The sequence below is a fragment of the Numenius arquata genome, chromosome 7 (genome assembly GCF_964106895.1).
Source record: "Numenius arquata chromosome 7, bNumArq3.hap1.1, whole genome shotgun sequence".
Classification (NCBI taxonomy): Eukaryota; Metazoa; Chordata; class Aves; order Charadriiformes; family Scolopacidae; genus Numenius; species Numenius arquata.
In genome coordinates this window covers 18,558,502-18,623,062 of record NC_133582.1, presented here as the reverse complement: position 1 = coordinate 18,623,062, position 64,561 = coordinate 18,558,502, and the positions used below count along the sequence as shown (strand labels likewise).

General features: G+C 38.7%; 1 protein-coding gene across 1 annotated transcript; it reads left to right on the top strand.

The window, feature by feature from the left end:
* The first annotated feature begins 4,415 nt into the window (after window positions 1–4,415).
* On the top strand, window positions 4,416–54,143 carry FRK (fyn related Src family tyrosine kinase). Its single transcript, XM_074150901.1, has 9 exons — window positions 4,416–4,488; window positions 4,573–4,846; window positions 27,496–27,617; window positions 33,835–33,998; window positions 34,631–34,799; window positions 44,040–44,198; window positions 49,210–49,391; window positions 51,569–51,734; window positions 53,929–54,143. The coding sequence occupies exons 1-9, from the start codon at window positions 4,416–4,418 to the stop codon at window positions 54,141–54,143; spliced, it is 1,524 nt and encodes a 507-aa protein (XP_074007002.1).
* The last annotated feature ends 10,418 nt before the right edge of the window (window positions 54,144–64,561 follow it).

Genomic DNA, 64,561 nt, shown 5'->3' with positions numbered 1-64,561 from the left:
TGATTCTTGTATTTTATATCTTAATTTCTCATTTTCCCACATGGATTGTTTTCCTCCTTACAAATTCAACACAATTGCAGAGGAAAATGTTTGCTTCTGTTGTGATCTCATCTTATTATTAAGAAAAAGCATTCCTTTTTTCAATTTCCAGTTTGAAATGACTCATATTTCTTAACAAAACTCTTAGTGGATATTGTCTTGGAATATTCTTTTTTCTTTTTTTCCCCAGCAGAGAACTGTTCTGACTGTAATTCTTCTCTGCATGGCATAGGGGAATTATTTCAAACAGCATGTATCATCAGTACCAAAGCCTGATGCTCAGTGATGTTCATTCCCTGTCTCTGAAATATGGTGCTGCATATTTATGAGATGCAGGAGGGTTCATTTTTTCTAAAACTCTAAGGTTTTATGTAATTATATCGATAGTTCCATATAGAGCACATACAAATCAATAAAAATAGGAAACACCTGTAATGAAAATTCAAACAAAATAGTTTTTGAAAGCATGGAATACAAATAAAAACTCTACTGAAACAAGATTTTTTAAATATTATAGATTCAAACCTTATCTGTACTTATTTAATATGACTCAGTCTGATACCTTAATTCATGCAGAGCAGTACCTCATTCCAAGAGCACTTCAATTAATATCAGTGTTGCAGATTAAGTTTGCACTAGGCTTACTAAAACATATCATATTAACACATTATTTTTCTGTCCATTCAGGCAACTAAGAGAAATATGTTTCACCACCATGTTTAAGCATGATTGTTTTGTAGAATAAGCAAGACCAAAAGAATATTGATTTTAAGTTAATTAGAATTTGATTTAATGGATTTAGGGGACTGCAAATTAATCCTTTAAGCAGGGGTAAGGCTCCTTGCAAGAGCCTTACTTATATAGGACTTTGTAGGCAACATATAGAAGACAAAAAAATAACTGCAGATATCTGTCATCCTCAAACTTATAGCATGGGTGGGGACTTTTTTTCTTCATGAAACTAGGAAATCTACTTTAAAAACAATGGGGAATTACATAGTTTGAAGGAGGAAAGTACTATTTGATTGAATAGATTTGTTTCCTTTTTTGAAAACTAATTTTATTTGATCGTCAAACACATTGTAAATGATACATCTTTGTTTTAAGGTGTTGCATATTTCAAGAAACTATTTGCAGTATTAATGATTTTTTTTTTTAAAAATAATATAGGGACCAGAATACTAAATTTCAGTACCTATACCATAAATGTTCCACTCTGGTCATAATAAATTCATCTTTCTTGCTAGCTATTGTTGGCCGTAAGAATGAGGTGAGACTCGTGTGTCCTTTTCAAAGCATTTTTGCTAATAAAATTAATCAATATATCCGATGAAGTCTTTCACAGTCACTTTACATCCAGTAGCTTATGTATTTGGACAATTTCTGGTTTGACTCTCAGCCTCCAAAGCAAATTAAGTAAAGTTACAGAAGAGCAGTAAGCAATACAGATCTGTTTGGCCTTCTTTTGCAAAAATAAAACATAGTGGAATGTAAAGCAAAAGAACTAAATTAAGCCCAAGAATAGGTGCTGCAAATATTATCCTGTTTAATTATATGGAATACCAGCGCAGAGGACTCAGACAATAGTTTATATTGAAAAGCCCTGAATATACATGATTATCCTCATTTGTACCGAACTGTGAGCATGAAAATTAGGATTATGGGATTTATAAGATTTTATTTTTTTCTGTAAAAGCAGCAAGAGCATTTTTATTACATGTTCATTTTTTTCTTGCCTGAGATAAAATTATATAGTCTCTGACACATAAAAAGTACTGCTTTATTTTCAGGAATGCAGAGAATCTTCAATAAAGTCATCAGGATGGGAACAAAACCCTTGCTGTGGCCACCACAGCTCAGCCATGGTCCTGCCCCACACAGCCTCGGGAATCGGCTCTGCAGTTCTCAGCAGCCCCACTCCTCTCTCTTTTGGAGGGGAGTTTTGAATTGGAAGAAAGAATCTTCATAGCTGTTTGTTAAAGTCTACTTGTTTCATAAATAGAATTGATCCTGAAGAGTTGGTTGGGAGGAAAGTAATCTGATTTATAATTATTGATCCCTTCCAGCAAAAGTCTTTCTTGTCTTGTAAAGCCAAGCAGGCAAATATCAGGAGAGAAGACAAATTTAATGCCTGGGTTTATTTGATATAAGATATTCATACACACAAATGTTTGTAGGCTGAAGTCCCATTCTAGCTACAGTTTTAAATATTTAGCTGAGTGGTGTCAGTGAAAGCAATGTGATTTCTAATGTGTATATATATTGGTGAGTGTATAGATGGATCTTGATCCTGAAAAGAGCTGGGCATGAGATTGGTTCTGTATGATGTATGTGGCTCCATTGTCATGATGAAACTACATTGTGCAGTAAATGCATACGCAAATCTTTGCCCAATTAATGCCCAAGTTGCCAGATCCATGAAACATTTCAGGAAAAGCCAATTAAATATACAAATTGAAAAAACTTAGATTATTTAATACATCTTTTCTAATATTCTCTGGTTTCAGTAAATTTAGATAAGTCCTTAAACAAGACCAATGAAGAGAGTTTATTTTTCAACACAGGCTTTTCCCAACTTTGGATATTGCCCATCAGGCCTAAGAAAAGTAAGTATCTCTTAGATATCTGTGTTTTATTGATCTGGGTAGGGATTAATAATTGCTGTGAGGAAAAATCATTTCCAGTGGTGCTTCACTACAGATCATAGGATTTAGTGATTGTTTAATGTGTATGGTACTTTCTCCTTTATTCAGTTTCTATTGCAGCATTGCAGAGGAGGAGTGAGTAAGCAGTTCCTCATCCCTTTTCAATGGAGATGCACCTGATAGTGATAAACTTTCAGTGGAGAATTCCTTCAGTCATCCCACAGTCCCTAGTCCATCAGTAGGCGTTTGCCTGTGCCACTGGTGTCCTCATTCAAAGGACTGACTGAGAAACATAATGAAAACAAGTGACTTTGGTTTCTAAGCTGTTTAATTGGGTGTTCTTTCTGGTAAAGTAAAGCAACAGCAGTCAGCAACTGTAAATGGAGCTGAGACACACATGTGAATGGCTTAGGAAAACAGCAGTTAATCCTGATCAAAAAAAAAAAAAGAAGAAAAAAGGGAGCCAGGTTTCTTTATCATCAGGAAGCTACAGATCTGTTAGGTTTTGTTTGACCTCTTATCTGCAAGAGTTTGCCTCTTATTGAAATGCCACCTCATGGTGCAGACAGGCTTCTGTGCCTGTGCTTCCTGCTCTGGGCATTACGTGTCCCGCAGACTGCAGTGATTTCCAGCTGTTATAAAGCTCGGGCTGCACTGCTGGGACATGGCACACACCTCTCCAGGCTGCTTTGCCACGGCAGTATCCACGCACCCATGCTCGGTTTGCATGCCAGGTTATAGGTGCTTTAGAAATGGGAATATACTGTTCAACTTAGTTTCACTGGCTTACTTGGTGACTGGAAGACAGCTGTTATTTTTATATGTGATTAGTATAATTATCTGTCCACCTATAGCAATTTTTTGGCTAGTGCCTTTGTTTCCTTAAAAGGCAGAATAAGGAATTAATTGAAACCTATTACTGTATTACTGTAAACCACATACATTTAATCTTTTTTTTTATTTTTCTATGTGAGAAGTATCAAACCCAGCTCAACCAAAAAAAAAAAAAAAAAAAAAAAGTCAGAGGATTTGATTTGAAGGGCGGGTGCTCAGCAGGGGAAAGCACCGGGTGTGAAGGAGAGCAGAAGCCGCAGGTGCGCTCCAGGTGAGGGCGTCTGCCGGCCCCAAGCGAGCAAAAGCTGCCCACTGTGAACTGAAGGCAGCGCAAACCAGGAAACAAAAAGAAATAATCAAGCTGTCCACGTCAGAGACTGCTAAGAAAACAGACAGGTCAGCTTGGTTAATCATTACCAAGACAGACTTCAGAGACGTTCACTGCTGCTCATATGACAGGATCCCGTCTGAGACCAGAAAACACCCATCCCAAGCAGTAAGTGCTAGAAGCCTCCTCTGCTTAGATGTTCTGACTTCATTGTTTTGCTGTGGAAGAAGAGGCTCCTTGCTTCCCTGTTGTTCCCAGAGCGCAGCCCAGCTGTTGTGTTGCTTTCCTGTTTCAAAGAGGAAGTGAGAAATTCCCTCCACATGTGCTGTGGCACTTGGATACTCAGGTTTCCCTCCGGATCCAGGAGCTGCCTGTAATGAGCTCTCTGTGGGGCTTGACGAGGAGCTTCCAGCTGTGCCAAGAGTTGGTTCATTTTGCACCAGAGAAGGAGGGGGAGAAGAAATCCTGCAAGAAACTAGAATGTTGATGGTGCAAAAATTGGTCTAAGGGTACCACAAGTGGGAAAAGAGAAAGAAAAGCAGAAGCAGAGGAAGGCACAAGGGAACAGGATGGCAAACTTTTGTCAGAAGTACTGTGCCTGTTTGGAGCCCTACATCCCGTGCTTATTCTTTGGGAGAGAAAGTGAGCAGGATGAGAAAGTCGGCCAAGTCTTTGCCAACCTTGCTGTGGTAAGGCATGACTTCCAGGCAGGACAGAAAGACAGAGACAATAAGATAAAAGAGAAACCTTTACCTCCGCTGCCTGACCAGCATCTGGTGAATATTTGCAAATTTGTGGCACTCTTTGACTACGAGGCTCGCACTGAGGAGGACCTGAGCTTCCTAGCCGGCGATAAGCTTGAAGTGCTGGATGCATCCAACGAGGGCTGGTGGTATGCTAGGCTCCTCCTGCCGATGGGGTCAGTTTGTCCTGGCCGCAAGCTCCAGGGCTACATCCCCGCCAACTACATAGCTGCTGACCAGAGCATCGAAGCTGAGCCGTGAGTAGCCCACATAACGCACACCGCAGTCTCTTTTCAGTTAGGATAAATGGGTTTGGGACAGGATGTTACAGCCTTTTCTCTGTTGAGTAGTACCCTGCCACACTCAACCTCCAGTGGTCCTGCCAGTAATAGCGCTAGGTGGCACGTACAAGAAAAAGACAGCGTGGTCACATGAAAATCAATTACAAAAGGTAGAGTGTTGAGGGTTTTGTTTTTGGTTTAAATCATTTCCCTCTCTGATATACCCTTATGACCTGTTTAAGGAGCATCTGGGAATATCAGGTTGGTTACCACTGTGATGGTTTATTATTTTTATTTGTATAACTGTAAGTGTGTGTCGGATGCTTCCCGGAGGGTGAAACGATATGACCCTTTCCCCAAACAGCATTCAGCCTAACCAGCTGCAGTTATAAATTAACCAGAGTTTCAGGAAGTTGCCTTTATACCTGTTACATCTTCTTAAAAATGATGGATGAGTCTTGAACAGGTAAGTTTTTTTATGGTTTCCTCTACATTATTTGCTTCTTCTTTGGAAGTAAATCTCTACTCACGACAAACTTAACTGGAGCAAAAAGCAAAAGAGTGGATATAGCAACAGAATACAAATTGAATTTGTTAAACTTTCACAGAGTTTAATTATGCAGCCCATGTTTTTCTGCCCCTTCAAAACATGTCGAGTCTTATTTAATATTCTGAACTAAAGCAGAAATCACATAAAATCAGTTACTTGGCTCCCTAATGAAGATGAGTAAGGTCTGAGTCAGCCTGGGATGCAGAGTAACTTACGTGTGTTGCAGTTAGAGGCAGCGTTTGCTGAAATAGGTCTGACTGCAGTTCCAGAGGTATGTTTTGACCAATATTATCAGTGTGGAAAGAGACAGCAGAAATGGCATTCATTATTAGTCTCAGAATTAACAATGACTTTAGAGGGATGATGTTGCAGCTTTTTAGTTAAATCTTATTTGGACCTGAAACATCATCTCTGATCTGATCTGTTGACCGTACTGCCAAGGGCAAGGAAAATTGGCTTAGATATGATTATGCCAGTCTTTTATCAGCTGTAGGATTTGTGCTAGAGGCATCTTAGGGCAACTGTAAGATTCTCCTCTAACCTGAAGACCTTAATTTCAGGACTCTGACCAGCTGTTTCTGTTTCTGTATTCAGGCAGAAAACCCTTTCAATGGTCATGTTCAAAAGAATTCTTCCAATTGCAGAAATTAATCTGCAGGGAAGGCATTTTCTGAACCACTAGAGAAATGGTGGTAGGCTCTAATTCAACTCATCTTGGCCTTTGCTCTCTCTCAAGAAGTAGTTTTATTACAAGTCATTGCAAGTCATCTAAGATTTCTGCTTGCTGTTAATACTTTGAAAGTAATTTTTCTCAGTTATACAACAAAATCTCAGTTCTTAAGGTCCCTTTTATCTTTCTATACCTTCAGCATCAAATACGGAGTTAACTTTGCCAAAGTGCACTGTTGCATAACTTCTGGTTTTTTCTTGTTACAAAATCAATTTTATTTTACTTTTTATATATCTTTCTTCCTTTATTAATAGAGACCAAGTTTTGCCAAAAGATTTTTCTTTATAGATTGTTAGCAGAGAAAGAAATGGAGACCTTTTACAGGTCAGGTGAAGCCCTTTCTCCAAAATGTTAGACAAGTTTTTAGTTTCGTACCAAAACTTATCTGGCTAAACAAAGTTGTCTTTCCTCAGATTTTCCTCTTAAGTCAGGTGGCTTTAGGGACCTTCAAAAAAATAAGTATTTAAGACTGCCTGCTGTCAGGCCACATAGATATGCTTTTGTATAGCCACAGACTAACTCAGGTTGTAAGGGACCTCTGAAGGACATTTGAACCAGTCATCCCAACAGAAACATGGCCAAAATAAAGTTATACCCATTTGCTTAGGGCCATTTCCCATTAAGTTTTTCACCCTCATGGTAAGGATTTTTTTCCCTTGTATCCAATTAGAATATTCCTGGCTGTAATTTCCTCCAAGAATTCCCTTTCACCCATCACCTATATTTCACACCTCTGTTATCAAAGTGAAACAGTAAGAGCAACAGTAATGATGGTGTTTTAAAGAACTGACCCTTGTTTTCCCTAAACTAAAAGAATGAGGATGAAAAAAAGTTATTTTAATGTCTCTTTAATTAAAATTCAGTGCTTTAATCATATTCTTGGCCTGAACTTTAACTTCTTTGATCTTTCAATTTTGATTTTAATTAGCACTCTTCTTTGGTGTTGGCCAGTTGCTCATGGCTGTGATATAGACATTTGTGAAAATAGGAAAAGCTTTTATTGCATCCTTCCATCCTTTACACCAGTCCTTTATGGTCTGGAACTGATGAAGAATGGAAGACTTACAATCTCTACCACATGTTCACCTGCCAAAATGCATATATATCATGCATTTGCAGTGTGTTGTTTATGCTTTGCCTGGCACAGCTAATCAGCAGCCTTTGAGCTAGTTAAAGGCACATCCTCTAGCACCAGCTTGCTTCTATATGTCTACAGAGAGAATGGGAATTTTAGCTTATTTCTGGACTGATCTCCATTTTACTAGATCAAGCCAAACTGTCTAAACTGTTCTGGGAAACAGACTTGATTTGTTGTAAGACTCTTGGAAAGCTTGGGAAGAAAACAAAACTGGCCGTATTCTTTAGCAACTGATTTCAGCATGATTGTGTATAAATTTTTTTTTTTTAAATTGACATTCATATGCATGCATGGATACTCCATAAATTCACTTAATAAAGGGATAGAGGGACTTGAAATAGTCTATATGTCATGGAACGACTTAGAGATGACAGGTCCAGTATGTAAGTTTAGTCAATATATGCTTGAAAGCTGCACGCAGAGCAGCCAAATTTCTTTTGCTAATCATTTCAGTTTTGCCTGTAACCTTCAAGATTATTACCAACAAAATATATCTGTGCCTTTTTTTTTTTTTTTTTTTTATCAAGAATTTGACACAGTCTGTATTGCAGAGCTAGTTAGAGATCGGTAAGTCCATCTGGATCAGTGTTGTCTGTTCCAGCAGATGATAATGCCAGGTAATGGGTTGTTCTCTGCAAGTGCTGCAGCAGGCCATTTTGTCTCGTTGCTGAAGTGTCTGTGAATTTTTTCAGGGAGAAAGGCTTTTTTTGAACTTTTCCTTGGAAAGAAAGAGAATGAAGTAAAGTAAGAAGGAAAGTGAGAAACTTTTCTTTCTTGTCCTCATTTAGATAACAGTTCTTACTGGAAGTCTCTTTGACTCCACCCAATATGACTGAGGTAGTGCTGATAAGGGGGATCAATAACTGGATGAAAGAGCAGGAAGGATGTGCAATATCTTCAGTCTGGGGAAAACAAAAATTAAATACTATTTATAACAAAGGGAATTTCAGTGTATCCTTGGCAATCAGAATGTTCAAGAAGCACTGAGAAAGAATGAGATTACTGTGTTGTTTTCCTCAGACCAAAGTTTATTGGTAGGAATCGTATGCTAAAGTTGGAGAGAGACTTTGTTTATATGATATTTTGTTAATATATTTATATTATATAAGCAACTTATACCAAAAGTCAAATACTTTGTATTGGTGCATGGTATCTCAAAAGAGGTTTCTCTTGCTTCCATCACGTGGCTTGAGTGATCCCTTCCAGTGTGAATGACTTGGATGAAATCAGTAACATTCTGTGTGAATTGGAGACGGGGGAAAAAATCGTAAATCGGAGACAGGTGTGTGCTCCTGGCCCTTCCTGGCACAAGGCAGCCAGAGACTGGAACAGGGGTGGGACAGGGCAGCCGGAGAGTGGAAGCATTCATGTAGCAGACTGTACTCATGCAGTGAACTTTCACTTCATGAGGAAATAAATTTGTTACTGCGAAAATGTTATTTCACGTAATATCTGACCAAAAGCAGATGCAGACTATGCTAATGATAAATTAGCAACTGTAAGAACACTTGGTGCTTCTCTTCCCTCTGCATCACAGGCAGCAGTCAAAACCACGAGCCAGATAGATTTTTCATTTCTAAGGAAGTTTGGATGAGGTTGTATTTGCTGCATTCCATGACTTTGGAATTCTCTTCTTTCTGGGTTTAGACACGTAACATTTAGAAAAAGAAAAGCAAAGAATGCATAATTTAGCTTTCATGTCCAACAAAGGATGATCAGAAAGAGTGATTCAACTAACACCAAAATCTGAATTAAAAGATACAAATTTCCTTGGCAAGGAGTGTGACCTTCCTATCTCTGTGCTCTTCTGTGCCTGTTATTTTGTACTATAAACAGGAACCATAGTAACGCATTCACCTGCCCTTATTTTATTACTGCCAGTTGTTTTAACTAAACAAGGAAACCACATAGTGCAAATTGTTATGGGTAACAAATACAGCGCAGCTGTACAGTTAATTTTAATGAAGCAAAAATAAGAAAAATTCTTGTTTTCCAGAGGAAAGGGGGACTGTAGTTAAAGGGGGTTCTCGCCTGCCATCCCGATGGACTCATTGGATGTTTATTGAAAGTCAACTTAATTCCATATGTTCATGCCAACTTTATTGACACAAGACTGCAGTGCTGAGGGAAGTAAATCCACACAAATTCCTAGTAGATCAGGTCAAAGAAGATCCCAGCAATTACTTTTAACTTTTGCCAGTTTCAGAAATATACCTTATTTCAGAGAGGTTTCTTATGTAGGTATTTCCCAGCTGGTGGAAAACGAGCCCCAGACCTAATCAATGAAACCTCACCAGTCAATTCCACAATGAGCTTTTTAAACAATCCTTTGAAAGCAGAAGTGACTTGTAGGTTATTTTTGTCAATCTCCATAATTCCTTCACCTTCTGTGACCTGACTCAGCTTTAACTATTGCGTACATTGACCGAATCTGAGTTACTATATGTGAACAATGGCACATCCCCTGGGCTGACCTGTTTCAGACTTTCTGCAAAGTCAGGCTTATGGGGTTTCTTTGGTTCATGTGGGTCATTTTTCAAAGTGGTATTTAGAGCCAAAACGTTGAGAGGCTCTTTTTAAAGTGAAACCTTAGATTCTGCTGAGTACCTCAGAAAACTGAATGTAATCGCTGTGGTTTCTGTGTGCTGTCTTTCTCTCTGTCTCGTAATTCCTCTCTTTTACAGTACAAACTCCTGAGGACACCACCAGAATCAGCAGTACCCTTGTAACAAAATGAACTTGTAAAAACTGTTCATTGCTAACATGACTACACAAAGTAATAGTAGGTTGTTCTCACATTCTTGGAACCTGTTACATTATGTACAAAAGCTATTATATACGTTTTGGTAGAAAAGGTTTTTTATTACCAAAATATGTATTCATTATAAATCATCGAAATGGATGTATGTGAACTCATTTGAAATTCCATCTTTTCTTTCAGTGTACTTTATGTATATGCTTTTGGGCATGCATGTGTGTGTACGCACAGACACAGCATAGAGAAAGTTTATGACTGATACTTTTAAGACCATGTAAAACAGTACTGTGAGACAGACTGTGTATTGCAAAGCCAGAAGATCATCCTTTTGATGTTTTTTTGCCTTGTGTTCATAGCATCTAAAGTACCTTAAGTTTGGAACTGCCATGCGTGTTTTGGAGTGCCTCTCTTGAATTTAAATGATTGAATACTACAAAAAGACCATGAATTTAATCACTTAACTTCTTTAGTTGTGGTTGAACATTCCGGTGATGTCTTCAAATACGTCTCAAACTTTGTCTTCATTTATGCTTATTTCTTAAATATGCAAAGGTACACAACACAAAACAAGATGGTTTCCAGAGCTGTGAAATGTCAGATTTTGTCAAGTACCAGTAGCATTTACGCATCCATGTGTATACCCATGTCCAGAAAATGTGTGTCTCTGCTCAGAGAGGTGGAAGGAATTATGGCATTGTAGATGAACAATTCATGTAAACTTGTCTAATTTAGGTCTCCTATTTTCTGGCAATGAGGTTTTCTAAATATACTATTGTCTATTCAAATTCTGAGAAATGAAGAAATTTCTTCCTACCTTGTCCTTTATTTGAAATTAGTATGTACGTTACACATTATAATCATTACATCCTAGTTTCCATTACCCTGTTGTGAAAGATTTGACAATGAATCTTGTGAAGACCAAAACCAGTATAGTTAAAACCTGCAAACATAGCCAGTTAACTTTTCTTAAGGCACTGTGAAACCCAGATGGCCTTTATAGTGCCTTTTAGAAAAACAAAGCCGATACACTGATCAGAATAACTCAATAGTCCTGTTTGATGCTTTTTCTTCAGACTCAGTAGGAATAAGCGTTGTGTGTGCTAGCCTAGATTGGCTGGTTTTCAGCAATGTTTGCAAAAACATCCACCAGGTATTGTACAACGGTTACTGTTCCCTCAATAGTTTTCTTTGATGGCTTTCTGTGCAGTACAATACAGAGCTGTGCAAAGCTGCGTGATCTCTGAGCAGGTTTAGAACTGAAAAATAGTAACCAACAGTTCAGCCAGGCTAAGAAGTCCTAAAGCTGGGCTGATTTTAAACAAACTAGGTCAGGTATCTCTGCGAAGAATTATTTTGTAACGTGTAAAAAACACTGTTGGTTATAGAGGACTTTGGGGCTTTCTTTGTGTAGGATCGTATCTGTATGGAAGAGATTAAGTCACAAAAATATAAGAGATACCCTACAAGGTCAAATTAATGGTCCCTCTAGCCCCGTTATTCTATTTCAGAAAGGACTTTATGAAAACTGCACTGGCCCATCCACTTTCTTTGATCTGTTCCCTTTGTACTTCACCAGAGGCTGGAACTGTTGTATAAGCAATGTCAGAGGGTACATCACTGCCATGTCTAATTACAGACCTATTATCGAGTCTGTTTAGCAAAAGCATAGGTGTTGACACTGCACAATTCTTTATTTCTGTCTGTAGGCAAAGATCAGGCTATTAAGAAAAAAACATAAACCAAACCCACAAAAAACCCTCTCATCTCTGCAAAAAGTTTTATATTCTTAAATGAGTATTTGGCTTTTTTTCTTAGATTGGTGATTGCTTAGTCATAAGTGACTCAAAAAACCCCATGGTCAAAATAAATAGGCAGAAACGGAAACATTAGTGCTGCACAGGTCCCTGTGAAATGCAGGGACTGCTCCTTTACAGACCATGCCTATTGCCCCATCTACCCTAATGCACCAGAGTCAGCCTGGGCTGCAGACCTCAGTGACTTTACCCTCACAGGTTTACCCATCAATTAATTTTCCTTCCTACCAAAGATGTAGAACTAAACTCAGGACACGTCCTGTTATTATCATGCACATTACCATGCACAAATACAGGCTGGGCGGAGAATGCATTGAGAGCAGCGCTGAGGAGAAGGACTTGGAGGTGTTGGTGGATGAGAAGCTCAACATGACCCAGCAATGTGCACTCACAGCCCAGAAAGCTAACTCTATCCTGAGCTGCATCAAAAGAAGCGTGGCCAGCGGGTCAAGGGAGGTAAATCTGCCCCTCTACTACAGTATCATGAGACACCACCTTCAGTGCTGCATTCAGCTCTGGAACTCCAACATAAGAAGGACATGGACCTGTTAGAGCAGGTCTAGAGGAGGGCCACTAAGATGATCAGAGGGCTGGAGCACCTCTCCTGTGAAGAAAGGCCGAGACAATTGGAGTTGTTCTGCCTGGAGAAGAGAAGGCTCCAGGGACACCTTATAGTGGCCTTCCAGTATCTGAAGGGGGCCTATGAGAAAGCTGGAGAGGGACTTTTACATGAGCACGTAGTGATAGGATGAGGGGTAATGGCTTCAAACTGGTCGATTTAGATTGGCTATCAGGAAGAGATTTTTCACTATCAGGGTGGTGAGATGCTGGGACAGGTTTCCCAGAGAAGCTGTGGATGTGCCATCCCTGGTAGCGTTCAAGGCCAGGTTGGATGGGGCTTTGAGCAACCTGGTCTAATGGGAGGTGTCCATGCCTGTGTCTTGGGGTTGGAACTCGATGATCTTTAAGGTCCCTTCCAACCTAAACCATTCTATGATTCTATGATCTTACAGATCATTATCTTCTAACATAAGGCTATAGCAGAGATACCTGCTGCAAAAATTATAATAATGATGCAGCCTTCCAGTAGCCTAGTTTAGATAACACAAAATTTATCTGCACTTTAATTTTAGAACAGATTCATAGAGAAAATATGATTATTCAGTATTCAGATGTTTTTCTGTTGTAAAATGTTGTGTTCATTTTCAAGTTACACAAGCAAAGTATGCATAACAAAGAAAGAATGTGATTTATTAGGTGTTATTTTAAAAATGGCAAAACATTATTACATGTTTACTACTACATGCAAGATGAAAAAACAATTTTCAGTGATTTTTCAATAGAACCATATGGGACATATTTGAAGACCCTTCTTGTGTTAGAACTTTATAAATGAGAGATTAAACTTCTTTAGTTAAGAAGTTTATTCTTCATTGGAGTTTTCTTAAATGTTAACACTCAGCTTTGCACCTCATAACTATGTAAAACAACCCAGAAGAGTTAAAAGAAATTAGAATGGAAATCTACATCTTTGCAGTTTTCAGTTCTCCAGACATGCCTAGAATTCATCTAGAATTAGCTTTTCAGAAGATCAAACAAAATACTGATCATGAATGCATTCCTTTTCTTTACCACTTAAACCAGATAGAAATATATATGTTTTTTTCTGTGCTGGTACACTAATCTTAATTAATGAAAACTGGAAAAACAAAACAGTGAATTAAATAATAAGCAATGGTTCCATAAAGGATTGCAGTAATTGACATTGTCATTACTTCGATGCAGGCTACTCTACTTTCTATAATAGTTTACATTATAAATTTATCTGCAGTAACAGTAAACATTTTCCCTTAGCTTTCTCTCACTAAAGCAGATATATTGCTAGTTTAATTAATAATGTTTTAATGTATTTATAGTACAAACTATTTTGCAGTACACCTTTCCAAACCTTGCTGCAAAAGAAGAGAAAAAAAGAAATTTGAGACTCACATGTGGGAATGAATATATACCATAAATTTCAGGAACGATAAGAACTCACAAACCTCAATCTTCCTTTTAAGACTACTGATCTTTTCAATTAGTGGAAGTCTCTGTAAGGGTATATGGAAGGTGTCTCTGCTCCTCTAAGGGTATATGGTGTAAGGAACCACACACGTGCAAGAATATGCAGAGACAAATCTGAGGGAAACGTGAGAAGGGAGGTGGTGATAAAAACAAGCCTGCTTAGTCACACTTACCAATATGGGGTGAAACATGGGAATGTTTCAGGAGGATTATCTGAAGACCTCGCCAATAAGGAAAAGGAGGGAGGCAAACACATAGAGACACCAAACCTGACTGATTAAAGTTAACGAAGACAATCATTAGAAATAATCTCAGTCAGCTGTACTAATTGATGGGCTATCAAGAAAAAAAAGGTCAAACTTGGACTTTGCAGCTGATAAGGATGCAAATCTGCGGTTCAGGATGTTGGAGGAGGAGTTTGTGGAGCTATGTCAGGTGATGAGTCAAGGTTTAGGGAAAAGGTAGCAGGGAGGAGCAAAGAGGAGGTAGACAGAAATGGGTATAAATTGTGCTGTTCATGTGTAAAAGGGGGCTAGTCAGTATGCTTCTCTGGCTGAGCCCTGGGCCTGGTCACCACACTCTGTTCTGTCTTCTCATTAAGTCCTTTCTTGACTATTCCTCTGTGTAACCTCACCCTCTGTCCCACGTGTAAATGCTGTAAGGACCAAGTGCTAGCTACTGGGGGCACTGGTGTGACTGGGTATTGGGCTAGCAACCGGCGTCAGAGCTGGGGTATAGGTGCCCCTGGCCTGTGGTGTCAGCCTCTGGAGCAAGGGGGGGTCTCAGTGCCAGATGCTGGAGTGGGTGAGGGTCTTGGCCACCAGCCACTGGGGTACGGCTTGAAACCGGCTGCTGGGGGGATGGGTGAACTTGAGGCAAGTGTGGGTAAGAGGGACTGGGAACAGGGCAGAGTTGTTGGATGGAGAGATGGACTGCGCCAGTATTTGAGGAGGGGATCCACAAATGTGCTTGTGAATTCAGAGTGTGCGTGCGCTGTCACTAGTCACCTTCTGGCTCTGCCATCTGAAGAGGAGGAGGAGGGGACTGTGCTTGTGTTTTATGTGAGTCCTGTGCATGGTTGCTGTTGAAGGCAGTGCCTTGGCTGTGGCTGTCTGCGTGACTGGCTGCATCCACGTCCTCTCTGTGGGTCTCTGAGACACATGCTCAGTTTCACTGCAGGTTGAAACAGGAAAGTGGCAGCCGCATCCCTCAGCGTGGGCAGAGACCCTGTGTCCCTGGGCTGAGCAGCCAAGCAGGAGGTCCGTGGGCCATAGTGGCTGGAGGAGGTGGCTGCTCCTAAATCCTCTTAGTGGTCTCCTTTACCTCTACTACAAAAAACGAGTCTTGGCTTTCTGTTCCTTTTATTGTATGCGTTTCCCAAACTCCTACAGACTTACGAATGTTTGGCAGTGTGTATATGTTCTTGGCCACTGACACAGATGAATCCGTATAATTTTTATCAATAGAAAACTACATGATTTTTTTTGCTGTTCCAGAATGACAACTTCATAAGCTTGGAAAGATAATTATTATTTTTCTGAGTACCTGCAAGGAAAGAGAAGAGAAAATGAGATCTCGTTCTTATTACAGAGCTAAAGTGTTTGAAAAATCAGTCAGAAACCTCCTTTGATGCTGACGCACCTTTATGACAGGGTATTGTGATCTCTTAGAAAACAAACCATTTGTGTGGGTCTTGGGCTGATAGTGCACATACTGATATGTAGTTCAATGTGGTCCAGCTCTACTTCTGGAAGTCAGAGGTGTCTTTAGGGTGTTACCCTTCCATTTGTCACCCTGAAAAAGTGACCCTGAAAACTGGGAGACCATTTGGTTAAGGAACTTGTACCCATGTGAAAGAACCACTCTGTTCTTTGGCTCAGGGTCACTGGGGGGTGCCAGACTGTACAGTTCCTTTCTGAGTCCCACTGGGGACAGAGTGACCTGGTTGTTCTCCACTGAAAGTTGACCCGAGAGAGGGCATGAGTCTACTCAGACTTCTGGCAATAGGCTGAGGAGGTACGTGAATGTCCAGGAGACAGCTCTGCACAAAATGGATGGAGAGATCTGCTCTGCCACCAGTGTCCTGTGCAGGCAAGAGAGGCTTTTTGTTTCCAAGGCTTTCTGTATTGCTTCTGTACTGAGGTGAGTTTCCCTGTGAGAAAAGAAAATAATTTCTCGGGAATGATTTTCTCAAGAAAATCAATTGAGTGCTTTTGGAAGCTGTAATGGTTTAAGTGAACATATGATTGAACGTTTTCTTGTCCCTTTGAGTTTCCCTTAATGTTAAATCAATTGATGTTATTAGTGTTCTCTGTACCATGCTAACATTAAGGCTACCTCAAGGTTTCAACTTTGTTCCTCAGTTATTATGAATAGCAGAGTTATTGCTACTTTTAGAGTATATTATGGTAGTATATCAGTACTTTTGTTCGTGAATGTGTTAACAGATGCATACAGGTACTAGCACTGATGCAAGATTTTACAACACTATTTGGAAGACTCTATGCAGCAGAAATAGGGTCTGAGGAACATACTTTAACTTGTGGGTTTTTTTAAAAAGAGATGATTATATGTCTGTATTTCACACCCAACATCCCAAAGTAATGCCCATTAAAGCCAATGGTAGCCTTTTATTGACTCCAAAGACAAGTTGTTTTAGAACAAGTTTTAAATGAAATGAAGTACTTATACAGATAAAAAACCACTACTGGGAACAAACTTCGATGATTGATTTTATTTCCTTAAATTGGAGAAATACCAGGGACTTATGTAACTAAAACACCACAGAAAAAGTAATATAATAAGACGAGGTTTTTTTCTCATATAGAAGAACTTCAGAGCAGATTAAATAATGCAGCATGCAGATGACCAATATTGTGGAGAATGAATGAAAATGTTGAAATTAATTATGCAATAGCGAAGTGGGAGCTCATAGGATGAGATTTATATATGGACATTTCCTCAAATGAACTCAGTCAGATTGTGATTTGGTTGCTGGTTTATTATCTTTTGTTCCTGTTGTGCACTGAAACTAGTATTGGGTGAGCTATGCTAATTTACAGAGCTCATCACTTGGCCTTGTAATACTGTTCCTACAGGAGAAATAGTCACTTCCCAGTCATTAGTGAGTGGCGGGGTAGCCAAAGGTGCAATGGTTTGTCATCCTGAAGCAGACTCACAGCAAATTCATTTCCATGTTTCCAGCACAGTCAACTGCTAATATCAACTATTGAAAAATTAGTGTAGTATTACGCATAATCTGTTACAACAGAATTGTACAACAGTATGGTTATGGCCTGCTGAAGTATTTACTAAAGAGGTTTATACACGATGTGTCACAGATTTTTTTAGACTAGTGCCCAAGTAATCTTTGTGTTTACGTTTTCAAGACAGTAAATTTCTTCTAGACTGTAAGAGGAAATGCCTACCTCTGTGGTGGGTTTTATCACACTTACTCACTGTTGAACGTTGGCTTATCCAAACAATCCCACACAGTTACTTACTGTAAAAGTCCCTAAAGCCCTGGCAGGCCCTTACTGTAGGGCACAGTTTATTATTTCTAACAAAAACAATGGAGTAACACAAAACAAAGATAATTCTTACACCCAAACAGATTTTAGAGGCTTGGAGTCCTTTCTGACACCTGCTGCCCTCTTCTCACAAGCTGATAATTTCCTGCAGTTTTTTCAGCTGGGCTCCCCCGGTGATCTGTTCGTGCAACCTGGGGCTCCTTTTGGGTCTCAGGTATACACAAAGTCCGTCTGTCTGGACAGGTGGTATTTTCACACATTTGCTGTGGTTACATTGCAGTCATTGTGTTGTGTGGAGTAAGCTACTCTTCAGTGTTAGAGTCAAGTTTTCAGCAAGTAGTAAAATTAAAACCATTTCTTTAAAAAGTCACTATGCAATATAAGTGTGGCAAACTTGGTCCTTGAGTCTACAAGTATAAAGATTTTTTTCTACCAATAACCTGCAATTTCCCATCTTGCTGAAAAGAAAAAGTAGCAAAGGTTCTGCCTAATTTTAGCAGTAGCTCATGTAGTTCGGTCCCCAAATGACTACCTCTGTTGTTACAGGGAGATGTGTGTTCTCCACGTTACTATGCACGTTGTATATCCAGCAAAATAGTGACTATGGTATGTTAGAGACATAGGTTTAAATTGCCTCATTTTAATTAACGATCCCTTGCTGTGTGGATGAATGTATCACTTGTGTCCTAGTGCTCTTGGTCATGAGCAAATAAGTATGGGAAGAGAAAAAGGAAAAATGGCATCCTCTTCCTGAAAGATAGATGCAGGGATGATTCTCAAGAGTCCATCACTTTAGTTTGTATGAAATCAAAATATTTAACATAGGCTCAAACAAAACGAAGGGTTGTATTTTGTTTTCAGTAACTTAATCCTTTCTGAGCAATAATGAAAGAAAAAATGCTTATATTTTACTGGACACTCCATTTGAAAACAGAACTAAAAAAACCCTTAAATGTGAAAATTTTTCACATTTAATACCTTTTCAAGTTAAGCTATAATATGTTGTTCAGAAAATATATGGAGAAGTATAATTTAATTTTCTTTCTCTTTTTTTTTTTTCCTCTCTTCCTTTATCACTTCCTATATTCTGCCATCTCACCAATAAAACTCTCAAGTCTAACATAAATTTAGTATTTATGGAAAAACGCCAACCAATCAGCTATAATTTGTTGACAAGAACATTAGCAAAATGTTATCCAAAAGCCAAGAGTAAAATGGGATCTGTTATTTTCCAAAACTGTGTATTTCGCGTTGTAATGGTTATTTAGGGAAAAGTCACTCTGTCGATCTTAAAATACAGAAAACGTGGTGGAACTTAGAATGTGTTGTTACAGTCAGACTGTCACTTTCAAACATACCAGCAGACTTCTACATATGTACATTATGTATATAACATAAACTAATGCTGCTCTGTTGTTTTGATAGATCTCTGCTGCTTACATAGTGTAGAAAGGAGCTTTTAGTTTTTCACAACTGTACACATGTTCCATGTTTTCCCCCATGGAAAGAAAACCGGACTTATTCCACTTACTGTTATTGTGGAAAGACTTAAAAGCTCCGGGCCCCACACACAATGCGTGTGGATAGTCTTTGTTACACTTTGTGATAAGTTATTCAATAACAAGGATCCGAGCAATACTCATGACTCAGATGTTTATGTATGAAGCAAATCCATTGTGGCTGCCAAAGGTTAAGTGTACTGACCTACATAACCATCCACGAAAACCTGAATTTCTAGTTTCACTTGGAGGAAACTAGTTTCTGATTATGGTAAATAAGTAATCAGAACTGAGCTGTGTCACTATACACGTACATTTTAAATGATTTTTTGTTTCAAATGTTGTCCAAGTCAGGTACTTTCTGCAGTGTGTTAAGATTTTAACTGATATTAACTGATTGTCTGACTCACTTGTTGCTAATGGTACTTTGGTGAGTAAGGTTTAAACCAGCACATTTAGCAGTGACCTTTAGTCAATAAATATATGATGAAAATAAATGTATTCCCTTGGCAAGTACAAACATGAGTGGTGTGATGAACTAAGAATGGGAAAGGGAAAAGATATGTAGAGAGCATTCCTTACAGTGAGAGTTGGTCTGTGAAATTGGTTCAGGAGATATTCTGTGAAACTGTTTCCCCAAAGACACATGCCCTGTGGGAGCAGGGTAAACTGGAAACCAGCCTTTTCTGAGCAGGTGCAGCAGCTCAGGCAGCAGCAGGTTATAGCCCCTGGGCAATAAATGCAGTCCTTAGTTTTGTCTTGTCTTTATTTTCTCGTCATTGTTGCCTGTTAGCTCTGGCTTTCTCCCTTCTCCCCATCCATCTGCTTGATACTATTCTACAGTCCTCTCTGCTTTGAATTTTTACTGTCCTGTTTTCTTCCTCCCTCCTGCAGTGTCCTATGCATTCCTTTTATCATTAGCTTTAAATTCCTTCCTCTTAAATTTTATCCTTGTCCCATGCATCCTTCAGTATCTGATAATAAATGCGGATGAGAGACAGACAGCATTAAAAACAATCCCGGGCAAGCCTGTAGAAGGAAGTAAGGAGGAAGGGCTCTGTTTCCAAAGCACCTGAACCCGGATCTTAGGTTTTCCAGCCTCTGTGCGGTGAAAGTCTGCAAGTCCTAGAGTAATCCTGGACCTTTCACTGTGTAGATTCTTGTGCCATATCTGGGAGGTTAACCATCTTCATGGTTTAACTTGACTACAGATTTTTCTCTTTTTTTGTTTGGCTTTTTTTTTTTTTTCAAATCCATCATTGGGTTCACTGTAGAGTATAAAGGGAAAATTGAAGCAGCCAGTGCTCATCTCCCATGTTCTCCTTCATGCATGCAGTTCATCATTTGTAAAGCACATCTGTTTCTTAACTATGTTATATCTGGAAGGCTTTCAACTTTGAAGTGATATTTCCTAATTTCTTGAAATGTCAGCCCTGGGAGAAATTATATTACTTCATTAGTCTTATAATTAAGGGAGCCTAATATTTTCTATCATAAGAGCTTGTTTAGTTGCTTGTAATTTTTCCAGGCTTTACCTGATTGGATGTGAATTTTCCAGAGTTGGTACCAGGCACAAGCCGCCTCTTTCTGCCAGAAAGCAAAAAATGTGGCTCAGAACAATATGAGAAATCCTGTGAGCATGTACTTTGAAGGAAAAGCTTGGTATTTGGTAGGGGAGATTGCTATATTAAAAGTGTGTGCTTTTTTGCTATCTCAGAAAAAAAAAAATGCTTTAGACTAACCAAGCCTATGAAAATAAAATTGCACTTTATATGTGGTGACCGAACAGATTCATTAGAATATGACAACTGCTTTGTATATTTTTGATATTTTGGGAAAACCCAGCAAGTGCTTGGAGCCTTCCCCTCAGCACAGAGGGGATGTGCTGGTGGTGCCCTTGGTAAACTTCTGTCACTGCTTCTGCACTGATGTTTACCCACAGCAGACTGCAAACCTGGCATGGATTAAAAGCTGTCTCAGCAGCCCTCTTTGTCCTGCAGGGATGATGGCAGTGAAGAGTGCCGCAGGAAAGCCTGTTCAGGTTTCCATGTGCTGAGTAAGGGCAGTGATCACCGGATGCTCATGTGATGAAAGCAGTTGAATAAGACCTTGGAGGGTCTCTCTGTCTCTCTTTCTCTGCCTCTTTAGTTTTCCATGCATCTCTCCTTGTCTTCTGTGACACGGAAGTGAGCAGCTATTGATCTCTGAATAAACTGCTACATACTGTATGATGCTAAATTCCCTGAAAGGTAGGCCCTAGGCATTTCAAATTGGACATCCAAAATTAGTAGAAAGTGCTTACAATAATGTCTTACTGCTTTAGTCCCTTTCTGTGATGTTTCTCACTGTAAAAAATATTGTACAAGCAAAAGTGCAAAAGGAAATTAAGGAATGTTCGTAAAGCATTCGGATATTATAGTCATGAACACTATAATAGAAGCTGCTAGGAAATTAGCCATTCATGTAATTTTATGACTTGTATTGAGAGCAGAGACTAAACAATGTGCGGTAAATAAACTCCATTTACGCAATGACAAAACAAAATAGAGGGTAACTATTCAGTAAGCAGCATTCATATTAACACTGAGGAAGCAGTAGATGTGGCCATGTAATTAAAGATGGTATCGCGCTGGATTTTCCTGAAAATGGCTGAGTGGATGCCATGAAAACTACTAATGCTGCCATCTCCTAGCTTTGGGGTTCTTGCAGCTACAGCTTTCTATGACTGTAGATTTTGAGGCATTTAAAATTTATATACCGTTGAAGCTTTTCTTTATTTGTTTTAGCTATTGCACAAGCTTTCTGCATTCCAGAAGAAACTGGGATATGTTCGCTTTCCATATATATACACAGTATCTATTTTTCTTTCTCCTCACCAAAGACTGCTCTAATTGCAGTAATTCTTTACTCTCCTTAGTCCAGAAAATCTTCTATTCTCATCATAGCCTAGCACTACAGACACAGTTAGCACAATCCAGTTGATCTACTGGAGGGCCAGCTAACCTGTTTGTCATGATAATTTCTTCCATAATGGAGAGTTCTGGTCAGGAAACAGAACCCTCACAGCTGCTGAAATTTAGCAGTCTCATGAGATTTACCCTAACATGAGAGGGTAAATCCCAGTTGCAAGCACTTAAGAAAAATGAGAAGTGAGATGCCCTCATGCCACAAAGTGCTGATCCAAGATAGAATCATGATGTCCATTTTAACATCTTCAGTGTTTTTGAAAATAAATTTCGTGTGACTGATTTCTTACTATTTCTTGTGTTATACCTCCATGCTCTTTGAATGACCTTGGCATGTAGTCCTTCTCAGCAATTTTTCTCCCTTTTCTTCCCCTCATATTCCTGTTGTAATGATCATGGTTTCTATATGCGATTATACCTTGCTGCTGACTCAGCATTCAGTATTTTCCCTTTCAGTTGGGCATTCACAAACTTCAGAGTATGTCTCAGACCTCTGCCTTTAGCCTTATCTTACCTGCAGTGTCCTGCAACTTGAATGAGAAACTACAATAATCCGCCTTCATCCCAGCTACAGCTAGTTATAAAAGCAAATTCGGTCACTTCAGATACGACCTTGTGGAGCTAATTCTGACTTTGTTCTTGTACATATTAATCTAAGTAAAGGCAGAGGATAAAAGTGGGAAGTTGTGCTCTGGTGAGCCGTAATGGAAATGTGTGACATAGAACTCCCACATCATTTTCAGTGCTGGACTTCAGTGTGGATATCAAAAGAGCAGTGAGGGATCTGCTGAAATTTCCAAGCCAAAGGTCGCAGCTGGTGTTTGGCTTAGTGATGAAGATCTTATCCGCATCCCAAAGGAGGATACACACGGAGTCCTTGATCATGAGTTTAGAGTTTCTGTTGAGTAGGGCTTCAAAGGGACTGCCCAAGGAAAGGATATGCTGCCAAGAAGTGTTTTGTCTAGCCCATGACTGGGTGGCTCTGGCTAAAGCTCAGCATACAACTTGCTTTAGACTAGGAGTTCGTGTGTTTGGGACTTAGGAGAGACCAAACATAAAGCTCCAGTGTAAGAGGGGAGCTGGGGGCTGTAAGAAGGCTCCCCAAGGAATGTTAGGCTGACAAAAAATGTTTCCCTCAGCTTTTTCATCTGGACTGTGGCTGGGTGTCCTTTTGTTTGAGTTTAACTCTGGGTATTGGATAGAGTTAATTTCATGAGAGAAACAGATCCTGTAGTTCCCAGATTAGTTGAGATCCTCTGTTAAATCTTCAGTCTCTACCTCAAGTGAGTGCATTGCACCAATGACAGTGACATGATCGGAAGGGGATATTCATTAATGAGAGGGAACAGAATGCAAGGGAAGAAAACTCATTTTGCATACTCATTTTTAGATGGGGATATTTGTGCTTTTTGCTTTTCCACTGGGATTTTATCTTCTAGGCATGTTGTCAAGCACTGGAAACTTTGCCAGTGGTATAGCATTGCAGAACTTTTCCTCTCTATCTTTCTTTGCTTTAGTGATTCTGTCAGAGGCTATGCAGCATACAATACCCTTGGCCCCCATTACTCTTCCTGTCTTCCACCTTCCAGATTAAAAGTTCCTGCCATATCTTCCTGCTATAAGAAAAAAAGTACAGAAGTAGAACTATTTTTATTTTAGCTGATTTTTATGTAGCAGAGCACAGGGAGACACAAAGCAGAGCCAGGTAAGTGTGGTTTTGACACTTAGACAGAGATCAGAAGTGCATTGCAACCTGGAGGACAGAGAACTTCTGAGCAAAGATGGTGGTGGAGCCAAGTGACACCATCAACTTCTGATGAGCTCACGACTCCGTTTTGATTCAAGCTGGACTGAATGGGGAGGCAGGGGTGAACATAGGTGATATTTCTTAAAAAAATTGCCCTTCAGGAATAACCACCAGCATTCACATTGATGAAGATATAACCTTTCCTTTGCTGGAAGAAAAGGGTCATAGGATAGGAGTAATGATACTGTCATGTCAGGGAATATCCCATGACAAAGCCTGCTATGACACATGTGTCCATCCTGTGGTCAAAAACCTGCCAGTGGAACTGAAGACTGATAGACATGGGATCACTACACTCTGAATGACCACAATGAACTGCACTGGTATTCTAGTATTGGGCATCATCTGCACCGTGGAAGACTCTGTTTGTTATAGACCTATATGAAAGTGATCTTTGCTGTCCCAAAAGTCCTCCTATATAAGGTGGCCAGAAGTGACCTGGAAGTAGCATGGAATTTTTAATAAAGGGATTCCTGAGAGGTATGAATGATGGTGGAAACAGGATTTTGAGGAAGCTGCTTAGAAACAATGCCCAAAAAGCAGATCTGTCATCTTACACTGAAAAGGGAGAAAGAATGGGGTGTTGGACGCAGTTCTGGCCAAGAAAACATGTTCCTGACAGAAGAGCACTACTTCTGTACTAACCAGACAGCTCCTGCTAGAAATGGAAACTTACGCTGAAGTCTGAATGCACTCATCTGTGCCATACCTGGTAATCTACTAAGCCTGCATTGATAATTGTGACCCAAGTGATCTGGCTGTGAGATGAAGCTCAGAGTGAAACTGTGTATGAATTGCTAATGCAACCTTCTCCTGAGCTGTGTGGGGCCAATACAGCGCACTGAAGTCAGAGAAAGTGCTAGTTAACTACTTAACTTGTGCAATGGATGGCGCTTGATGTTTTAGTCCTGTTTTTCCAAGTGCTCTGTTTCAAAACCTCCATCTAACTTTGAGCTATAAAAACCAAATAGATTTACTAAGAATTGGGTGTTGTTTTGGTTTGACCTTCCTATCCCACAGAACAATATCTCATGGTGAGCAATTACTTTGATTCATTATTACTCTTTAGAGTACTTTTTCTTCTAAAATACACACTTTTGGATGAAGTAAAATATTAAGACTTTTGAAGCGTAAATTCAATCCCTGGAAATTGAAATAAGCCCTTCACGCTTTATAAAAGGAATTTAAACTTCCATTTATGATGGAAATGGTACTGCAAAATTAGATGTGCTTTTGTTAAAAAAAGTGAATAACACAGTAAATTATTTGCTTTGAGGTTAAGGGGCTATTTTTTCACAACCAGTATTGCTTTTGGTACTGTATGATTATTATTGCAAACTCAATGACTTTGAACTAAGAATCCCATACTCAAATGCTGTTAAAAGTAATTTTCATTGTATTTTTCTGACACATATTAATCAGATCATATGAAGTCAGGCAAATGAGGTAATATACAATCTGAGTCCACTTTTTGCTTTCCATAATAATTGCTTTGGTTACTCTTACCTTCTCAGATACTGTTGCTCTAATTATCTTATTTTGCAAGTCAAGATCTTTTTAACTGCTATGTTTATCTGGAGTCAGAACCTACATGTTACATATTCTCCATATAAACCTTAATGGCAAATTTATATTGATTTAAATAAAGTTTTTCTAACCTAAAACAATAAACATATAATTTGAAATATTTTCAAGTCAAAGGAACAGATACATATGCCCAAATGCAGTATGTGCTTATGCTGTTTTTTTTTCCCAAAATAATATTCTGTATTGTAGATATGTTTTTACATACACAAGTGTAATACTGTTTTAAATTGTATTTCCCAAATAACCTAACAGTTTCTTCTTGTTGCATACATTGTATTACTGCTTGTTTTTTCAGCTTTAGCAATATGAGCTACTAGCAGTGTATGTCATGTAAAGACTATCTGGAACATAAAATTCGATCTTGCTAATTGGAAGCTCCTTTGGCTTTGATACAAAATGAAATCCTTTTGAAAGGATGCTATTCTCTTAACCATGAAGAAAGGAGACACAAAATTAAACACCTTTTATACACTCTTATGAGAATCAGTCACTTTGGACATTACTAAGTGATATCTTGTAATTCAAGGAGAAAAATATCAGTTCATTTATTTTTGAGATCATATAGTTTATTAGTTTTCAGATGTTATTCTCAGAGCAGTTGTATTTAGAAATGTCAGAAAGATTCTTATTCAGTTTTTAGGGTAGACCAATTTTCTTTGGGACTTGAATAGAGTTGAACTTGTACTCTTTCCTCTCATTCCTTTGATTAGAACCTCAGACAAGGATTTGGACACATTGATTACTTAGTTTTCTACAGTCTAATTAATGAAGCAATTTAATTAATTAGTTGAATTAATTAGTATGTTTAACTAATTAAAATTATTACTAACAAATTCCAGCTTTTTAATGAGATTCCTTTCCTTGCCAAATGTGTATTAAGACCTATTTTATCCAAATCATCTTCAAGTTAGAGGATAGGAATGCAGTCCAAAATCTGGGTTTCACTTTCTTTTGTTAATAAAGCATATTCAGTTTAGGTCAGCGCCATCTGTATTTGCCTCTTTTTATTTCCTCTTTATTCATACAAAACCATTCTTCATTCCTCATGCTTGCTTAGCCAAGGTGTCACCCAAAATGTTCTCATTTATTTCCTCCATTCCTCCTAGTGATTTCAAGCCTTACAGATACTAAAGCAGTTTGTTGATGACTCCTTCTGTACTTTCCACTCATAATTAACAGATCAAGTAGTTAGCTGAATAGGCAACTTACTTATGGTGCAATACTGCAATTGATTTATCTTAAAAGTTTGCATAATAGGTTTAGCTATGATTAATTTAAAAGGAGTTCTCCTATGAGGATATGGCATGTTTCTGAAAACAATTTATCACCATTTGCTTCAAATGAGGGGTGGAGCTAATCTTGGAAAGAGCTTCGTATGTTTGTTGGATGGAAGCTGAATGCCGCCCCAGCTGAAAATGCTGACTCATCTCAGTTTTATTTCCATTTAATTTACACTCAGCACAAAGCTAGATAGCACTCTCAGAGGGGCAAACTAAAACTATTGCTTAAACAAGTCCTTGTAAAGTACAGGGTTTAGTGAGAGAGGAAAAATATGTTTTAGAAGGTGTAGATAGAAGTAGATTATTACAGAACAGGGATGTTGAGATGTTTGCAGGTATTTGAGGGACATCTTGGTTTTGTTTGTCTGACAGCAGCAGAGCTGAAAAATTGCCAGTAAGTCATTTGAGATACCAACGAGGCAGTGGAATGGGGAAGGCTGCAGAGTGGTTTACATCTTGGAACCTAAGAGCCCTTCTGCAGTTTCGGGGATCTTTCACTTTTAAGATGTTGAGGTGTTAGCACATACCTGTACCTCTGCATAGTTCAAGTGGCATCAATGGACTTGGCATCAATTTCTACCACAGCAGCCTTGGCAAAATTTCTTGGTGAATTTTTCCTGGGACAAGGCCAGTCTGTCACTTCTGAATTCTTGTTCCCTAGAAATCAGTAGGGCTTCCCATCAGCAGTAAAATCCAGATTTCACTCAAATGTGTAAACAATATTTTCTAGCAATAAATTTGTTGTGTAGTTCTTGTTGGCTTTTTTTTCCCCCATGCTATTGGAATTTAATTAGCATAGCACAGATTATCTTTTAGTAAATACGTAGCATGTTTATAAAAGCTAAATTGTCTTCCTGGTATGTTTCACTGACTGGTAAAATTAATGTTTTTTATTTGTTCAGATGGTTTTTTGGCCCAGTCAAACGAGCAGATGCCGAAAGACAACTGTCATACCCTGGAAACCGAGCAGGAGCCTTCCTAATTCGAGAAAGCGAAAGTCTAAAAGGCGAATACTCACTTTCAGGTATAGTCTCATTTTTTGTCTCAAGCAATGTTTTCAAAATTTCTCAGGTGATTCGGACTTTTTCATTTTTGAGAACAATAAAATGTGGTCATGAAAATGAAATTAAGTTCATGATAATATTTCTTTCTCAGGAGATACATAAAGAAAACTTGGCAAGAGTCACTTGGGTTTTTACTAATGTTTATTTCGTAGGCTTTGTTTATTAATATGCTCAGAAGAGAAATTAACTTTCTTATGATCAGTACTTCTAGCATTCCAGCTACCTTAACATAGAAACTATTTTCATGATTAAAATGCCGAAAAATACATTACAGTTGTACACTACTGTTCTGATTGGTACACAAAATAAAAATCAAACCATGTTGGCAGATATCTGCAGTTTAAGAAAATTAGATTTCTGCTAGAGCACACTCTTAGGTTTATATTTATTTGTTTTCAGGGGCAAAATGATAGGAAGATTGTCAAAGTTCTAACTTAGAATCAGTCATATTTCATTGAAAAGTTAGTTGTAAACATCAGTAAAAAGTTAGATTTATGATGATATGGGTTTTGAAATGTACTTAAAGTCCTTTATTTGAATCCAAAAGACTATAGGGTAAGGACAACTACTTGATAGTAATTTTGCTTACTCACATATACGTACATCATCTTTTTAATGTCAGAGATATTTGCCATGTTAGATAATAAACATGATTGTTCATTGGTTTTTTTCTGTGAACATTTTCTATCAAACTTGTCATACAAGTGTGAGTCAGGAATATAATGTTCCCAAGACAATGGGGCTTTACACCCAAACTTCCTAATGTGCTCCACCTATATAGTTCCATACACCAGTGAAGACTCTTGATGTTTGTGAATAAACCGTAAGTTGTCATGTGCAGAATTATGTCAGTAAAATGAGAGGTGTCTTGTGCATAACCAGATTGTTTCATATTGACTCCTCTTCTGCGTGGATGCTTATGTGTCAGACATCTGAGCATTACACAGAAACACATTAAGCAGCTTAATGAACTTTTGACACATTCTTGGTTTCTTTTTCCAAATCATAAAGGCTATATACCTGCAACGTCTTGTGGTAACGGGAAGGTTGCTTTTTATTGCCAAGACAAAGAAATATATGTTGCCTGTGGAGTGAAATACAGGGAAGTTTATGAAATAAATACGATATTTACAGTTCTGGGAGAATTCATTCCATAGTCTTCAGTTTGCCCTCGAGGAAGTTTGTTCTTGCCAAGAAGCTCTGATAAGAAAAATAACATCAGCAAGGAATCAGACTGCTCCCAAACTGTGACTGAACTGACCCCTCTGTGTTCGCACTTTTATCCAAGGGCTGTATTATTGCTGCATCTATATGCCAACTTATCCCTGTCTTACATCATTTCAGCTTCCTTCAAGTGTTCTTCATCAGTGAACTGATTTCATCCAAGGACTGGGCGAGACCGATAACAGCATGGTGTTACGCAGGGAAGGATACATAGGCCTATATTATCTGCTTAATGCTGGCACTTGAATACACACACCACCTTACTAAAAATCAATGAAAAATCCTGTGTTGTGCACCTAGGGGTGGAAATATAATTTCTTTTCTCTAACTGTAGCCTTCTAGGAAAGATTCAAAATCTTAATTCTTCACTCTGCATCCTTAATACTTCTCTAACAGGAAGGCAGCATTACCTTATTTAAACTATGAAGTGCCACAGAGAAAAACCCAAGAGAATGGAAATAAATATTAGGCCAGCATTTGTGGTAGGATGAGATTTGATATTGCTCTTTATTTTTTTTCCTTAGAAATCATGAATAGAAACTATATTATGTCAGATTTAGTATATTTGATTCAATTATAAAAGCTTGTGGTAGACATTTTTCAGGTTTCCTTACAAGCTTAGGAGATTTGATGATGACTGATAACAGCAAGATACGAAACCATCAGTGTGGATTTCTTCCATGCTGGTTTGTTTGATGAAGGAAGGGAAGAGTGATGCTGAAGAACACAATATACACAAAGGCAAGGCTCCAGCTGCAGGAGCCAGCTCTCCTTCATGCACAAACATGGGTTGTCCCCTGAGTACGCATATTTGTGTCATCTCAGATTTATTAAACATTTGTGCTTTTTTAGGAAAAGAAAGAGAATAAATTCTGAAGCAGTTTGTAGACAGTGAGTATTAATGGCATGATTTACCACTGCAGCCATATCCTTTAGCAGCTTCCCAGGCTTGAACGTAATTTAGCCGTAACATGCTACTTCATCCTGAAGAGCTAAATACTATTTGCTGCTTACTGAATAGGTTTGACTAAATGGTTTCTGTTTGTGTTGTGCAAGTTTTTTTGCTTCCAACCTAATAGTATAGGACATAATGGTCCAGACATTGTATGTCCATAATCTCATTACTTATGTCTACTTTTGGGAGAACTAGCGCAATCTAAAGCAAATGATGAAGTGGATTGTACTGTGGGGAGAATTATTTGAAAGGAAGGTTGTTTAGTCCACCAGATGCTACAGAGAAGGCAGTTTTTCTGACTCCTCTTTGTTCCATCAGAAGGAGTTATGAGACACTCAAAGCTGAGGCAGAAAAGCAGTGTTTTCTTGAGGAATAGTGATTCAGGAGTATTTCTTTTAACAGCTCTTGGATGGCTTCTATCTCTCCATGGTAGCTGATAGACTGACAGGGGAGAAGTGACAACCTAATATTTTGGAATATATCCCTAATTTCGGTTTCCAATTTTTGCAGTGCAGAAAGAATAGACCCCTGAACTCCCATCCTCTGTAGAACTGGTTGGGTTTGCTCTACCTGCTTTGCTGATTTGGTTTCACTCCAGGGTAGATGATAATGACTAGAAGAATGACAACCTGGCTTTCAGAATTAAGGTCTTTAAGAAAATACTGTAGCTCTCTGTCCAGCCTAACATTTAAGTATAATAAAATTAAAAAGGAAAAGAAGTAGAAAAGGATGAGAGATTTTTACCCAAGCACCCATAAACTGATTTTATGATTTTCATGCTTGATTTCTACTCATGAGAAATCTGTAAGAGAGTTAATGTTAAAGAGGGAGACAAATGGATGTCCTTAGGAAAAAAAAAAAAAAAAAAAAGAAATAATCCATACCTTTCATTAAAATGGCACTTTTCACTTCTAACTTGCCTTGATGGGAAAACTCACAATTTGTAAAATTTACATGATAAATGACTATTTAAATTAAAAACAAAAAGTCATATTGAGAAAGGTTTTTCTCGACTGTGAATGGTTAAATGGAAAGCACATCAAACCAGATAGGCCACTGAGATGTGTTGCTATAATTTTAAAGTGTTTGACATTTTAAAAATAGGTTTTCCCATTTTAAAAATGCACATGTTGTTGACAGATTTTTATGTTGATGACTCCAGCATCTGGTGTGAAATGTATTAAATTTTAAACATGTTGGTGCCATCTTAGACATTGCCTCTTTTTAATTAAAAGCCATAATTTAGATGTGCTCAGCTTAATTGAGTGTCATTGCCAATGATAGCAGGAGGCTCTCTACTTCCCCCCTCACTGAATAATGGTATCTGAAAGACTGATTGCATTAAATGACAATGTAAATGGTTTGTGTTTTCCTCCATTTTTTTCCCTGCTCCTAAAAAAGATTGTGTGGTTTCCTCTAGGCCAGATTGGCTTTCAGCATAGGAAAGAAAAGGTAATATTTTAAGGCAGCAGACTGATAGGAGTGGCAAAATGATGGCAGTAGCAGGAGAACAGTTTTGGAGCAGCCCCTGCTCCCATTCTGTGCTGGTGAGGGTGATCTCATGAACCATCCTCCTCCCACATCTACCCTGGACACGGAGACTGAGCGCAGCTCCTGCCAGCAGCACTGCACGGTCAGTGCTGGGGAAGAACTGCTGATAGGAAAGGTGTTGGGACACTGACGGTAACGGTGCCTTAGTGTCTCCACAATTCATTTGGTGAAGATGTTGATGCCACCATAAAATTGAGTTTTGCTGCCCTGAGAAAGGACTAGTAAATGATTTTATTCTCTTTACTGGGGTGGTGAAATGTACTCTTGCATGGCCCAGGCTGATGAAGGTGGGAAGCAGGGAGAGGGGAATGCTTCTGTTAAAGTGAATCCATGAAGAAATCTAATGGGGAGCAGTGATTCTTTTGGGAAGGGCAAGTTGAGGAGGAAAACATTGCAGTCTTTACCCCTAGTTGCTGTCAAACTGTGTGAAGCTGAAGTTGCAATCCTGTCCTGTTCCACAGTCTGATGTGTATGTAGGGATGGCTGGAAGCACCGAGGCGGTTACGTGTAGCTCTTCCCTGAGTGACACGTGCTCTGTGTCATGTTGGTCAGAGGAGCTGTATGATGCCGCAGCTCTGTGAGTGTGCGGTGCAGGACTCGTACAGCCAGACTTAGCCCTGGGGTATGAGTAAACAGTCCCCTGTCAAATGCTGCCCTAACCTCAGCTGTTTATCACAAGCAAAGACAGTATCAGCATGGAAATTGGGTCCAGGTTCATCATAAGGCTTCATGCAAGACTCATTTAAGAATTTATAACACATCCTTCAAACCAACTCTTGCATTATCATTAGCTGCTTCACAAGTAATAATTATAATGCTGCTAATAAACAAAGCAGGTAGTGAAACTACTATCGCTTGTGATATACTGGTGAGACTGGGTTAACACAGGCATCCTTTTGGCCTTTTATTCATCATAAATAGCAATTCATTTGGCCAGATGCACTTTACTGTGAGCTTTGGAAAAGTCACTATATTTCCAGTCTGTTGTTACTGAATTACTCTTTCCCTCATTTTGCTTCAGCCCCATTTCCAAGTGATTCATCAAAAAAAAAAAAAAAGTATTTTATAATTAAAAATACTAATTAAGAGGTGTTAAATTAAAAATAAATGGCATTTGAAAAGTGTGATGTAATTATCTTTATATTATGGAGTTTTATTTACAAATATTCTTATTTCTTGTCCTCATGCAGAATTTTAAGTTGGTAAATCGGCTCTCTCGAAATATTACCTGTGGCAGAGATAAAATCCCCTACTATTTTCAATAGCTCCTGTGTGCCCTCTGGTGGCCTGGAAAGACAATCGCACAGTAGAGTAGAAAAATATTTGATCATACCTGACAGTACTTAGGGAAGGAGAGATTTTTCTTTTTAACTTAATTCCTTAACTAGTAAGAGAAATTATACTTAATATCAGCTTTGTTAATTGCACATAAGCCGTAATTTTCTATAATTTTTTCTATATGCAATATGTAGCTATATATTCTTCTGTTAGTATAACTAAAGCAATTGCCAAAAGTCATGCAGTGCTACAATCTATCAAGGCTCTATCAGCTATAATATCTCCAGGGCAGAGAAATAATTTTTTAGATAATTAGATTTTTTGAATGTAGCAGACTGAGGCTGCTTCAAGGATTGAAAAATATTTCCATTAATTTATTGAACTAAGAGTAGCCACAAGTCAACATGACTAAATTGAATATGTCTGCTGGAATTTTGGCTACTAAAAGGCATACTGGAGGTAAACAGCAGAAAGCCTTTCCCCTACGCCTCTGTTTGGCTTTTCAGACTTTCGTCTTGCGTGAGGGGCCTGAGAAAGGCACAGTCATGGTAATTTCCCAGATAGATGGGTGTGGAAGGAACAACTTGGCCTATTGGAAAGGTGTAATGTTGGGTGATGACCTTGATGGCAACTGGAGCGTCCCCCTCCCCTTGAGAGCTCTCTCCTCACACATCATTGAAAATCACTGTATTGTTTCATTAACTGCAAGGTGGGATAGCCCTCTGGTAGGAACTAAATCAGTTACCCTTCAGTATATAACATAGGCTCTCCATTGCACATTGGAAATAGACAGTGATGTCTCAGTCATGGAGTATCATGCTAAATGACACCCCATGGGACACTACCGGCTGGTTTTGGTGCCTTAAAAGATTGAAAATATGAGCTGCCTCACAGAAGATATCTTCATGTATTTTTGTGTCAGCTCTTATGATGCAAGCAAGAATCTCAGAACCTGAATGGTTGAAGACCAATAGACTAGATAAATTAAGCTATCTAAACAGTGGGCTTTGGTTTAAAAGAGATTTTGTAGAGTTTTCATCTTTGAAACTAAAATAATTTATTTTAAAGTCCTCATAAATACATTTAGGAAAAATATGATGGTTTGGCTGTAAGCTGTGTTGTGCCATTGCTATAATTCCTGGAAACTTAATATATTTAAATCTTCTCAGTTTTTGATGGTGTATCTGTGAAGCACTACAGGATCAGAAAGCTGGATGAAGGAGGCTTTTTCCTAACCAGAAGGAAAACTTTCAAAACTCTGCATGAATTTGTTGACTATTACAGTAAGAACAGTGATGGCCTCTGCGTGGTGCTTGGAAAGCCATGCCTAAAGGTAAGAGTGGATGCTACATTATGCAACACATTTTTTTTTCTAAGCGAACTCATCAGATATCAGTCAGCACGTGTTAACCCCATATCTGCTTCTACCATTTAAAAATGTTGATGATCTGCTTATTCTCAGGAAGTTGTGGGTAGTGCTACGGTTTCATTCTTGAAGTTGACACGTTAATAATAAAATACCGTGCCATTTTGAACAAATCATTGTGTGGCTGGAGGAGAAAATATGCCAAATCATGATTTATGAATTCTTTTTTATAAATGTATATGGAGGTGAAATCTCCAACTTCATAACTCTAGCTGTCCATAAGTAATTACTGAGACAATACCACAAGGTTCAGGCAAGCAATACATCACTTTTCAAAAAGCTTGCTAGAGGGATGTTTCCTAATTTTTATTTTTAATGGCAGGATATTTTCTTTAGAGTATTTCTTATTTCTAACAAAAAGGACCCAGGATGTGGACGTATTTTATGTTCTCAGATTACTTTACCACGTGCGTGTACTCTGAGGAAGCATTATTTATATCAGTTGTGACTTTACATGACATAGTTAACAATGACTTGTATATACTGTTGAAAAAATATCAGAAGTTTCAATTACTGTATTATTTATTTTGTTTTACCAGGTACAAATTCCTAGTACTTTTGATTTGTCATATAAAACAGTGGATCAGTGGGAGATAGACCGGCAATCTCTGAAATTGTTAAAAAAATTAGGATCTGGTCAGTTTGGTGAGGTATGGGAAGGACTGTGGAATAATACCACCCCTGTGGCAATCAAAACATTAAAACCAGGTATGTGAATTACTCTTAAATACTCATAATGTGAAGTGTTAGCAAGGGTGCTCCTTTACTTTTTAAATGCTACTGAGAAGAAAGCCTGTTCATGTATACAACCATTCTTAAAATCCATACATTTAAACATGAAAATTACTAAAGCTCAAGGTCCAGGTATTCTTTGGTATTTTGAATTACAATTTTATACAGTTTTCTGTTTCTGTTATGAGCTGAACTCATTCAACATCTGTATTACATAAAAAGGCAACCCCAGCAAGGGGTTTTGTACAATACTGCATGTATGGAATTGAATGACTACATTTCATCTGTAGGTGAAGTAATCAATTTACTACTGGTTTGTCATCTGTAGAATTTATTCTAGTGATTAGATGCTATATTATAATGATTCTTTGGTAATATAGAACATATACAATGTTAAGTTTGTATTTAAGAAGTGCTTTAATTTTAATATTGATTGAATAAAATTTTTTGAAGTTTTTAATACACAACATTAATACCCAATATTTACATATAATATAGTCTTGTTAATAATACACCTTTTAACATTTTTCTTAATTATTTTTCATTAACTTCAAGTAATTTGTGCATTTTAAATTGACAACTTAAAATATCTGCCAGCAGATGGCAAGAACCACATAGATAAGAAAGGTTTCTGGGATGATATACATGTTTTAAAAACTGATAACAATACAATAAGTTGTTGTTAATTGAAAAAGCTTCTGCTGGGCAGTAATGATCATGTTTCAGGAAGCACAACAGATTCAGATCTTTGTTTCTGAAGAACAATTAAATATACTTGAGCCCAGCTTGAATGGTCTCCTGAACACAGAGTAATTTAAGTATGTGTTTGAGTGCTATCTTGTATCAGGATATTGTTTGTGTTTCGGGACTTGCAGATTGAAAGCAAATAAACACCTTTTTTTTTTTTTTTTTCCTCTGCTTAACTGAAATTAGAAAAACTGCTCAGACTAAATGCCTTCTATAATTCATGTGAAGACAGCATACTTTTTTCAGTGAACTGATACATCTCCCTAGTGACCCAGTAAACTCAGAAATCATCCTCAAATCTCTCTGTCCATTTCTCTTTCCTAAGACAGTATCCTCTAAGCCTATACTTTTTGTGATAGGGATCCATATGCTTATTTTTATTGACTTCTGAAACTACAGGCCTCAAACCAGTCTGTTTCTCCTGGTGTCTGACCCAAATCATTGGGTCAGTTCGAGCCCATTACTTCTTGTCTTATACTAAAGAGTACCTATTATTTTCTTCCTCTTTACAGCAGTGTTGTACACACTAGAAAACTTTTATCAAGTTCCTCTTTGGTCTTATCTTCCTTAGGTTAAACAGCTCAACCGGGTTCTTCATGTAGCTCTCATGTTTTACATGTCCCATTGTTTTCAGAAGATCTTTACTGGCCTGTTTGAGGTGGTAACCATATTTTTTTTCCAAGTATGGTGCTAACAGGAAGAACAACTCTAGATGTTTAAAGAGAGGGATTTGCTTCACATTGCTGACATGGTAAGCCTTTGTGCAAACAGTCCAATGTGATGCATGCCTTTCTTCTCCATATGACAAAAACATAGTATTTCTATCTGTGTTTGCTTTCTTTTAATGATTTACTGCAACATCTGGACGAGTCTGTTTTATTGCAGAAGGCTGAAAGGTTCTTCCTAAGCTGTGAAATCTCTTAAGCAATACTTAAGAAGTATTGTGGAACTTAAGAAATTGTGGAACCATGCTCTCATTTCCAAGCAGAAGCAGATTAATCAAGTAAGGTAATTGCACAGCAAACAATATAGAAGAGCATAATGCAGTCAGTACATTGTAGATTTGTATGTCTGAAGACCAGAAGGGATTTCTGCTAGTTTGAGCTTTTCCGTTGAGCGTTATTTTGCAGTGTAAATCTGTTCTAGTTCATGAATACTTTGCTGTTATATGCCATTACATTTCACTTCTCTGCTGAGACATAGTATTTATATTTAGTCAAAACACAGCTTGTTCTTGACTAGATAATAACTAGAAGTCTTGTCCCGAGATGGAGGCACAGAGAGGTTATGTCTGCTGTCTTTGACAGTTTGTATCAGTGGTATATCAGTACCACTGTATATCAGTAGTATAAGAACGTGGGCCTAATTTCTCATCTGGATTTACCTGATGTCTTCTCTTTAACCCTTGTTATGTCTTCTTGTAATAAAATAAAAGACTTCTTGTATGCATTATGTTTTCATTCCATTCTGGAGTTACATACAGAGCAAATTAAACCAGTTTTCAATTGTCTTTAGAAAGGCTAAATGTAGCTTCTTGTTATATGGTGCTCTCCCCATTTTTCAGATAGTTTTTCTGGATTTACATTAATTTCTAGCTATTGCTACTAAAAGGCTTAAAATGCTCTTGTTTAGGTAGATGACCTTCCAATCTGTAGGAAAAATTAAATTCCTAGAATTCTGGTGAGATGGCAATGATGGACATTTCCCAGAGCCAGTTCTCACTTGATGCAAATGTGTGATTCCTGACTTGTGATTAATTAGGGTATTCAGAAATCTGTTTTCATTCCAATTTGGAGCAAGAGCCAATTTTTCAGATATTGTACACAAACTGGAAATTTCACAAGTGTTTCTTTCAGGAACATTGATGCATAGCGTACTAGCTACATTTTTCCTATTTTTAGGCATCTAACATCTTAGATATATCAGGCTTTTTAAATAATTAGTGGTAAGAAATAAGCACTTAACATGTCAGATAAATCATACTATAGGTGAGAAATGTACATTACAATGAGAGAATAATATGCTATTAAAGCACGTTTCTTTCCCTTGTTTGCAAAGTCTGGACAACTAGCTCAGATCTAGGTGCCTGAATAATTGCCTACAGTTTGGAGGAAGTGAGTCCAGCTACCAGCAGTGTTCTGTAATTCTGCAGAATAGTAACAAAGCTGAGGAAAATGTCAAGCTGGTTAGCCTGGGAGCCCTCTGACCAAGAACTGCAGAGGGTTTGGGGTTCCTAAGGAGGCTATGTTCCTGTGTCTGTCTTCTGATGAATCTTGTGGAGTGTCATTTCACCCCCTGCATTTATCGCTATGTAGTATCTAGTTTAACCAGCTTCAGAGTTTGGGAGTTGCAATCCACTGGCTATGGACAGCAAGGCTCCACACATAGCCCTTACGGACCATGGGGGAGATTTTGCAGGAAAAAGAATGTGACTAGAGATGTTCTCAAATTTTATGAACCATCCTTTTTCAATGGATTCCTGTTTCTGCTAGCAGTTTTTTTTCCATCTCCAAACATCAGAAGATGAAATCTATTGATCCAGAACCACTTTTTCCCCTGACTTTTTAGACTTTTTTCAGAGCCAGTGGTGGATTATGGAGACCTTCAAAATGTCAGACAATTAGTCTGTGATGTTTATATTTATATAAGATTTCTATTAACCTTGCAGGAAGAGTCACAAGACTCATAATTACACTAGAGTCTTTTGATTAAAGTAATACCAAGTATCATCTTTTATATCTTTCATTAATATGACAATATTTAGAACTTTTGGTTATCCTAGACCTCATTTATGTAAGACAGGCAGTCATTAAGCTAAAAATCATAAGTCTTGGTCTTTTAATTAATACCGGCTTTCTGTGTCATCTCACCACTTCCTGGTGTTATATTCAGAGGTTGCACTGTAGCGTTTTGTCCCCCTGAGACAGTACCCTCCATTGCAGAGGATACAGATGGTGGTCATGTTCTTCCATCTCCTACTCTTCTTCGTTTCCCTTTTACCTTCTCTCCTCTTCCCCTTTTCCTCTTCTCCCCTCATTATTTCTGGCAATTTTAGTTCACCCTCTTATTGTTCCTCCCACATACATTCGAGGAAACGTGGCACGGGAAGAGGAGACCCCAGAACTGGTAAGACAGCCTATCAATCAGACATGTTTGCTGCTACGTCCTCTCTTCAATAGTCATAAATGTCCAGAGATTTGAGTTTCCCAGTTTCCCTCATTCTTGATCTTCTATCCAATTGTTCGCACTGTGCTCCTTGGCATCTCCAAAGTAGGACCTGGTCCAGATGAAAAGATGTCAGTGGAGCAGGAGGGTTTTGGTTTTTTGATTGGTTTGTTGTTTTTTTTTTTTTTCTTTTGTGCTGCGGGGAAGCTGAAGAGTTTCTGCTTCCCTGCTCTGTCTGTTCGGTGCTCCCCAGGCTGTCAATGATGGATTTCCTTCTCTACTTGCCCTCTGATTATGCAATTGAGTTTTAATACTCTCCTATATGCCATCACAAATTAGTGTTTACATTGAAAATAATACTCCTTTAGAGGAAAATACCATGACTACATTTTCAGATGTCTATAAAAACCCTTATCTTATGCAGTAATCCTAATGTCAAAGGAAACCTAAGTTCCTAACTTTATAGGAGCATGACTGAGTACACAAGTACTTTAGACAACAAGTGAAAATATTGAGCAGAATGGGTTTGTAACTGTGTCCACTGTGCTACCAAGACCAAATTTCCACAGGGAATATACAAGTGCATAAATATGAACCATCCATCCTGTGTTGAAGAACTGCATTGCATGAACCAATGGTAGGCTTCTTCAAGCTTCTGTCAGTGGGTTGCTTAAATGTTTCAGCAGTTCAGTAAAGATACTCCAGCTGGGTTTAAAAGTTGAATGCACATTAGTATTTCTAGGCCACAGTGATTAAAATGTTTGCGTCCTAAGCTAGAAAGCACAGAAAGAACTGCAGATTTTGTTGAAACAATCTGTTGATCACTGTGACTATAAACAAAAAGAAATAGTAATGTGATGCCTTCATTCAGATAATCCTCTCATTTGTGCACTGGCGTTTGACTCTGCTTTGGAGACATCTGTGACATTTTGCCAGCCAAAATGTAGTGATCGATGTGTGAACAAAAAAACGATACACAAGAACATCTTTGCCTTAAGGAACATCTCTGACTTTTGAGTTGTTGAGCCACAATCATCAAAGAGGTGTAGGGATCAGCAAATAGGAAAATGGTCTAGAAGCCAGCAATTGCTATTTGGCAGTTCTTGGGTCTGCAGAGCACTGGCTTGCTATAGGTCCCTGAACATGTCATTTCACATTTCTGTTTTTATTTCCTCACTAAGGCATTGTTTTTTCTATTTAAGTAGAAATCATTGCAGGAGGGATTTGCACTTTGTCCTATGCTGAGTGTGATGGATTCTCTAGAACCTATTGTCTGGGATAACTTGCTTGTCCAACTGTCAGCATGCAAAGCAGACATCTATCATCACCAATTAATCGTATCTGAAAAAGTTCCTTATGCCTGTTCAAGTTGACAGATGCATTTGTCATTATCATATTGTAAAGCATCTCTCAAGCTTCTCTTTGTGCATGGAAGCTGCCCAAGCATGATTTTTTTTTAGGAAGCTTTCTCAAAATAGTCTCTGGGTTGGTACTGTCAGTGAAGGTTTTAATAATATTTTCATCTCTTCAATATGTCATCTCTTCAGTGCATATGCAGTGTAAAAAGATTTGCACTCAGGAAAGTCTCACGATTTCCCTGAACAAAGAAATTCTTTTATTCAATTTAGTTCAATGGATAACCTTACACTAACTTGTACGTTCACTTCTGTATGGCGAGAAAGCTGCTTGAGGACTGTCAGATACCTATCTCATTCTCCTGTTAATGTGAATAATACACAGTCAGTTTCTTGTGTTACCAAGAAATTATACTTTTAAATGTTATTTATTACGCATAAACTTTTCAGAAGATCACAGTATTCTGTACATAAGTTCATTTTGTATAAACTTACGCAGAAGACAGGATTGCTCTGAAGTACGAGGTTACTTTGAAGTCATTGAATGTTGCAAACAAAAGGTCTCTGGAGGGACTTATCAAATATTTAAGGACCCCTTACATTTAGGCCAGTGGAAACCATGGAAAAATGACCCTTCTCTCTAACTAATTTCCAAATTATTAGTGTTTACCTTATAATGTGAAGCTTCCTAAATTCTAGAACAAAACATTTTCAGAAAAAAAGTAATAAGAACTGATATACCTGCTTTAAGTAGGATTAAATTAGAGGTGATTTCTGGCAAAGCAGCACATCGCAGAACACATCAAAGAATCATATTCCAACGTTTTGTTCTTAAGAAGGACTTTGACATGTACAAAACCATTTTTCATTCAAAACCCAAATTGCCAAAACCATATTTTCTTTAGATACTAATCAATCTACCCCAAACCAGTGTCTTACACAAGGAATACTTGTTTCAGTAAAGGCTTCTGTTAACTAGTTGGTTCTTGGCCAAGTGGTTTCTACTTACAGGAATGTGCTCTTCATACTGTGTTTACCACTTACAGCTGAAAACATATACTTCATTAAAAATGCAGGTAATTCAACTACAAACTAAAAAAAGCCCAGTTATTTGAAACTCCATGTGGCATATACTTTATATGTTTCATTTATATAAACTTCCTCAAAGAAATGCATTGTAACCTCTTTGCCACTATTGGGACAGGCTTTATCTAACTAATTTGTAACAAGCATGTTCTTCTGTTTTCAGAGGCAGTTTTTACTTTGCTTATCTGGTTGCTAAAACCTAGTCTTAGACAAAACACTGATAAAGACACTTTTAAATTTTTGTAGTTAACGTCCAATCCACTTGGTAACTAGAGTATAAGAGCTGGGGTTAGGGTGGGCTGGCAGTTTGGTCATTATCTGCTACTGGTGCTATTTTAAGAGGTAAACTGAGTAAAACTGAAGGTTACACATGCTTTTTAAAATATGCAGGAAATACTTATTGATATTTGTCACTGTTTTGTTATTATTACCTACTTTTACAGTGTAAAGAAGGAATTGCTGCTATTCAGCTAATAGAATACTTCCCTCCTGATCAATTTATTGGAAGTTGTCAGATATGAAAAACATGTTGTTTGGTTTCAGTTTGTTGGAAGAAGTTTATAGCAAGATTAAACCAAGAGATTCCTTGTAGGCAAAATTTGATGATGGGAACAAATCAGACTGTCATTTTCTATGGTGTGAAGAAATCCTGTATAATGATCCACAGAGGGCAGGAGATTTGGCAGACCCCAAGTTTAGAAAATACTTTATCTTTTTTTGAATCAACATGACAAATTTTGGCACCGATGTTAAATCACTAGTCACGCTTATGCATTTACCTTTGAAGGCAGAATTACTCACACCATGCAGCTTCTCTGTAGACGTTAGGGTGATTTCCACAGCAATGCATATATCTTCAAAAGAGTAAACAAATGGACCACAATATTAAAGCAGTATCAAAGTAAGTCCAAACACTTTAAAGATAACCCTAGGTTTTTGGGTTTGGGGTTTTTTTTGTTTTGTTTTAGTTTGGTTTTTTTTTTTTTTTTTTTTTTAATCTAGGAGTAGTGGAAAGTTGAAATAAAGCTGTAAAAATTGTGCTGCTCTAAATAGGAAAAGGAAATGGTTTTAGCATTACAGATATTTGTTTTTTTCTACCTGGCTGTCATAATCTCTGCTTTATCCAGACTAAGTATGAGTCATATACTTTTCATGCAGGCCCCCACTTTCCTCTGACAGTGACAATAGGAAATGGGTATAGCCTGTACCTGTTGAGGAGATGTATTATTGGCTGCTATCCATTTATTGATGGCATGGAAATCCATTACCTTTCACCATTGCTCCTAATGGCATCCTACAAAATATTGTCAAATTGGACCCTGTGGGATTGCCAAGGAAAGAATGAGGACACCAGAGAGAGGAGTATCTGTCCCTTGCAATAATCGTTGCTCTCACAAGTTGCAATGTCAAGAGGCTATTTTTTCATAAAGTCTATGTCAGAAGCATTTCTGAGTCAGTCGCCTTGCATTGATGTACTCATTACTGTGTTTGGGGAAATAGGTTGCAGCACTTTTCAGGAGGCAGCGTTCAAGGCAGGTGTAGAACAGATTTTCTGATGAAGTTTTATTGCTGAGCCATTTAGCATCCTCCCAGCATTTCACTTCATTTAAACAACCATGTTTGGAACAGAGCCAAACTCCCAAATGAACCTTGTTGGTTACCTAATGTTAAAAAAACATAAAATAAGGACTCTTACTCTTGCAGCCTTAGCTTCTCAAAAGACTCAGTCTGCTCACACTAAGAAAAGAGTTGTTTTTTTTTTAAACATGGCATACAGCAGACTAGACTTGGGTAGATTTTTTTTTTCCCCAAAAATTCACTGTAATCTTTTCTTAATGAAACTGTTTTGATTTGGGAGGGAGAAACATTTGAGTAGTTGGATAATTTCACATTTGTTTGTAACAAGTATTTGATGTTATTTACCATCTTCCTCAAACATCTGAGAGTATCCAAACACTGCTGGATCATCCATAGAGAAAGCTTTTCTTCTTTATTTGTGCATGTTTTTTTTGAATCAGTCCCTTATTCAGAATGTATGAGCTCTAATCCTAAATTTGCCACTGACTTTAGCTCCCTGTGCCATTTCTGTATTGTTTCTTTGACATAGCTTATGCATTGATTCACTTTGTATATGAATAGAACTAGAGATATTGTGACCTTATGCAACACTTAAAAAGTTTGGATCATAAGCTGTTACAATACTTCTGCATTTAAGGGAGTGTAAAATTACTGTTACATCTGTGCATACATTGGTATTTCTAATAAGGTTGTTCCAGATGACTATGAGAATATTTGTGTATATACATATATGTATTTGTATGTTATGTGAATGTTATAAATAGGTATTTGTGTTTATGTATATAAAATGCACACATCCACTTCTTAGATGTGCTAAAGTGATTTCAATGCTTTCAGGCTTTGATTGCTGAAGCAGAAATAACAGTGCAACAAATTCTTATTGCAGCACTATTTTTCTGTCAGAAATTTTATGTTCGTTACCTAGGCACTCTTATCTCAGTTTCTGGCCATTTTGTTAACCAGTTGTAAAATAATTGTTTGCTTAAATTATATCAGTTAACATTCTAGCCTCACTTTTTTCTGCCTGGGGGAGGTTAATTTTAGCCTTTATATTTCTAGTGGCTGGAACACATACGTTCCCTGTCCCTGCGCAACTGGCATGTTTCACTCATTAACTGTTTTTTTCAGCTGCACTGTCTGTTTTCTGTGGGAACTGTGAAGATTTGAGATGCTAATGTACTTTGAAAGACAGAAAACAATCTCAGCTATTCCCTTAAGACTGTCAGGCTGGTAGGAAGGCCTTTAATAACCTGAGCTTATGTTTTGTTATATGCTGTTGTTTCAGGTTCAATGGATCCAAAGGACTTTCTGAGGGAAGCACAAATAATGAAGAACTTGAGACACCCAAAGCTTATACAGCTCTATGCTGTCTGTTCTTTGGAGGACCCAATTTATATTATTACTGAGCTGATGAGATACGGAAGTCTTCTAGAATACCTTCAAAGTAAGCAAATGACTATAAACTAATTTCAAGAGGTGCCAGAGCCGTCAGTTTAGTAAATATACTAACATAAAAGATAGAAGTACAACACTCTGGTTTAATATAAAAGCTACATTATTTGTTGCGTGTGGAGACGAGAAAAGAGGAAAGAAAGAGGTTTATGAATTTTTGACATGCCAAAGTATTTGAGAAGCAGGAGTGAATCACATTCACAGTTTGATTCTTGCCTTATAATGACCCACGTTTTTCCACACAGTTCTATGAGTAGATGGAAACATACACTGGCAGAATAAAAATATAAGCATGCAGAAGGATAGGTCATCATATTTGACATGAAATAGAGGCACTTGCACAAAATGTACTTAACGGCTTTGAAATCTATTACTAGGCAGGGATAGCCTTTCACTGTGAATTTGTCCCTTGCCTATCGCACCAGGGCTTTTATCTCCGCAGCACTTCAAAGTGCTCTTTTGAAGGCAAATAATAATTAAAAATAAAGTTGTACAGCCTGGAAGAGACTAGCATAATGATTGCACTTTAAGTTCACCCCTGCTATTGAGAAATTCTTGATTCTAATGTTGTTACCCATTTTCAGTTTAGCAGACGTCTCTGAGATGCTAAATGTCTCCAAAGCTGTAATGATCTCTTGAAGACAAAATGTTTGCTGCAATTGTCTTGCTAAATTTCTTCTCTCTATACAGCCTTTAAGGCAAAGCCCTGTGAAATACCACAGACAGTATTTACTATGACACATGCCTTCCCCCATCTTCTCTGTGGAACCATTTTTTAAGTAAGGCTTAGTCGAGGGATGATTACAGCTAAAAAAATCTCTGGTAGAGGGACAGCTCCACCAGGCACTGCCCAGAACGGCTGCAAGACCCTTGGGCCAGATATCTAAAGTTCTGTAGGCATTTAGTGGCCAGAGGCAGTGAGGCACAAATTTCCTTTAAATTCACATCTTTGGTACCTTTTTGTGCAGATTGCTGCCTATCTGCTTGAAAGAGCCTGGCACATCATGAAATGATTGCTGGGCATGAAAACATTTATTGCACTGGAGAAGTAGCTCTGAAACAGCCAGGATGAGTCACAGCTATTGCAGAGGTGAAAAGTGGCCTGTTTGTGTGTGGAGCACAACGTGTCTGGGACACATCAGTGATCAGTTGCCAGCACGTGCACAGCAGCTGCCCTTGCTGCAGGCAGCGCATGTCTGCAGCCTGACCTTTGGCTAAGCTCTCGTTCCTGTGGCCCTGCATCAGGGAGACTGAGGAAAGCCAGTTGGTTTCCAGGCAGCTGTCAAGATAACTGTAAAAATGGCTGGTTGAAACCCAGCCTAGTGATATCTCTCCTTGTCTGATGGCCTGTGCACAGGGGATAAACAGAACTAAGAGGTGGAAGTAGAGATCCAGGTGCTTTGGTAGCTATTGGCCAGAGAAAAGTCATTGCTGTCAGTGTAATAAGAAAAGAAAAGTGAAGCTTGCATAACGCTTTGTGACTGGAAGTGACCTATATCAGCTGGCAGTCAGTGCCCAGCTCCTGGTAAGCATTTTTGAGACTCAGCTACTTCAGGAACCTGGAAAATATTTCCAAAAGGCTGCTGCCTCTATGTCCACTATAGGTAAATACAGCAAATTGGAACAGAGGCAAAGTCCAGAGATCATTCTTTGGTTAAATTTCCCCTCCTAGAAATGCATGGTATGTTTTTCCAGCTTTAAAAATCCCTTATTTTTCATGCGTAGCGACTACCACATTCCACCATAATGACAGCTACTTAATAATGATGGGCACGTGAATTCCCTGTGTACCCTGTGAATGTACTTTGGGATACTTCTTGATGAGCGCTTCTGTGCAGAGTTATTGAGCTGCCACCACTATGAGAAAAATGCAACTGAAAACTTCTCTTTGTTATTGGATGTGAATGAAATTGTCATAAATGTATGAGTGTTTTTATCAATTCTGATAGACCTGGGGCTTGTTCTGGCAGGGATGCAGTCTTGAAGTTTGATGAATTATTACGGGGGCAATGGTCTCAACTGGGGAAAGTGCTGCTTATTTATTTATTTATTTATTGTCAGACATCTGTCAATGAGAATATTTGGCTGTCTTTCTTATATGAGGTATTGTGATTGATTGCTTAGAACTGGGTGCAGACCCTAAGCCTTCTTTAATATTTTTTCTAATAAATTTTTCATATAAGGGCAATAGTTTTGTCAAAAAGTATTAGTAAAACAGGATTTGGAGGTGCTACATTTTCTTTTTAGGATAAAAAATAATCTATGGGAAGGTTTTATAAATCACAAGTAGTCCCTGGTTTTGAGTGTGGAAGTTACATCAACTTTGGGGTTTTTTGTTGTAGTTTTTCCTTCTTTAAAACACTTTAAAAAAAACTAAAGCACATGTATACCCATATGAATACAGCTGGAAACTCTTCTGACCTGCTCTCAGCCAGCCAGATGAGAGCTGGCTCTGGTCTGAAAACCTCCCTAGTTGTACTAATGCAGTGCTGTGCTTGAACTTGTGTGCTTTGGCTGCCCCAACCTGGGATTTTGGAGGTGTAGTCATAAATCTTTATGAGACAACCATGTACGATTTGCACTTCAGATCCCAAAGAGGCTCCTGATCCACTGTGGCTCCTCCTTACAGCTTTCCCTTCTTTAGCTCCAGAACAGCAGCAGTGCAGAACCGGCTTGTAGAGAGAAACCCTCCAAGAAATACTGCAGCAGCCAGGACAGTGGTGGCCTCTTCCCCTCCCTCAGCCCACATGCTAAAAGCAGTAGGTCAGCCTGGTCTGGGATCCCAAACTTTCTTCCCAGACAGAAAGAAATAGTTTTTCAGCTACGACTCTACCATTAGAGGTGGATCTCATCCTTGTCCTTTAACACAGTGAACCTGTGTGTCCTGCAGGGAATGAGACAGGGAGGTTTTAGCAGCTCTAACTTCTATTCTGCACTGAAGCAGCTCATTAAACACAAGGCTCATGAGTCATCTTTTTTTTTGCCATGACATTGCTGTTCTGCCTCTCGGAGCAAGCTTGTCTCAGGCCAGGCCAGAGCACTGGCAGAGCAATGACAAACCTGTGCTCAAGTCTGTCTGCATCCTTGTCTGCTTTCACCAGGAGGTAGTTCACAGCCTGTGCAGATGAAGGAGCAGTGTGAAAGGGAGCATGGAGAGAGGGATTTTAAACTGAGTCACATTAGCAAGTTTCCAAACCCCAGGTACTCATGCAAGGTACTTGTACATATTTAGTTATTTTCTGATTAAATACAACATAAGCATCATTTGTGGATTTATATCTTTGTTCAGCAAGCTGAATAATAAATGTTGACGTCTGACAGTTATCAGAACTGCAAAACTTCAGTGTTATATTATTCCGTGGCCTGATGATGGATTTTCTTGATGGTTAAGCCATAGATTTTCACATAGCCTGATTTTTCTCCCTCTCTCTTTTAAAGGTCAAGGCAGCTATTAAACATATGTGTGGGAGAGAAAAAGACTTTCTGAGTCAACAATAGAAGTAAATAATCTTAGTGCCTGATTATCATGACAATGAGTTTAGCCTCAAAAAGGAAGTAGGACAATACACACACAGGACAAGTTTAATCATTTAAAATTCATTTCTTTTACCTATTCATCTTAGAACATCCAGATGAGCAGGAAATTCAAGGCCTGGAGATTGCAGAATAGATTAGTAAACAATGGAATTTCACACTCTTCATAAGGAGTGATTGCAAGGTTAGGTCAGATAAAATGCCGGAACTGGAGCAGGCTATGCAAAACAATGCTAAGACACACTTTCACTACAAATCAATTCAAAATAAGCAACAGAAAACTGCCAGCTACAAATGTTTTATTTCTTTAACACAGAGGCAGTAAGGAAAAGTAACCATCCTCAATGAGAAAGGAGAACTACCGATAAACATAGCAGCAAACAGCTTTTTGATACTGTTAAGATTCTCAAACAGAAAATTGAAATTGTTTTGAGTACTAGAGGCTACAGAGGCAGGCATTCATGCTTCAGTGCTGCAGTGTTCGGGTTTGGGTGACAGTGATGCTTGAATATAACACTGATTTGGCTTACCTAGATTATCTTGGGGTATAAATTATTTGCTATGAGGAAGTCAACTGTCCCCAGAATGCCACACAGGCCCTGAATTTGAATTCTAATGTGTAAATACACCAATGATTTTTTTTGGGGTACCTGTCTTACTATTTTTGCCTGCAGTTTTTCATGGCCTAAGGCTCTTTCCTTCATTTGCAGAGGCACGTTGCTCTGCTCAAAGGTTTTCTACTACTTTGTTTGAACAGCCGATCTTTGATTGCCAAATCTCTATTTCTGGGACTTGCTGATCTTACAGTGGTGGGAATGGCACGCACATTGCTTCAGAAAGTTCTACAAGAGAATCAAGCAGCTTGAAAGCAGCTCAAGGAGTCCTGCTGTTGAGTAGCAGCAACAGAGATAACAGCGTGAAGCAGTCAAGTGGACTGGAAAGTGAAAAAGAGAGTCACACTTGACAGCAGAGGGTATATTTCCTAGTAAGAATCATTGGAGAACAGGGAACAAGGCTAATTTTGTACTTTTCCATCTTTAGTCAGCTTTGGCTACACCCAGTGAGTACTGACATTAACTCTTACTTACAGTTTGGAACGGGTTATGGACTTGTCAGAAAGGCAAACATCTGCATTGCTTTTGGTAGCTAAATGCCTTTTTCTTTGGACTTTGTCAGCAGCTCCTGACTCTAGCCTAGGCCCAGCTGTAGGCCTAGAGCAGCTGCTGCATTTAGTATCCACTGTTTTTGGAGAAGATGGGACAAGTATTGTTACTCAGTTATTGTGAAATCGGCTTCATAACTTTAAGTAGTGTCATTCACTAACCTGTGTCATTTGGTCAGGCTGTTACTTTATTGTATTGTATGGCTTTGCTGATTTATGTTGGCTATTTGAACCAGTCATCTGTCATGTTATTTATGTCTGAATACCACAAATACTATGTTTTCCTTGTCATCTTCTTTTTAAACAGAAGATGCAGGCTCCCAAATCTTCCTGCCGCATCAAGTAGACATGGCTGCTCAGGTGGCTTCCGGGATGGCTTACCTCGAATCCCAGAACTATATTCACCGGGATCTGGCAGCCAGGAATGTTCTTGTTGGTGAACATGGTGTTTACAAAGTGGCAGACTTCGGACTTGCAAGAGTTTTTAAGGTGGGTTGCGAGAGGGTGTATTGGCTCTACTTTAACTCTGGGGAACAAGGTGGAAGAGGTCAGCTAAAGGATGAATTATAGTCTCTGAATCACTGGGTTCAGGCAAACGGCATGCCCAGAGAGAGAAGGACCCCTAACGTGTTTATCTGCACTGTTTGTCTGCGTTATCCCATGCAAGGTTAGAAGCCAACCTGTGCCTTTGTGTCAGTCTGAAGATGGCATCCTTGTGTCTGCTTCCCACTCAGACACTAAGGAAGGAGCCTGGCAGGCAATACCCTTTGTTGCACAACCTTTATCCACAACACTGGTGTCTGCCACATGGAGAGAGGTCACAGGAATGATGGCAAAATTATATTCCTGAGCCTGTAAGGGAAGGCATATAAAAATGTATTGACAGCTATTTTCTCCTTGTTCACTTCCCCACTGCCTCCGTGATGCTTGTGAGTGCAGGTAGTAGTCATAAAAGGACCTTATTCCTCTCCGTGACTAACAGCAGAGTTCATAAAGTGAGCTCTCAGAGCTTTAAATCTGGTGCAGTTTCAAGTTCTTTGCCATTGTACTGCTTTTTTTTTCCTTTAGCCCTTGAGGACATGGAATGCAAAGTAACGCTGACCAAGATCACCCTAGGAAGGAGCTGTGGTTTAGAAATGAGATCTTCCACCTCTGAAAATTATTTGGTCGGAGTTGGAAAGATTTGATTTGCCATATTTTATGGATTTCAATATGTAATCCACAATTTCTGAGGTTTTATTATTGTTTTTATTGATTTATGTTCTTGCGCTGAGAAGGAAAAACAGAGAAAAAAAGCCCTCTGCTTCTCGTTTGTTTTTCTCCATTCAAGCAGCAGAAATTGAAGTTCATAACAGAGTTGGATTTATTACACAGTGAAGTATAGAATAATGGCTTGACAGTGGCATCAAGGGACTTCAGAAGTGCTTTTTGCTTAATTTTGATTCTTCTAGTTATGCATAAGTTTAGATTGCACATATTTTAACATGAAAAAAAATATTTTTAAATGAACAATGCTTACAATGGATATTTCTCCTCCGCCCTCACTAGAGAGGGTAATAATTTACAGCTGTTGACATTTCTTGTTAAAACTGAACTTTACTAAAATACTCTGTCATAGAACCATCTTGGCAGACATTCTTAGGAATATTGTCTCCTACACCAAAGCACTAACATGGTCACATGCAAATATCCCGGAGGCACAGGTGTGAGAAATGAAATCTGTATTTCTCTGTGTTAATTAGCATAATGAAATAATTTTTAATTTCTAGAAATTAGTATTATGGTCAAGATGCCAAATGTATCAGTATGTAGATACAAAACACTATCAACCAGTCTTTTCAAAAGTATAGTCCATTACAGCTGGGAAATGTACATTCTGTATTAAAAATAAACAAAAAAAATCTTGTACACATTTGCCTGGATTTGCATGTGGAAAACCTGGTTGAGGCTTGGATGTGACTGATGTACACTAAATTGCATTTAAGAATTAGAGAATAAATGTTCACAAAATTTAGATGTCTGTGTTATAAAACTTTAAGGATATGATTCTACAAATTTGCAAGTAAATTTTCTTTTTCTATGTGTATTTCATCTTCACTTTACATGTATTAATTGGACCCACTGTAAGCTAATATGTTAATTTGAACCACTTGGAGTTTGTTCTTTGGTCCCCAAAACCGTCTTAAGTGATTGTTATCAAAGTCAATGGCCCTTCAACACGGCAATAAATCACGGAAGAAAGGTTCTGAAATTCATTAGTTCTTACTCTTGCTTTCTCTGTTTACTGAGGACCAGACGTGGAGCCATTTGGTCTCCAGCGTCAGCAGGATGCTTACGCTGCCACTCCTGACAGACTTTTGAAATCTTGCATGCCAGGTCCAGAATTCACAGTAGCAGGTCATAATTAATCACAAGCCACTCCAACACTGTGTGCTCACTTGAAATGATAAATGCTTTAGAAAAGCCTCCGATGAGCAGGAACATTTCTCAACTCTGACGCCCAATTCAACAATAGACTTCAGAAAGTGCATGGTTTAATACCCTGAAAGGCCAGTGCTTGGCTAAAAGAGGATAAGATTAAGCACATGCTTAGCTTAATCAGATGCTTAAGTGCTTTGCTGAAGCAGATCTGAAATCAGACTTACTTCATTTTTCACCCATGACAGGTAGAAAACGAAAATGTATATGAAGCTAGGAATGAAACAAAACTCCCAGTGAAATGGACAGCCCCGGAGGCAATCCGCTACAGCAAATTCAGCGTTAAGTCAGATGTCTGGTCATTTGGAATACTTCTGTATGAAATAATCACCTATGGGAAGATGCCTTACGCTGGTATGTGCTTTTACCTAAAGAATGATGTCTAATGTTTTCTTGCTTTGAGAATGACACGCACAAAAAAGTTGAATGCCTGTACTGTGGGCACGTTAAAGGGTTAAAACTGTAAAACCAGAAAGAAGGCAGTTCAGATGAGGTCCATTTAGTGGGTCAGACCTTCTGGCTGCCCTAGGCTCACTGGAAGCTTTCCAAAGGCTGTGATTAGCAGCCATTCAAGCTTCCTCTCGCTGGAGTCAACCTGCATTGCACAGGCACCTATGCCAACTGGCTATTTCCCTCCAGCATCCAATCAATGATGCCAGTTCTTGGAATGTGGAAAAACGGAAGGTCTTTCTGTCTCCCATCTTCCCCTTGTTGTTTTGTTTTGGTTGGTTTTTTTGTTTGTTTGGGTTTTTTTTTGGTTTGGTTTGGTTTTAATTTATTTTTTGAGGATATCTCATGAAAGAACAGATTATTATGTGTGAAGTGCTGCATAGGCACTTTAGGAAGAAGGTGTCTGAAAAATGAATAAGGGTGTTTTTACCCCCTTCTCTCATATTTGACTATGGCAACGGAAAGTGTTCATAAAGAGAAGGATCACAAAAATTAGGAATAAAATATCACCAACCTCAAAAGTAGATTTAATGGTACGAGAGCAGCTATTATTCCTAGCACTGTGAGAAATGCTGGAGGAACTGTGGCTCCAATAACACAAGATATCGGTGAGATGATTGACTGTGACTTATTTTGTGCTGGTGAGGAGAGCACAAGGGAAGGACTAAAGCAAAAAAAGTTATGCTGCACCTGTACAGGCCTGAGGGGTAGTGCGTTTGCCATAAACTACATTTCACAGGGTCCCAAACTGGTATTTCCTGTAAAAGGAAAAATTGATTTTGCTTTTTGATTCCCACCCTCGCCTCCTGTGAAAACATTCTGGAAAAAAAAAAAAAACAAAACCCAAAGCCACCAAAGCCAAACATCCTCAACTCTTTCTTATATAAACTATAGGTGTGTGCACAGGCACGCACTAACATAAATAAACTATTCAAGTATAAAAGTTATGTAACGTCATGATACTGGATATTGTCTGAAAATATGTTCAGCATTATCCCTTTGCAAAGGCACGGTTTACCTGTAACTTTACAATATAAAATGTCCTTTTTCCATGTCTATTTGCTTACTTGGCATTTCTTTCAGGAGTTTGTCCTCAGTAATCAGTTGGGAGAAGAGGTTATGTTGATCCATGGTGGCAGTGGTTAATGTACAGAGAAAACACAGAATCACACAATGGTAGGGGTTGGAAGGGACCTCTGGAGATCATCTAGTCCATCCCCCTGCCAAAGCAGGTTCACCCAGAGGAGGCTGGACAGGAACACATCCAGGCAGGTTTTGAATACCTCCAGAGAAAATGACACCACCACCTCTCTGGGCAGCCTTTTCCAACACTCTGTCACCCTCAAAGTGAAGAAGTTTTTCCTCATGTTGGGATGGAATTTCCTGTGTTCCAGTTTGTGTCCGTTGCCCCTTGTCCTGTCTCTGGACACCACTGAAAAGAGTCTGGCCCCATCTTCTTGCCAACCACCACTGCATTCAGAGATCTAAGGAAAAGAAGTAAAAATCCTACAATTCAATATTTAATTTAAAGAGTAGAATAAAATGGAAAGGGAACAGGACAGTAGTCTTAATATATAAAGGTATAGCAAAAGTAAGGGAATGATTTCTTTTCGCGGTGACAGAGCAGGCAGGATGCCATCACATAGCTGTGCCAGAGGAAACTTAGGGCTGAGGTTAGGGAAAACTTTCTAAATGCGAGAAAAATTCAGCAGCAGGACAGATTTTCTTGGGAGATTTTGGAGCCACTGAGACTAGAGAGATTTAGGAACAATTTAAGCAAAACAGATGCCAGAAAAATTTCAGCAAAGCCAGGTGGCTTGGGAAAAGCCTGGTACCGGGATGAATCCATTTGCTGTGTCTCTCAGGTGGGGTGAGTGGTCTGGGAAATGCTGGAGGTGGATGTTAACTGCTGGTTTGGAATCCTCCAGTGACTCCTGTGGCCTGTTGCTGTCAAAGGGGACATGCTGAGGCCACCTCTGCCCCCGTGTGCCTCACAGAGGGGCATCCTATTGCCTCACCTGGGTAGGAGATAGAGGCACGTGGCATCACTAAGCAGACACTGAGTAGTCTAACAAATGAATGAACTTTCTGCCTGCAGGTATGGCCGGGCACCAGGTGATCCAGATGCTGGACAACGGGTACAGGCTTCCTCAGCCAGCATCCTGCCCGGCACCGCTCTACCAGTTGATGCTGCAGTGCTGGAGCATGGAGGCGGATGGACGGCCCACCTTTGAGGCCCTCTGCAATCAGCTGGAGTCCTACTTCGACAATGACTCCGAGTCCTATGCCCGTGCCTTGGACATGTTGAAATGAAACCCCACAGCAGGGCACTGAGGGACCCCCATGGTGGGGGCTGATGGACAGATGCCAGCCAACATGGCTGAAGGGGAAGAGGGCTGTGAAATCAGCCTATCCTCCCTCGTGGAGGTTATTAGGGGTTGCTGAGGCATTCTGGTACGTTCTCATCCTCGTGCTGATACTCAAAGACACCTAAAATTTTTGCTTCTGGCAAGTGTTTTGCGAGACTAAGCATCAGGAAGCTGGAGGGGTGGGGGGCTTCTAAAAAATAGAATGTCTTCTATTTATTTTTTAAATAGCAGATTGCAAGAATGAACAAATGGAATGGGTGTTGCTCAATAACCATGGTAGCATTTTGTCATTTCTTTATGGGAATAATTATTTGCTGTTCCTTAGATTTTTGATTCCTAACAGGTTGTTCTCATGAAGGAACGTGATGGCTCTGCACAGCAGGATCTGTGCTTCCAGAGTCCCTTCATTGTAAAAAATAAAATAAAATAATCCCATGACTGATGGTGGCACAATCCCGATTAGTTTCCTTGCTTAGACTTGAAGTACACGTGCTTTTCCTATATCAGAAAATAAAACAGATTTTCACGGGAGAAAAGGAATTATTTTTTGTGGATGCAAAGAGTGATCTTTTTAGTTTGTCTACAGTTCCTCTTTTACAAGAATAAACACAGTTATTATTAATTCTTGAAGCTGTTTGCTCTTAATGCTGTTAAATAGTGCTATGGAGCTGATGAGTTATTGCCATTGAAGTGTAAGGATTTGTTTTATAGTTCTTAATTTTAGCAATATTGGAGGAGAAGATATTTTAATATGAACTCTAGAATTCCTTAGCTTTTAGAGCAACAGCCTCTCCAATCCTGCTGCCCAATTCACGGACCCTCTCCCACAGGACAATGCCCAGCGCAGGTCTAAATATTTTGCAGAGGAACTAGCAATCCATGCCTCCATCTTCTCCAGATGTAACTCTGATATAAGAGATTTAAATAATAGATGATCCTTTTTTTTTTTTTTTTTTTTTTTTTGTTCCATGGGGAAATGGATCTAAGGTGCTTCTGCTACCAGTCTTTACAACTACAAATTCTTGGGGTTTTTTCCATTTTTTCTAATTAACTACAATATTGGTCCTGCTAAAACCTGATATCACTGTGACAGTTTTATGTTCTCAATTGTGAGGCTTAGAGAACCAAGTTTCAATTATTTACTTATGATTCATCAGTTAATTATTTAACAACATAATTCAGGAATTAAGAGCTGTACTGTGTTAACATAGCGTGAGCTCAGTATAAGTGTGCTACCATTTTCCTCTAATATCAAAAAAGGGTATAAATAAATGAAAAGATTCATTACTTTAAAGGCTGGGTGGCTTTTATTACATCTTTCCGATTTTCTTTTCTTCTCTTTATACTTCAGATCCATTCATCTCAGTGCCTTGCTTCTAATTTTTAATTTCCTTTTCCCCTCCTCTACTTTTGGAAGGCAGCACACCTTTTTTTTTTTCTTTTTTTTTTTTCTTTCATACACATGTCTTATGTATTCACTATTCAAAACTCCTTTCCTTATTTATTTTTTTCTCCTCTTTCTATCTTACTACCCTTAGAGTCTTTCTAGCGTTCTGTCTCTGTTCACCCTAATTTTCTGCATAGTGTTTCTCCCTTTTAACTCCCTTTATACTAATTACTTTTGTAAAGCACAATACAGCGGTAATTAATTAGCTGTCATAGCACCCATCCGATTTTGCAAAGTAATCATCCACTCTGAAAGAAGAAGAGGTTAAATGGCTTTGCCAAACCCGTCCTAAGAATTGACATGGAAGGAAGTGGGAAACTCCCAGGCAGAGTCTCGTGCTGTAATATCATCCCTGTTTGTTTTGAGACCCATGCTAGCTACTGGCTCATGGCCCCAACAAGATATTATTTATGATTATCAAAATTCTATCAATCCACGTGTCTCTCATCTGGCTAGGAGCTGTGTTTTACACTGTTACAGCATGAGGTTTGCATATCCCACAGAGTAGGTTTATGTAATAAGAATAGGAATGCTGTTACTTGGAAAGATCTCTGTGTCAAACTTGCAAATTTGATGTTCAAGCACTATTTCTAAGCTGATTTTTCAGACCGAAAACATTAAGAACGTTGCAAATAAAAGTTGAGTTTTCCCAACTCAAAAGAAGTGTTGATAAAAGAAACACAATCTTAAAAAACACAGATGTGTGCGGTTCACAGGGGTCTATATCTTTTTTTTTTTTTTCCCCAAAGATGAGTTGCCAGGAAAAAAAATTGACAGCAGGGAAACAGCAAAGTTTTCAGAATTCCAGATTATACAAGCTGATCCAAGCTGTTCTGTGATGGCCTTTGCCCTTCGGTGGAAGTCAGCAGGGTCTTGAAGGGCTCCACTGAAGTAACACCAGTAGTTCTGAAGAAAGCACACCTGTACAATAAATATCTTCAGAAAACAACATATGAGGAATAAAAGGTCTGTTTGTCCAGCTAAGTTGGATGCCTTGTCTCCTTAATTTCTCCTGTAGTCAAAGGAGAGAGAGAGGCTCCCGGAGAAGATGAAATAGTGCACCAAAATTGGATTTCTTCTCTGAAGCACCCTTGCTGGGCTTCTTTCTGTTTGCTGCTGTAAAGGTGTCCAGGAGAGATGAGACTCTAGACTGAGGAGTGTGTGTAATAACCCACATGTTGAAAACTAAAATTAGCTGTTTCAAGCTCCCTCTACTAAGTGTGGCCTCATGAACCACCTTTAGCTGAAAGGAGCAGAAGCTGCACCTGAGCTGCACCCTGCAGAGCGGGCACCCGCATGTGATGGCCTCCAGGTGACGTGGCCTGGCATGATGGGCTGTTGCTGGCAGGCACATTCCCCTGCTGCTGCATCCTGCCATTTTATCTGTGGTGCTTTCTCTTTGCGAGCTTGCACAGCTGCAGCTGGTTGATGGAGGCTGGGTCTGCCAGCTGCCTCTAGTATGTGCTGGCCCAGGGTGGCAGACAAGCAGCAGCACTGGCTGACAGCAGGAGGTAGGTTCACTTTGGTGCAGTTTATTATAGGCACTGCATCAAATAAATTTGTATTTATCTTTGAGGCAGCCTGTGCTTATTTGGCCTCCCCAAGGCGATGTACTATAGGTGAAGAGGTGCAGTCAGTCTTTTTCTTCCAAGCCTGAACACAATTTCCACCCCATTGGTGTGTGTCCTGCGACCAGTGCCCCCTCTTTTTCTTAGCAAGGAAAAGCAGGAAGGCAGGTATGCTGTGGGGCCAGGACATTCATTTTTCTCTTGCACTGGGTTGCTCTGAGAAAGTCTGGTGCCTGGTAGAGCCCCTTTGCAGCTATCAACCATCCATCTGAGGCCAATCTTGGAAACCACAGATGCTGTATGAGATCCAGTGATTCCTCTTTCTGGCTTAAATCCATGTATTTGCACTTGCTCCCTTATTTTGCTTGTCTGTAAACTGCTGTTACACCAGTGAAATGCTGCCACTCTAATACGAGCTCTAATTTTGTATCTCTTTTTCTGTGGCTGGCAGGGGAACAAAGAAGAGAAAAATCAGCACTGCAAGAGAATCAGCAAAGCTCTGGAAATAAAGAGTAATGTGGAAAATTAATCATTTACTTTTAGCTCTTTCTGTCCCTATTTTTGCAGTCAAATGGATCCATTACCGAGAAAGACTGGAGGAACAAGGCAGCCAAGGGTGATAAACCTTCACAGAGTTCAATTTGCTTACAGGCAATCCAACAAGCAAAACTGTACCTTTCCAAGTCCAATTCCATTTTATAATATTTTTATTTCTATGACAGTTAACAATTATAGTCAGAAGTCTTTGCTATGACTTGATTTAAATTAAATATCAAGGTTATCATTTGCAGTTATAGTGCACAGCTAGATGGGTTTAACTTATCTCATTCTATTCTTGAGGCCTTTTATGTTCAAGGTTTTGCTAAAGCTATCTATTCCACTTGTTTTTACCTGATGGATCATGGAGGGAAAATAATGGATTCAGTTATGAGAAACAGTAATAGACTTTTTTGAACTGACATAAATTTCTATGTTTAGATAGAATAAAAGGATCAGGAAGAGATAAGTTGAATTTTCTACAATAGACCAGTCCTTATGAAATTCACTTCACATAAATTGTACTGGGATGTCTTTTATGTAATGTTTTATTTATGTAATTCAGTTATTCTTTGAGAGCTAAATAATTTTATGTGGTCTCACAAAAGATAACTTAAAAATGTCCAACCAGAAAGAAGGAACCTCTATTTTTCTTAAACTCTCCATTCTTCAGAAAGCTATGGAGCAATGCAATTATTTTGAACTGTAAGTATTAGGGAGTCCCTAGTGTTTATTTTTGACCTCTGTTGGAGAACATTTGCTCACCTTAGCTGCATTCAAGAACATATGCAGAGACACTAAACAGGTGATAGGGCAACAGGGAACATTCTATCACTTGTACTGCTTTCATTTTTCCATCCACTATATCTCATATATGCTCTCTGAATGACTTGACTACGAGCAGAAATTTTCTTTGTGTGGATTTGTAGTTTAATAGCATGCAAGGAACAGAACGACCAGAGTGCATAATTTTATTGTGGTTCAGACTCAACAAACTATTGGTGCATAGAAATGGAGCAGTTGACTCATCCAAGTGATTGCTCTTCATGTTTTCCTATATGCTTCTGTTTCACTCCTTTAAAAAGTGCTGTAGTATCCTGTCCACTCAGTGCTGCCATGGTCACTACGACTCACTGCTCAGTTCTTTGTAGCATATGGATTTTGGAGCAGTTAAAAATGCTACATGTACGAGTTGTGCCACAGTGACCAAAGATATACAGATGTGTGGTATATTTCTATGGAAAGCTGTGTGGCTTCCATTCTGTTCCATCAACGTCTGGGCCAGATGTGTTCTCCAGCATGTGAGAGAACCCTGCCTCAGACTCCTGTTGGAAAAGTTTGCCCAGAAGAACTTGGCATATACTCAAACAAAATACTGAACTGGCATCTGTGAAAAAGACTTCATTCTATCCACACTTACTATTAGCAGGTGCATATAATCTATTTTTTCAGTCTCAAGCTTCTCAGAAATGACTAATACAAAAGAAAAAAAAATCAATATGAGAAATGACATGTATAAGCAAGCTGGGGAAATCACTGAAATGTACTTTGGCATTTTAATCTCCACTCTGGCTACATTGTGTTGAAGAATTCAGTCCTTCCTCATTTTGGTATAGAAAAAATTAAAATGTACATTTGAAGCATTCAGTATCTTAGAAATGAATTTTAGCCAATACCTGGATCTAAATATCACTAGAATTGAAAAACATGATAGAAATTGTACCTTGGTTTCAACCACTATTTTCAGCAAAATAAATTCTGCTAAAATTAGGCAGATATGTGACAAGACAGATATACAACAACTTCTTTATTTCTTTCCCCTCCCTCCAGTTCTCTACCAACATTATTACAGGAGTCTTAGAACCCCCACAGTATAAAAAGACTTTAGTTACATTGAGAGATAAGAGGTTTTTCTGTTCTTTTTCTAAAGTTAAAAAAAAATTTCGAGCCTTGAAGATTATTCCCAAATAATGAGAATAATTACCATAAAAAAAAAAAAAAAGGAGAAATGTAGGAAGTGTTTATCATATTTTTACAATTGTTCATGTCTTTGGAAAAGACAATCATAAAACATTTCATAGCAAACAGAAAGTTGCTGCTGAATTTGTGAAAAACTCTTTGGATAAGATGGTTGTGCTCTTCACACTATTAAAAGAAAAGAAAAGCATATCGCACTGCATTCTCTCTAATTAGATATAAATATCTGAGTACACTGACTTCTGTGTTTTAATATACTAGAGAATTCAAATATATATACAGCAATATCAAAAAGGTTTTATTTTTTGTTTCCTGTCTGTAGCTGGATAGTTATATCTCGCTGCTTAGAAGAGTACCTAAACATGCTAAAGTTTGTGTTGGTGGTCAAACATGTTTTTCAGTATTGTTTTTTCTCTCACTTTTTTTTCTGTTCTTGATATTTTAAAAAATTTACTCAGATGTTTTTCTACTATGATTAGTTTACTTACATTTGCACACAGCCAAACCTGTTCATATTCCAAAGTGCTCCGTTACTCTGCCAAATATTTAAAATGACCAAAAATAGATCACAATGCATTCAGTGTTGTGTTTTTTTTTTCCTTTTTCATATGAGGCAGCTACTTATAAAAAAAATCCCTGACCACTCTGTGCCATCACCAGCATCTCAGTTCCACATCTCTCTCAGAAGCCAAAAGAATGCAAACTGAACTTGCATCTTTTTCTAGAACTCCTTGGCTCTGGATTAATTTGCACCAAAATCAAAAGTTTCAAAAAAGTATATTTCACTGTTCCTTCTACCTCATCTTCTAAATGTAGACACCAGTTCTCCAATGTCAGCAATGTCATCTGAAGCCACGCTCTTATCACAACACTTCAATAAGAACTGTCTCTTCTCTTCCAGTTGTTCCTCCATCAGCGTTGCCCATCTCCTTAACAAGCTGGCTCTCATCTATACTCTCATCCCTGACAGATACCAGGTCAGTTATGGAAAGACAGACATGCGGTAACAAGTTAGAAACCCACAGGTCTCTGATTTATTTAACTGTCGCTCTGCCACACACACATACATTGAATTAAGGTAATAAGATAGACTCCTATCACAGTTGACAGACTGCCTTAGGAGTTAATGAAAAATGACTCAATACAAATTTTTGGGACCCCTCAGCTATAAATGAATAATATTACTATAGTCAGATTAATAAGATACTGGACTTTGGAAGAAATGGGCTATGAGAGCTGCTACATCACAAACTTCACAACAGCCTCCTCTGAAAGAGAAACACAGGCTTGTTTATGTAGGAAGAGGTGGTGGGAAAAGAAAAACATTAATGGTAGGACACAAGAGGTTGTGGTGGTTCCCTAAATTCCTGACGTAAGGGTCTTAATATTGATCTGGCATTTTCCTATGAGATGAGAAACAGAGAATGGACCAGACTTTTAGTGCAGGAAAAATCAGTGATACAGGGCATGACTATAGTCTAAGGTGTTAGCAAAGTATAAATCTGCAACTGTGGCTGGGTCAGAGGGCAGGTTGTTATGTTCTTTTTCTTTCTACCTGTGCTATGACTACATGAGGGCCTGGCTTCTGGGCAGTCTGCCTCAAAAGGCAAACACACATCGGAGACCAAAGCTGAGAGGGAATTTCATTGCTGTCTGTTGCCTTTAAGAAAACTTCTGCCTTTCCTTACAAACCTGTAAAGCAAACAGTGGTGACAAACTTGAAGTGTTTGTTTGTACGCTGGGGATGTGTGCAGGAATAGCCCAACCAGCTCCAGGGTCTCCAGCTGGGGTAGCCGCTGTCGTCTGGCTATGGCCATTTGAAAACAGCAGTTCCTAGCTGGGGTCCTTCTGACTTTTGATGTGGATAACACCTCCGATTTCTGAAATGTCACTGGTGTGCATTGGAGCTCACACACAACCAAGACCGTGTTCTTGCCTTGGAAATTCTGCAGGGAAAGGCTGTGTTTCAGCAAGCATTATACCCTGCTCAGCTCCTTTCCTGTGATTTGAGAGATTTCACAAGACTTCAGGCTGCAGTAGCAGAAGGCCCATTCCTGGTACTGTTGACTTTCTTTCTTAGCAGAAGTAGATGAAGGACTTGGGTAAGTTAACACAATTTCTCAGAAGACTATAAATAAGAGATGAGGAATAAAATAGAGAATTCAAAGCAATAAATGAATTGTTTTTTGGATCAGTTATCCATTTACATCTTTAGATTTGTATGGATGTTTCATTTTACCCTTCCCACTTTGAAGTTTATTAAGCTTTTTTGGCCTCACAGGAAAACCAAGTCCTAACCAAAGCTGTTACTAATGTCTACAACGTTCTAGATAATTTTAGTTTAGCTTGGCAAGGGTAACTTTTAGTGTCAAACTGACTGAATTGGCCAAAAGTTGGAAGCACTCCTATGCCACGCTCATTTCCCATCATGCTTGTAGCTTTAGTCCTGTATAGCCCTGTATAGCCCTGTAATGCCACAGATTGCTATGCAGGGTCAGAGGTAGGATGAAACAGCTTCAGGGTGACCCGATAACTACCCATTGCGGCACCAATGTGGTATATGGTCATACCACTCATGTCTGACTCCTGAAAACTCTTACCTGCTCCACTTCAGGAGCATGCAATGTAGCTATGATTTCCCTCTAATCAATTGTCACACTAATAAAGGGAATGTATTTGCTAATCTCTGCCTCATATAGTGATAAGACATTTCACTATGCTTGTAGTTTCTGGAGGTCTGATGAGTGCATATCACATCCTCTTATAGGTCCCAAAACTCTAAAATAATTTTGTGAAGTTTTTCATATTCACCCTTCAGATAAGAGATGTGACTCCAGCAATCAATTATCATGTGAAATGATTCTTAAAGGCAGAGATAAAACGCCCAGAGTATTAGAGAATAGCCATAATTTATTTCTTTAATTTTTCATATAACCAAATTATTAGTTATAATGAGATAGTATACAAGATTTATTTAAGATGGATTTTGGAACTTTATTGCGGGAAACATACTTACAGTTATAAATTGTTTATTACATTGGCCCTTCTTTATCCTGATCTGTGGAATAACTATATTCTCAACAGTGAATTCTTAATGTACTTTACAGCAATATAATTTAAATATAGTGCAAGTGTCAAATATTGATTTGAAGTTAACTTATGACTGATATCTAAATCATAATGGTGCTGTTTCTTAAGGCTAAAAAATCTGACCCTTTACTTTATTATCTTTTATATTTTATGAGTAAAATTAAACTTCTGTCCTTCTAAAATTAAAATTTACTGTTCCACACTCTCAACATGAATACATGAAGGCAGTCAAGAAACCTTCCGGTACCTCAGATAGATAGGCTTTTTCAAATTAGGAAATAACAATTTTTTTTATGGTATTTCCGCACGTCACAGGCAAAGGTGTAACTTCAATCTGCATGGATATAACAGAGCAAGCTTTACATTACAAGGTAACTCAGGTGCCACTAATAAATAGTTGTAGAGAACTAGAATCTACTACCAGCCTCAAGGAGAAAGCTGGAGAAATGTATCAAGGAGTTATTCTCTACAGTTTTGTGGTGTTTTGGCCTCATTGTTACCAACCCCTGCACTAACTGGTAAAGATATATCAGGTAGGCTAGCATAAGTTTCAACAGCTGCAATGAAAATATATCCTCTGCACTTTTGAGAAACTGATAAGGAGAAGGCTAAATCACCTAGTTACCCAAGTTCAGTGTCTTGGTTTCAAAAGAGAGAGATGAAAGTTTAGTAAATAGTTTCCTGAGTGGCATTTTGGGCTAGTTTTTAAAATCACGTTGTTTCTTACCCATCATAAGTAACTCAGAGTTCAATACCTCACAAATGTTCAGCTGAAAGCTTTTACTCTGTGTTACTGCAGATGAACTATTCCTGGGTTCAGTTAAGAGATTAAGAATGGCCTGTACAAGCTTCAGACTCACTTGTGATTTGCAGTATAAATTTGATTTGCACTGAAATTTATTTATCTGCCTTAAGTGAATGAAGGTGAGATAAAAGGACATACGATGAGGAAGAACGCCTATGGGGATAAGGTGTTCTGGTCTAAAGACCTGCACTGCAGTCAAGAACGTATGACAGCTAAATAGCTGGAGTCCTCCTCTGAATGTTTCCAAGACAATAAGGCCAAAAGGTTGGGTGTCCTTGTGACACCGCATGAGTCCAGTAGAATTTAGAAATCATTTGTTGACCTTGGCTAGAAAAAAATAATTCAAAGAAATCCACCAAGCTTGTTTTCGAAGACTCAAATGCCTTTGGCTGTTTTGACAACATTTCTGTGTGTGGCATAGGAGATAGTAGTACTGGTGTAAACTTTACAAAAGGCTTTTTCAAGGTTTACATGGTGAATGAGGTCAGCAAGGCTTAGGTACACCAGTCTCAGTAGCGAGTGAAGCGACGTGCCCTGTGTGGCATTAGAAGCAGCCACCTCTGTCTCCCTGTTTTAAACACTCAGGTTCTTTGGCACAAGGCAGAGCTGGGGGGCAGACCCACATCTCTAGGCACCTGATGGCTTGCACCAACCACTTGGTTTCTAACATAAAAAATAAGAAGCTGCAAATTAATATAGTTCAAGATTTCATACCTATGTTTAGAAAATGTGACTGAGAAGCTCATTCCTTTGGAGTAGTTGGTCATAAACCCAAAATGCCAAGATGAGATGGCTCGTCCTCTGCTCACGCCGATGGCAGCCTTGCCGAAACACCTGGCAGAAGCAGGACAGTTTCTGTGAACTGAGGCCTTTGCATGGAGGGTGGCACAAAGGGGTTACGGCAACAGGCAGGGGCAAACACCAACACTGGCCAGAAG

Excerpts from the sequence above, each read along its gene's own strand:
- FRK (XM_074150901.1), top strand. The coding sequence starts at position 4,416 with ATGGCAAACTTTTGTCAGAAGTACTGTGCCTGTTTGGAGCCCTACATC. Across the intron at positions 4,489-4,572 it reads CTTATTCTTTGGGAGAGAAA|ACAATAAGATAAAAGAGAAA; the intron begins GTGAGCAGGATG and ends AGAAAGACAGAG. Across the intron at positions 4,847-27,495 it reads CAGAGCATCGAAGCTGAGCC|ATGGTTTTTTGGCCCAGTCA; the intron begins GTGAGTAGCCCA and ends TTATTTGTTCAG.